The sequence below is a fragment of the Chanodichthys erythropterus genome, chromosome 8 (genome assembly GCF_024489055.1).
Source record: "Chanodichthys erythropterus isolate Z2021 chromosome 8, ASM2448905v1, whole genome shotgun sequence".
NCBI lineage: Eukaryota > Metazoa > Chordata > Actinopteri > Cypriniformes > Xenocyprididae > Chanodichthys > Chanodichthys erythropterus.
This window is the reverse complement of record NC_090228.1, coordinates 44,283,156-44,355,244: the sequence shown is the minus strand read 5'-3', so window position 1 is coordinate 44,355,244 and position 72,089 is coordinate 44,283,156. Positions and strand designations below refer to the sequence as shown.

The window sequence follows — 72,089 nt, the reverse complement described above, 5'->3', positions numbered from 1 at the left end:
TAGCTAGAGTTGTTCTGCAAAGTTTCCCATAGACTTGAGTTTCAAGTTCTCAAATGCTAAACCAGCAATCTTTTCAAGATGCTGGTGAAGACGTTGTACGTTCCCTGTGAAAGGAAGGTTAGTTTAAGTGCCCCTCATTCAAGGTGGTCAAAGCTGTGTGAGAAACAACTGCAGACCACTTTGCATTGTATAGCTTTTTGAATGTCTGGGTTGACTTTATCCACTCAATGTCTTCTGCCATTAAAGCTCTGGAGTGTATAATGTCACATATCTTGTGAAATGAGTAACCCAACTTCAGAGCAAGGCTTGGAGTCTGGTAGGAGTGCTGGTCCCACTTTATATTAGGTGGCCTTAACTACTATGTACATACATTTAATCCTAAAGGGACCTTCGGGACAAATTTTGGCAAAATCATTTTGTTTTGTTTTATAAAAAAATAGTCGATGAAGGAGACCAATCAGACTGGGCTTCAGTATAGACCTTGGATCAAGACTCTGAAACAGTGGATGTGCAGTGGACACTAATGGGGAAGACTCTGAGGAAGAGGATCCTGCTGATATATCCTAATTATTGTTAATATGCAATTCATTTTTCCAGGAGCTCATTGCTTCTACCTTCAGTTAAACTGCTAACAATGACTGTAAATTAATTGCCTAAATTATTACATTATTTGCTAACTGCATTCTTTAAATTGTAACGTTGACATGCATTCTCTGTAAAGCTGCTTTGAAACGATATGTATCGTGAAAAGCGCTATACAAATAAATGTGAATTGAATTGAATTGCTGAAGTCATTTACCAATCAAAAAATAGTGAAACTATGTGGACTGCAGCTACTCCTCCTCAGACACCAGGGAGAACACCTGCAGAAATTAACAAATGACCCCTGGACCAATAAGATTTGCATGTTCCTGTGTAGACCACATCAGGTCAGCTTTTGAGCTATTTTTCCTCATGTAAATCAAAAGACACTGGCCAATTTAGAGGGGAAAGGAGTGTTTGGCCTTACTATTTACTTTTTTGAGTTATTGAAAATTTATGTTCCCTTTCAGTCGGTCACGTTCGACGTACGTCAGTAGTGACCGACGAATTGGGATATAGCTTAGAGAGCCCTATCATCTTCGTGTAAACTAAAACAAGCCAATGGAATTGGCGTGCGATATTTGCATAATGCGCACCGCCCCCGACAGGTGTATATAAATAGGAAGCAGATGCAATCGCACTCTGTCTTTCGCTTCGGAGCCATTCACTGGTGTCCTGTTTTAGAAGACTCCTTTCTTTGTTTGTTTTATTCTAAAACATTGCCTCAGAAGAGGATTTACAGCGAGCTTTCAGTGCTAGTGAAAGGGCACGTTCAGCGAGGTCGCGAGTCTCCGAGGAGCTGAGCTATAAGCTCGAAAACTGCTGTTTTCACAGCAACACAAAGAGTGTGTGCGTGTGTAGCGATTTGGGCCGGTTCCTCGGTGTGTCAGGGAGTGGTGTACCTGACACATTGCGTCGCTCCCTGGGTGCTTCAGCACGAGTGAGTTGACTTCCCCTTCTAAAAGAGCTTTACAGACGAACCCTGACAGTATGTCATTTCGTCTGTGCGTTAATGGGTGCGGTCGTTCCCTGGTCCCTGCTGATGGGCACAATCGTTGCATCTCGTGTTTGGGCATTCTGCACGTTGAAGCAGCTTTTGTGGATGGTTCATGTTCCCATTGCGGGAACATGACTATCGCGATGCTGAGGTCGAGACTCTCCTTCCTGAAGTCTCAGGAAGCGGGGGTCCCCTCTCCTATGCCGCGTATGACCGTTTTTTCCGGCCCCGGGAACCGGAATGACGGTACGGCGCTGTATAGGAAGGGTGACCGGAGGATTACGGTCAGGGCTTCCCCGCCGAGCGGTAACGCTCCTCGGGCCCCTGCCGCCTCATCAGCACCGCAACCCATCGTGCCACCGTTGGTTTCCGCTGGGCCCTCTACGGACTGTCCAGCCGTTACCTTTGGTGTGCTGGCGGCGGATCGGATGTCGATCGCTGCATCGGAAGGTGAGCCTGAGTCCTCGGGGGAGGATTCGGACGCGCTGCCGCCCGGGACGGTAGCGTTGCCCGAGTCGGATCCCGAGCTCACGGCTGTGCTCTCCCGGGCCGCCTTGTGCGTCGGGCTTGAGTGGAACCCTCCACCCTGTCCCGGCCCATCTCGGTTGGACAATTGGTACTTGGCGGGGGGTCGCGCTGGTCAAATCCAGCGTCCCGCCCCAATGCCTTTCTTCCCGGAAGTACACGATGAGGTGACCAGGTCTTGGCAAGCTCCGCATGGGGCTCGTACAGGGCCTGGTCCCTCGTCCGCCTTCACCTCCCTGGACGGCGGGCTAGCCAGGGGGTACGCGAAGATCCCGCCAGTCGAGCGGTCTGTTGCGACGCAGTTGTGTCCAACGGCCGCTGGCTGGCGCGGTGAGCCGCGTCTCCCGTCCCAGGCCTGTGAATTCTCAGCCGGTCTGACTGAGAAAGCTTACAGTGCCTGTGGGCAGGCTGCCTCTGCCCTGCACGCGATGGCCCTTTTGCAGGTCTATCAGGCAAAAGCGCTGTCGCAGATGCCCCAGGAAGGTCCTGACCAACAGCTGCTTGGGGAGCTGCGCGCTGCCACTGACCTTGCCTTCGGGCAACGAAGGTGACAGCGCGTTCTGTTGGCCAGGCGATGTCTACTCTGGTAGCCCAGCAACGCCACCTCTGGCTGACCTTGGCAGACATGAGGGAGACCGACAAACATCGGTTCCTGGATTCCCCCGTGTCTCCGGTCGGCCTTTTCGGCGACGCGGTGGAGAGCTGTGCCCAACAGTCCTCCGCTGCACAGAAGCAGGCTGAGGCTATCAGACATGTCATGCCACGGCGGTCCGCTGCTGCCTCCACCCAGCCGCCCGTGGCTCAGCCTCAGCCCGCTCGTCGCCGAGGGTGCCCGCCTGCGTCTTCCTCCGCCCCTGCTAAGTTGGCAAAGCAGCAGCCTACACCAGCCAAACAGCAGGGTGCCGGGCGCGGACGTGGTGCCCAGCCCGTCTCTGCCAGCCAGGTGGCAAGCGGTCGGGGAAAACTCGGCCCTGAGACGGGCGACCTGGAGCGGAAGGTTCCTGCCCTTTGGGAGAGTATTCCATCTGCTCTCCCACCCCCGGAGGAGGGCGGGGGGGATTTTGTGGCGGCTGTCCATCTACCGCCGCTGGCTCTCCGGAGTCCAGCGGTACCCACTTTGCCACAAAAAGAGCAGTTTCCTCAAACTCCAGGTCACAACAAGGGGTGTCTGCCAGTGTGCCAGGCTCCGCCTCGCTGCTGTCAGCTCCCTCCCCATTCGCCAGCAGGTGGCAGTGTGTTGGTGCAGACCGCGTCCCGTGCGCCGTCTCCCATGCACACTGCTGCCTCGCAGAGTCCGACCCCACTCCGGGCCGCCCTCAAGCCGTCCGAGTCGGGTCCCTCTCTGCCTTGCTGCCCCACCCCCGGTGCGTCTGTGGTGCCTTTGGTCCCGCTGGCTCAGTGTCTGGAAGCGTGGATAGCGCTCCCCAGCCTGTCCAGTTGGCTCATTCGTACTATCAGACTCGGCTATGCGATTCAGTTCGCCCGGCGTCCCCCGGTCTTCAGGGCTGTCCACTTCACTCAGGTGTCGTTGGACAGTGCTCCTGTTCTCCGGGTGGAGATTGCTGTCCTCCTGGCGAAGGGTACAATCAAGCCGGTCCCTCCAGCCGATATGAAGTCGGGGTTTTACAGCCCCTACTTCATTGTACCGTAAAAGGGCGGTGGGCTACGGCCAATCCTGGACCGTCCCCAGGATTGGTTTGCAGCAATAGACCTGAAGGACGCATACTTTCATGTCTCGATTCTGCCTCGACACAGACCCTTCCTAGGTCGGTCTGCGTTCGAGGGTCGGGCATGTCAGTACAAAGTCCTACCCGACATGGTTGTAGCTCCCAACCGGTTGGGTCTTCAGGTCAACTGGGACAAGAGCAAACTCGCCCCCGGGTAGAGGATCTCTTGTTTCGGTCTCGAGCTAGACTCGGTCGCACGGACTGCGCGTCTCACCGAGGTGCGCGTCCAGTCGGTGTTGGACTGCCTGAGCTCGCTCAAATGCAGGACAGCGGCTCCACTGAAAGATTTTCAGAGGCTCCTGGGGCATATGGCAAATGCAGCCGCGGTAACGCCGCTCGGATTGCTTCATATGAGACCGCTTCAACACTGGCTCCGCGGCCGGGTCCCGAGATGGGCGTGGCAGTGCGGCACGCTCCGTGTCCCCGTGACACCGAGCTGCCGTCGCACCCTTGTCCGGTGGTTGGACCCTTCGTTCCTGTGGGCCGGAGTACCCCTCGAACGAGTGTCCAGGCACGCTGTGGTCTCCACAGATGTCTCTGCCACGGGATGGGGGGCCACGTACAACGGGCATGCAGTGACAGGTCTTTGGACGGGGCCTCAGCTGCATTGGCATACCAATTGCCTCGAGTTGCTAGCGGTTCGTCTTGCGCTGGCCCGCTTCAAGGAGCTGTTGTCAGGCAAGCACGTTCTAGTCCGCCCACTAAGCACTGCGGCCGTTGCGTACACCTACCGTCAAGGTGGTCTACGCTTCCGTCGCATGTTGCAATTCGCCCGCCATCTCTTGTTGTGGAGTCAGAAGGATCTGAGGTCCCTTCGGGCCACTCGTGTCTCAGGTGTGCTCAACCGTGCAGCCGACGAGCTGTCACGGCAGCATCTACTTGCGGGCGAGTGGCGGCTCCACCCCCAGGCGGTCCAGCTGATTTGGCAGCGTTTCGGCGAGGCCCAGGTAGTCCTGCTTGCCTCCCCGGAAACTGCCCTCCGCCAGTGGTTTTGTTCCCTGACCGGCGGCACGCTCGGCACGGATGCCCTGGCACACAGCTGGCCCCCGGGTCTGCGCAAACATGCGTTTCCCCCAGTGAGCCTTCTCGCACAACTCATGTGCAAAGTCAGGGAGGACGGGGAGCAGGTTCTGTTAGTGGCTCCGTACTGGCCCACTCGGACCTGATTCTCAGACCTCATTCTCCTCGTGACAGCACCTCCCTGGCCGATTCCTCTGAGGAAGGACCCCCTGACTCAGAGACGGGGCACCCTGTGGCACCCGCGTCCCGATCTGTGGAACCTCCACGTGTGGTCCCTGGACGGGATGCGGAGGTTCTGAGTGATCTCCCGCAAGCGGTCGTAGACACCATCACTTCCGCTAGAGCTCCTTCCACTAGGAATCTCTACGCGCTGAAGTGGAACCTGTTCGTCGAATGGTGCGCCTCTCGCCGAGAGGACCCCCGATCATGTTCGGTCGGATCCGTGCTTTCCTTTCTGCAAGATGGGTTGGAGCGAAGGCTGTCTCCCTCCACCCTCAAGGTGTATGTTGCCGCATTGCCGCACATCATCATGCAGTTTAGGGTAAGTCCCTGGGGAAACACGATCTGATCGTCAGATTCCTGAGGGGGGCCAGGAGACTGAATCCTCCTCGCCCTTCCTCCGTACCCTCTTGGGATTTGACCCTGGTTCTCACAGCTCTCCGGGGTCATCCCTTCGAACCTTTGCAATCAGTCGACCTGAAACTAATGTCTCTTAAGACGGTTCTTCTGGTTGCATTGGCTTCCCTGAAGAGGGTAGGGGATCTGCATGCATTTTCGGTCGACGAAACGTGCCTAGAATTCGGGCCCGGTGCTTCTCACGTCATCCTGAGACCCCGGCCTGGATACGTGCCCAAGGTTCCTACCACTCCCTTCAGAGATCAGGTAGTGAACCTGCAAGCGCTGCCCTCGGAGGAGGCAGACCCAGCCCTAGCTTTGCTCTGTCCCGACAGAACGCAAAGCTTCAGGACCTCAGACCAGCTCTTCATCTGTTACGGAGGCCAGCAGAAGGGAAAGGCTGTCTCCAAGCAGAGGATGGCCCACTGGATAGTGGATGCCATCGCCTTGGCGTACGAATCCCAGGGCGTGCCTTGCCCGCTCGGGTTGAGAGCCCACTCCACCAGAGGGGTGGCCTCTTCCTGGGCGCTGGCTCATGGCGCCTCGCTGACAGATATCTGTAGAGCTGCGGGCTGGGCGACACCTAACACGTTCGCTAGGTTTTATAGCCTACGTGTAGAGCCGGTATCCTCGCGTGTACTCGCATCCACTAGTCGGTAGACGTGTTGTACCCACTCTAAGTGTCGGCTTGCAATGCCATTCCCGCCACTGGCCGGATACGTGCATACTTTCACTCCAGTCGCGTTCCCCGCTTGGCGAACCCTGTCGAGTTCCTCCGCCTCCCCCTTCGGCTCGGACATTGCGGAGTGTCTGATGCCAGGCCTACATCCGTCGCTGACGCTGTCTGTTGGCTGGGGCCCATATGTCGTGACCCCTCTACGTGAGCGGTCCCATATGTGTATTTCCACGGTTTAAAACTCCCTACGGGCCGAGTCCGTGTCTTTCCCTTAGCAGAGCCAGCTCTGCTGTCACCTGTCAGATGAGTCTACCCCTAACCAGGTGGAGCCATCCCAGGGACTCCATATGCGTACTGCCCCCCCGGGCCAGTCCATGTGTGTATTCCCACGTAAACTCCTCCCCCATTGGGTAGGTAGTGGTTTCCGCAGCGTCCCTTACGGGTTCGCTTCCCCAGTGTGTCTAGTTTACTTAGTGGGTAGTGGTTAGACAGCAGTAGACTCTCTCGGTGTAAGCTCGCCCCCTTCACCGCCAGCCGGTGCTATGGGCGGCTGAGCTTGTGCTGGGCACTGGAAGGGGTTTCGTAACTGTGGCGCTTTAGTTGGGATCCCAATTCGTCGGTCACTACTGACGTACGTCGAACGTGACCGACTGAAAGGGAACGTCTCGGTTACGTATGTAACCCTCGTTCCCTGAAGGAGGGAACGGAGACGTACGTCCCGTCGCCACAGTTTCTGTACCCTCGCTGTAGTGCGGACACCAGTTGTCTCCTCAGCGAAAAACAGAGTGCGATTGCATCTGCTTCCTATTTATATACACCTGTCGGGGGCGGTGCGCATTATGCAAATATCGCACGCCAATTCCATTGGCTTGTTTTAGTTTACACGAAGATGATAGGGCTCTCTAAGCGATATCCCAATTCGTCGGTCACTACTGACGTACGTCTCCGTTCCCTCCTTCAGGGAACGAGGGTTACATACGTAACCGAGACGTTTTTTTGTTTGAAATAATTCATAAATCAATGTCTTCTCCTTTGTCTTTTCCTTATAGCATGGTCATATTTGTCTGTTTTTTTTTTTTCGCATCTTTGTAAATTCTCACCAAACATATATAAAAAAAAAATAAAATCAAAAATTTTAACTTGTGATAAAATCTAAAACTTAAGAGGTTAAGTTTGTTACAGCAATGTTTTAAAGATTTCAGTCGTTTTTGCAGCCATTGAGTACTACAGCCATATAGTGGCTATTGATATTGTTGCTATTTTTATACCATCATATGTCACCAGAGTCACCACATTTTTAGGTTTTGGCTGTCTGAACTTACTGGAATTACATATATATTATATATATTTTACTGAAATATAAAATATTAGATATATTAAAATATTAAATATAACAAAAATACATAAAAATATGGTACTCTTGGAGGTAAATAAATTCAAAAATACCTCAAATCACAAACAAATTGCATAAATTGCTAAAAAAATAAATTTATCCATGAAGGACCAATTAAGAGCTACTATAAGGACGCTTGAGGGTTAATATCCATAATTAACACGTTATAAAGTAAAATTGTTGAATACTGAAGGTGTAGGATATAGCGTGTTTTGAACTGCATGAGTTTTACACTTTCTTCCTAAAGCCGGTTCACACTGTGAGATTTTGGCCACGATTTGGTCTTCTGAGACAAATTTTGCAAATCCTAAAAGATTCCTATATTCCTAGCCTAAAATCTGTAGTCTTTGATTGCTAGTCTGACATTTTCACTGACAGCCGATTAATGACCATTTCCTTTTTTCTTTTTTTTTACGTTATTTGTAATGTTTGCCAGCGCCAAAACCTGAGCAACATCCACATTTCTTTTCTCATTGATTAAGTGGCGTGTGAATTCACTGTGGTTTTCCACAACTGCAACAATAATTCTTCTTGCTTACCGAAGAGTATATATTTGAAAGGGGTGGTATAATGCCACTTTTGTAAAATAAGTCTCTGATGTCCCCAGAGTGTGTATTTTTTTTAGCTCTAAATACCCTACAGATAATTTTGTATAGCATTTTAAAGGATTAGTTCACCCAAAAATTAAAATTCTGTCATTTATTACTCACCCTCATGTCGTTCCACACCCGTAAGACCTTCATTAATATTAAGATATTTCTGATGAAATCCGATGGCTCCGTGAGGCCTCCATAGGGAGCAATGACATTTCCTCTGTCAAGATCCATAAAGGTACTAAAAATATATCGGTTATATATAAAAATCAGTTCATGTGAGTACAGTGGTTCAATATTAATATTATAAAGCGACGAGAATATTTTTTGAGCTCCAAAAAAGCAAAATAACAACTTGTTTAGTGATAGCCGATTTCAAAACACTGCTTCAGGAAGCATCGGAGCATTATGAATCAGTGTCTCGAATCAGCTATTCGGAGTGCCAAAGTCACGTGATTTTAGCAGTTTGGCAGTTTGACACGCAATCTGAATCATGATTCGATACGCTGATTAATTATGCTCTGATTACCACCTAGCAATATTAAACAAAAATCATTTTTGCTTACTTCATTTCGATCGAGTCCAGCGGCTGTCATCCATCAATCATGGTTATCTGCTTGCATTTCCTCTGACTCCACAGGTCGCTTTGTCTGAGAAGTTTGTTCCTGCTTAGAGGAGTCAATAGTAGACTTTCTTTTGTAATCTAAAATATTATTACACGGGTTGCAAAACAATTTACCCCCACTCTCGTGCAATATATCGGGATATTGCTTAGCACGATCATTGACACTTATGTGAGAGGGCAGGTAATACAAATTTTATTGCATGTTTCTGACAGAACGCTCACTGAGGTCAACTTAGTTAAATTCAATTAGATGATTATAACTTAATGTTGTGTGAGGTCCTTTTTTGTGATTATTTTTGTGATTATTTTGCAGTTAAAGGTGCCCTAGATTCAAAAATTTAATTTACCTTGGCATAGTTAAATAACAAGAGTTCAGTACATGGAAAAGACATACACAGAGACTCAAACTACATTGCTTCCTCCTTCTTATATAAATCTCATTTGTTTAAAAGACCTCCGGAAAACAGGCGAATCTCAACATAACACAGACTGTTACGTAACAGTTGGGATCATTAATATGTACGCCCCCAATATTTGCATATGCCAGCCCATGATCGAGGCATTACTGTTATGACAGAGACACCGGAGGCAGGAATAAAAGCAGTTAAGATGTTTATTTGGCAAACAGCAGAGCAAAACGGGTGATGAATGAAGTGGTGGAAGATCTCAGAGGTGGAATGAGGGATAATACTGTCCTTGTTGAAGTTGCAGATGAATGAAGATGGAGACGCTGGAGTAGGCTGATGGAAACACTCACACACACTGGCAGGTAGACACACGAGGAGACTGGAGACAATGGAGACGAAGGAGATGATGAGGCTGGGTAAGTATCGCTTTGGGAGTCCTTGAGGTAAGTTTACAACTGGTGTAACACAAACGAGACCGGACAGTGAGTGTGTGTGAGTGTGGGGTTTAAGTGCTGGTGTTGATGACTGATGTGATGAGCTTCAGGTGGCGGTGATTAGTATGCTGGTGATTGGGTGCGCGGGTACTGAAGTGAGGTGGAACCTGACGTGTCTGTGACAATTACACAAGGGCAGTTAGTATTACACAAGGGCAGAACGTCTGGAATAATCAGACTACGTAAGCAAGCAAGGAAAGCCACGGAGCACAGCCTCAAATTCATTCAGGATCAAATGTTAACATCCAAATAAATACAATACTCACATAATCTGACGCATGCATGACGAACACTTTGTAAAGATCCATTTTGAGGGTTACTGTATATTAGCTGTGTAAACTTTGTTTATGCTGTGATAGAGTCGACAGCTCGGGAGGGGGCAGAGAACGCACGATTTAAATGTGCAGCAGCCTGAAATCGGCTCGTTTCTAATTATGCCCCAAAATAGGCAGTTTAAAAAATAATTTAAAAACATCTATGGGGTAATTTGAGCTGAAACTTCACAGACACATTCAGGGGACACCTTAGACTTATATTACATCTTTTAAAAAAAAAAAGTTCTAGGGCACCTTTAAATGAGGAATTATGCAGGAACACCAAAAATGTGACATTTTCTTGATTTTTGCATTGTATTCAGAGATTGCAGAATCATGGAAAACTGGAGGAACTGAATGATAATTTAAAACATTAAAGGGGAAACGAGCCAATTATCATCTAGATACTGTCAAAGGAATCAGCCTTCGGTGATATCTCTGACTATCGTCGATACCCAATTCTATTGTCTATTGCCACAACCCATATTGTTTTTTACACAGCCCATATTTGTCTGTCCATGTCGGGTTGTGCTCAAGACCCTGAATATAAAGGCTTTGAAGCCCATGTAGGAGAAAATGATCATTTAGAGCAGGGGTACACAACAAGCGGCCCGCGGGCCGCACCCGGCCCGTCAGCATTAAATTTGTGGCCCGCATCATGCTACATATAAATGTATATTTATTATAATTTGCGTCCAAAATTAGCGTGAATATTACTTAGTTTTTTTTTACACGTACACAAGGGTAGGCGTACAGTGCGCGTGACACTGTAATCATCAGCAGAGAACGCGTATAGTGTAGGCTACACGCGCAGCACAGTTTTTCTAACCGCAAAGAACAATATAAACTGAAGGCACTTTGCACGTGCGCATTGAATAGTTTTTGCACTAATTTAGTTTGTCCACAAGGTGTCAGCACTGAAACGGGCTGTTGTTTCAGTCTGAAAAGAAACGGATAAGACGGAACAAGAGTAACAACAAGCACAATAGCCGACCGTGTTGAAGAGCGCTCGTTTGAGGGGATTAAAAGATACCAGCAACTCTAATTTTAAACAAGTACAAAGAGATTTTGTTGTAACTATTTGAGCGAAAAAGACTAGACAAGCATGAATCTCTCTAGTGCGCATGTGTCGAGCACTTGTGTTCGTGAACGCCATCAAAGGCTCGAGACTGTGCGCGCAAGTAAAAAACAAAGTAACCTTATTTTTCCATGATGAAATGCAGTTGACATTCCTCAAACTTTGCAGTGTGTAAGTTGCCGAGCATCATGAAAAAGAAACCTTTTATTCTTAATGTCAATGTGTTATAAACAGAAAGCAAGCAGCGCTCCCATTACAGATCTGTCATCACATCATTGACCTCACGGAGAATATCTGATTTATCATGTTTACAACGTTGGTTATAGTTAGATAATTCATGAGATTGTGATTGAACATTAAAAAAAAGAAAAAAATATTTTTGGATTCTGACCAAATTAAAAGGTAATAATAATAATACAAATAATAAAACATTTATTCTCCGAGTATAAATAGGTGCTATAAAAAGTGTTAAAAAGGTGCAATGGAGTATAAAAAGACCATAAAAAAGTGCAATGTTTTCGTCTTACGGACAAACTCTCATCAGCCAGTGAACAACAGCCAGACCTTAAATTTCTTGTGAAAAGAAATGAAATAAGGATGAATAAGGAATGAATAAGGATTTCTTTTCATCAGTTTTTATACATTTGTACATTAAGAATACAGCAAGACAAGCTATTAATCATTTTTTAAATGCCATTTATCATGTTAAGTGACACTTTAAAAAGGACACCATACTATTAAGACTTAGCTAGATAATAAACTGCACTTTTAGTAAATAAACAGTAAAACTACAAATATTGTCTTAAGTAGGCCTAAAAAGTCTTACGATCCAAGTTATAACTTGTGGCCCTTCGCGTTTCATTTGGTTGAAATGCGGCCCTCTTGGCCTCTGAACTTGAGTACCCCTGATTTAGTTTGCCGTCTTGTGTAAATTGGCACATATCCTTATAAATTGTTCTCTGGAGCATCCCCTTGCCTGCAGCGCATTAAAGGTTTGCGTAGCCTCCTGGAAATCTGTTGTCTAGGTAAACATCTGTGCACATCTAAACAACTAGGCTCTCACAATCCCCTAAAAAGTATGCAGGGATTACAACTTTTATGATGTAACTTTTGGGTGTCTCCTTGAAAAATACCTTCAGGTCTAGGTGGTGTGTGGTACAGAAATTCGGGCTCTTATAGAAAGTAAATGGCCTTGTCATCAGTGGAAGACTTGAGTTTGATGGATCTGTGATGGGAATTTAGACCCTGAATGAATGTTTGAAAGCCGTTGTGGCCATACTGCCACACACCCCAAATTTCATCCAGATATCTCTAGTAACAGAACGGAATCTCATTGCACTTGGGGAAAACTGTCTTCCCGTTGTGCCATGTAAATATTTGCGTATGATGGTGCGAATTTTTTTCCCATTTGCAGTCCCTTTTACTAGTAAATAAAATTCGCCCCCAAATTCAAAATCATTACAAGTGAGGCTCAGTTCCAAGAGTTTCAGGATTGCCTTGTCTGGTCGAGACGTACACAGCAAAATCTCCAGAGTTAAATCAGCTCTGCTCATAGTGCATTTGTTCCCTTACTACATAGAGTTAAAATAACACTAAACCAGAGTTAAATTTAATGAGATAATTAAGCAATTATGGACATTTTAAGTGCTGGTGGAAAAAAAAATTTGGGATGGGAGGATTTTTTTTTTTTTTTTTTCAAATCTTTTGTGTTCCCTCGCAAAGTTATAATCGTTCTCTTGCTGTGAGCTGGGTCACTTCCTCTTTAATGTCCCGCTGGCTGGCAGTAGTGTTTCAGTTAGTAACATACATGTGGCAAGGGGGGGCGTGGTTCAGCGGAATCTGCAACGGGAGAAAGAAGGAGGAGACGCGCGGTGACTGAGTGGATTAGGCGCAAATAACAAACACCTGTCTCTTGTTTCAGTAATTGGCGTGGAGAGAGTATTTAACGCCAGGAGAAACAGAAGCCAGCGAGAGAGAGAAGGACTACTGGCTGTTCCACTCCTGGATGCCTGCCTGTTCGTGCTGGAGTGAATTGTGGATTATTTTTGACTGTTTTGTGCCTGTCTGCACACCATTCTGTTGTTATTTTTATTATTTCACTAAATAAACAGCCAGTAGTCAAAAGCCGACCCTGTCCTCTTCTCTCCTTATATCCAAGCTCTTTTGATGCTCAAAGCCAAGTTTCCTTTGCACCTGCAAATTTATTGAATTATTTATTTAATGGTTGTCAAAAAATAAATGTTGCTTTAGAACAATTCATTTGGAGCTGCATGGAGAACTTTTATGATGTCTTTGTTCTTTTTGGAGCATTCAAATTTGTGTTACTATTGACCTTCATTGTGTATATATAACTGCTGAAAATGTTCTTCAAATATCCTCATTTGTGTTCTGAGCAAGATTGTACTAGTATGAGGGTAGGTAACATATGACGATATTTTAATTTTGGTGTGTTCTTGTTATGAGAAGTGTTATAAGTTCATATTTCACATGAAGATAATTGATAAGAAGCATATGTTTCCCATAGATCAATCACCGAGGCCTGGTTGGAGGGTTCGATACAAAGGACACTGTGTGGCGAATAAAGCGGTGAACAATTTCAAATGACTTTGCCAAAACCATCAACTGGAAAGGGGTAAATGGAAAACTATCCCTGGCGGCCCTGCAACTAAAGGATGTTGTTATTGGTAAGGACAACATGCATTTAAAAATGTCATTAAATGGCTTAAACATTTAAAATGTGTAAAAGAATTACACGTTAATACTGTTTCTGCAGAATTAAATCATGCAGATATGAAATTATTTTAAGAGGTTGCTGTAGCTGGGAGGGGAAAGAAATGAAAGCTTTTTTAAATCAAATCAAAAGGGTTTGTTTTGAAATAAGCTAACTGTATGTTATCTCACTTATAACATGGTTAATTGCAACAAAGTAACTGGATCCAAAATAGTGAATTACATAATATGCAAGGAGAAAATAATCACAGAAACTAATTTAGAGCTCTTTTAGTACTTATATTTTTGAAAATTACTATTTATGTGCTCATCACATTTATTACAAGAATTAGTGCTTTCAAATCAATTAATCGCATCCCAAATAAAAGTTTGTGTATATACACACGTGTACACACACACATACACAGTTGTGCTCAAAATTATACATACCCAGGCCAATATTTATTTAACAAATAGGCATCATCTGGCTGGAAAAGACACATCGTTTACAAAAGAAAGATTGTGTTTATTTATTTTTTTATTATTATTATTTTTTTAACATTTTCTCAAAATATTCCATGTACATAAGATCTCCAAGCATTTGAGTTTGGAAGGCTTCTTTGCTATCACTCTGGTCTTTAGTTCTCTCCTAAAATTTTCAACTAGATTCAGGTCTGATCCCTGCCTTGGCTACTCCAAAACATTGATATTGTTCTCTGTCAACCATTTCTTGACCATTTTTGCTGTGTGTTTTAGATAATTATCTTGTTGGAAATGAACAAAAAGCATGGGTCAGTGCAGACTTGGTTGGCAGAGAACAATAGAAATGCTTTGGAGTAGTCAAGGCAGACCTAAATCAAGCTGAGAATTTGTGGAGAGAACTGAAGACCAGAGAAAAAACTGTCACCAATCTGTTCGACACCTGTGATATAAAATAACGGTTTCTAATGTCTTCCATTAAAACAGTAATACTATATGGGCAATTTTTATAATTTCTTAGAAATTAGTTAACACCACTCAATGTTTATATGTGGTTATACTCAGGGCTGTCCCAATGCATTGTTGTGTCTGTAATTATCATATTCTATTACGTAAATTAGTTGAGATACAATAGTTACAATGGTCCACTCAACATAGTGAAAGAAAACATGTGAATTCAGACAATGAGTTGATGAAATCAACTGCAAATTAAAGAAGTCATAAAATCTCTCAAATCCATTCTGCTTTCACTTTGGCAGTGTTTGTCATGCTGCAGATCTTTGTCTTGAGCGCTGCAAATCCAGACTCCTGGCAATAATTCTTTTGAGTGTTTTTCTTTTTTTTTTAATATGGTGACTGTGGAAAGAATAATCCTCACTTATAGGATTTTATGGTAAGATTTTTTCTTAACTTAATTGTTTACTGCACCATTTAAAGGTTTAGTTCATCCAAAACTTAAATTTTACAGTTTTGTAAAGACTAAGCTTTTTTCTGCCACTGAATACAAAAATGAAAAAAGAAATGGCAATTCTTTTTTCTCACAATTGTGAGGTTGTGAGTTTTCTCAGATTAGACCACATTGATTGATGTTGTGCGCTCTGTGTAAATAGTTTTAAAAAAGTGAATAAAAATTCACTTTAAAATGTAATACTGACCTAACAATATATATTCCATTATTTCAAAGCTGCAGTTCGAAAAAAAAAACCCTCACCGCCAAGACGAGGTCGAGGGATCAATGAAGAGGTGGCTTCATTTGGCAGCAGACAGAGAGGGTGGACGCAAGAGTTATTATTATTATTATTATTATTATTATTAAGTAATTTAGAGAAAGAGAGAGAAAGAGAGTGGTATGTATGTTTGTGAAAGAGTGTGAAAGAGTTTGTGTGCACATGTGTAAGAATGATTTATTTTCTTATATTTGTGCGCTAAATATAATATAAACATAATATATTACATTATATTATAGCATATTATAGTACATTGTTATATTTCTTTCTTGTACTACAAATATTCTACTTGTTTTGTTTAAAATGTGTTCATAGTGTGTTTGTTGATTTAAGAAATTGTTAATATTATGTATTTGTTCATTGTTAATAATTGTTAATGTTCATATTATAGTGTATTTGTTAATTGTTTATAATTGTTAATACATGTTAATGTTATAGTGTAATTGTTTATTTTTTAATAAAACTTCTTTATTTAAAATGTTTGAATGTGTGTTTCCCTGTTAAAATGAATTACATTTAGTAGTTTCTGGACCACATCTGGCCCGGGGACCAAGCCAAATCTCAGCCAGATCTGTTTTACAGTGTCTGGGCCAGACCTGGGCCACATCAGTGAATAAGATCGTTTTACAGGGTGTAGGCCACATTTGGGTCACACAATTTATTCTGTGTCTGTTTTCACTATGTGTGCCAGTTTTGGGCCGGGGACCAAGCCAGAACTGCACCAGAATTGGAGCAAGGATGTGGCCCGTTGATGGGCCAGACAAATTTTGCTATCTGGGAGGTGACCTACGTGAATCGTGTAGATTTGATGAGAAAATGTTTTGGGGGGAGGTGTTCATATTTAGTGAACTGCTAACAGGTGCGCGTGCCAGAAGGGAGCGCGAGCGCATGGAAATATTAACGTGAAGGATTCATAAACATCTCTGATTGGCCATTGTGTTGACACACTCATCGGATATGCCTGTGATTGGCTACAATGATCAACGTGTGGGAGCATTTGAAAGCACACGGAAGTGTTTGAATTTGAAAACGTTTTGAAAGTGGGAGCGCGAGCGATCGAAAGCAGGCGTCTAACAGTGGACCGATCCGCGATAGACGCCTGCTTTCAAATGCTCCCATGTGTATCTGTGTAAGCGCTTAGTGAAGAGATTAACTGATGACTATTTACAACGTTTTTACAGCGTTGATCATTGAAGCCTATCACAGACATACCCGATGAGCCGTGAAAACAACGGCCAATCAGAGATGTTTACGAATCCACTCAACAGCGCTCAAAGCGTCACGTTTTTAAAATTTCAGTACCGACTATGTACCGAAGTCGGTACTTTTGACAACACTAGTTCAATGTTGTAACAGTCACTGCCTGTCACAAGGTTTATTGTATTTATGGTTGCTATGTTCTTCCTGGACTCTAGGGGGAGATGGAGCATACTCATTATGGTATATAACAGGAAACAGGAGTAGAGTAAATGGTAGGGTCTGTTTGGTGCCTCATGGTTGTTTGCTACCTGTTTACCTAATACTGTTTGAGAAACTGTTTGTTTCCTGCTCAAACGTAAGTTTAATGTTTGTATCATTGTGTTGAACTTGCATGGAATGTATTTAGTTTAATTGGTATATTGTTTTCCCTTCATAGAGGATTTTGCTGTGATGTAGCTTTTGCTAATCAACTATGGCTACCTCTACATGTTTACATACACACTGTTGCTGAAGCCACCCTTGGTTCAAGTGTGAGATACTGAAATTGACCAGACATTCAGGGCGGCGTTTCCAGAGTGAATTTCAAGGGGGGATGGCGTTCCAGTTCAAATTTGATTTGATTATTATTTTTTTTTATAGAAATGAAGGGATTTCTGTATTTACACTAGCCTACGAAAACGAAACTGATTCAGCGCAAAAACATAGCGCAATAAAATTGCATGATTAATCATAAAAAGATCGCAATCTGAATTCAAACACCCACGCGATCTTACTCAGTGCTCGAAGTGGGCCGGTACGCACCGGTACTTTAATCTGTAGCGTACCCACACTTTGTCTTGCATACCGGCACTCACGTGTTGCCAGTACTCGATCTAACCACCACCACACCGAAATATAGAATCAGGCTGTTAATTAATTTTAGAAATCGCGTGTTCGGAGCTTTTATAAGCATGAGTGGCGCACCGCATGCGAATCACCGCAGGCGCGTTCACAAGCGCGCTCCAAAAGTGTGATAAGATTTGCGCGAGCCGTTCCTATGATAAAATAGAACGTTCTCAATAGAATTCAAATGGGTTTCATTTGAATTCTATTCAGAATGTAGTAAAACGTTATGGAGAAAGTCATAATGATCTAAAATCAGCCAGTAAAAAGACTGATGAAAAGAGGGGAAAACATGATGATGATCCTGCAAGCTTTTTAAACGTCTCATGACCACCTTTACTAGAATTTATCACGTTCTATTGTATTTATTGTGGTACATTTTAACTAACTTGTTGAATAATTTATAATATATAATCTATTAAGGCAATAGATTTAAAAAAAAGAGAAAAAAAGTTAATATTGCTCTAAGCATGCAATGAGGAGCCATCAATGGTCTAGCTGTAATTATATCCTTATTAGAACGAATGCTATGGTTAAACAATTACAAGAACTACTTTTTCATAAGTACAAGTTAGAATCATGGATCTTCTTGAATTATTGACTAAACATTAGTTTTCCTCATGTGTAAAATGTGTTCTGCTAATATGACAGATATGTTTATAGGATAAAGCTGGCTGTACTCCAGGAATCAATATAAGAACATTTTAAGTAGATAGTTTGACTTCCCATGGTACTTTGTAAACAAGCAATTGTTAACTATAGGCTGCTACTTTATTGCAGTTGTGTTATCAACCAACTTTGCATGTGTGGACCATTTTGCAAAAATAAAGCAACAAACAAACAAATAAACCTCACGAGGGAGCAAACCCAAACTCCTCGCAACCAAGGAAGACAACCAGTCCCCCCCATCCCAATTGGAAGTGAACAAAATAGAGTAAATTACCCTTTGAAAGTAACTTGATACTTCAAATAAAGATCGCATCAATTACATCCTGACACCAGTAGGTGGCGACAAATAATTGTTAAAAATGTATTCGTCATTGAATCATTCATTACAAAGAATTGTTCAAAAACGTTGATTCATCTATGAAACAAGTGACATCTTTATAATTGAGTCATTGAATCATTTATTCAAACTAATTTTTATAAAATAATAATTCATTCAAAATAAGTTGAAATTATTTCAGCGAATATTAGTAACATCTTCAAAACAAAAGTTTTATAAAATAATATCACATTTCAACCCTTTTAACCATTGTTTAAGAAAAGGGATGAGTGAATATTATATTTACATTATTATCCAAATTATTTTGCATTAAAACTGGATTCCCCTTTAAAATCGTTGATTTTCAAAGTATACTAAACTGAGTGGTAGCCACCCAAAACATTCAGTTTTTAACCTGATGACAAATGTTTTTAAAATGTTTGTGACCTGTTCAATTCAGTCTGCACCACATGTGTAAATTCCTAGACAATATATCTTTAATTTGGCCAAAATCAAATATTTTCTCCAAGCAGAGATTCTGTTGAATGAACATGTTTGTGCCACACACAATTCATAAATGTTAAATATTTTATATTTAAATACATCTGAAAAGTCATTGGGGAAAAAAAAAAAAAAACCTTCCCATATAGAGTCCCCCCAGTGAATCTCAGCCATTTCCAGCCTTTGATGAAATTGTTGAATTGTATATGTATGTATATTTTTGATGACTTGGTTATATTAGCAGTGTGAACTTTGTTCAGGCACTGTTTAAGGCAAGCGTGAGCTCTGTGGGGGGAGAGCACAGGATTTAAAGGGGCCGCAGCATAAAATCGGCGCATTTATAATGATGTCCCAAAATAGGCAGTTAAAAAAATGTATTTAAAAAAATCTATGGGGTATTTTGAGCTGAAACTTCACAGACACATTCAGGGGACACCTTAGACTTATATTTCATCTTTTAAAAACATAATCTAGGGCACCTTTAATAGACCTTTCTTGCACAAAAGACGATTCCCCTTTAAACTCTTGTAGTTTGACCTGTGCAAAGTAACTGGGATGGTTATAATGTTGACCTGACCAGCCCCAGTTTCAAGGAGGGAGAGAGCATTGTGGAGTGGTGGGGTCATGTCTTTGACCAGCCAGATAAGTACCCCTCCCTGAGTGCAATGGTTAAATGTTGCCTCTCCATCTTTCACGGACCAAGAGTTGAGTCGTCTTTTAGTTAGATGAATGATGTAATTGACCAAAGGAGTGGCAACATGAATGTACCAACATTTAATGCAATCCAGATGGTCAAGTACACCCTGCGGTCCAGGGGGAAGACAGCCATGCAGCTCTTCAGAAGGGACAATGTGAAGTTTGGGGAGGTGGACAGAACACTATGCAAGAACATCAACTCTGCAGCAGCCACATACAAACACCAGCAGAAGATGAATCAGAAAGAAAAGCAGCAGCAGCAGAGCAAGCTCAGCAGGCCTAGAAACAGAACGCTGAAGAAGAGAAAAGGGTGAGGCTGAGACATGTGGCAAAACAGTGAAAGTGGGCCATGGAGACACTGGTGGTTCAGGCAAAGAAGAAAAAATTAGATCTGGTTCTGAGAATATTACGAACTGTAATGTGAATGGTTATCTTTGCCAATAAAACGTATTAAAATCTGAATTACAGAACATTGTATTGGCTGTCAATCATGATTGGAAGAGTAGACAAGTTAAGTTACAGCATGTCCACCATCTCTTGTGGGGGTTATGCATTAAGCCATTTGTGGTGCCCTTACCACATTGTGCCTCATATACTGTAAATGTTAGTCCCAGTGACAGGCTGGCATGAAATGGCTTGCATAATACTTAGTAAGGAGGCCATAATAATTTTTTACTCATGGCTGAAGCTAAGTTTCTCCAGCTCTCCCCAGGTTGGCAAAAAAAGCATCTCAAAATGCATCAGATTGATGCTTTAAAATATGGAATATTTACATTTTTCTTACAAATACAGGACTGTATTTTATGTGCTTGTAAAATGCATTTAATTTGATTCATGCAAGCTTCAGGTATCAGGTTATGATATTCATTAATTAACCAAACACAAATATTATATGAATAAACAAATAGAGTTCATGTGTGTACAAATATCAAGGCACTTCTCCAGTCAAATTTCCTGCCAATGCAGAAGTAAAAATGAATGTTACAATGTAACATGATGGCAGATCTGATTATAAAATCAGTAACTAGGATGTTAAATGTGTACATGGTTTACATATATTTTTCAGGTTCTCAGGCTTTACATGTTCAGTCATGTGTGATCATTTTATATGCATAAAATAGCTTTTGACTTGTCTGAGTAGATTTAAAGGAGCGAAGTGAAAAGCTCAAATGTATCAGTTTCTGTGTGAAAAGGTGAAAATGTAAATGTGAAATGTGCACTGCTTTTGACAACAGAGAAAAAGAATGACACTTGTGCATTAATAAGAGAAAAGAAATACTTTATTGATAAAGCTTTAGTGGAAAAGTGTGAAAAAAGACACTGAATAAACAATTGCTGGGGATTATGTGGTCATTGAAATCAAGATATTTTGAATATTCATGGCTCAGATATCAGATATTATTCTATGAATGTTGTCAATTCATAGAATATTAAATGTTGAAATAAATAAAAAGAATGAAAAAAAGAAAATAAAAAAGCCCAGTCGTGCATGACATAACATAGTAACTGAATGTGGGTCATTTTAGACCCATGTTGTGCATTAGAAGAGGTTAGCTTGTGCATTAAAGGGTTAAATTCAACTCTGAAATCCAAATGACTAATTTCTTGAAATTACGGGCCTTTGTATGAAATGACATCCAAGAAATTGGCCTCCTGAAGGTTAATGGGAAATTCAATTTTAATAGAACCTCAATATTAGTGTTGAGGCTGTCAATGTCAATGTTGAATTCACAGCATACATTACATTAAAACAGATATTTTTCATAAACAGTGCATTTTCAATGTAATGCAATTCAAAGTTGATTAGAAGAAAAAATAGTACTGGTTTGAATATGAAGTCCGTTCTGGTGCTTCATCTGACAATGAAATCAGAAAAATCATTAAGACAATTTACAAGCAGTAACACACAATAGACATCACACTGTTGTTTCAAAAAATATATTTTTTTTTTCTGGTGAGAAATACTAAGAATAATTTTTATAGGGTCTTTGAGGTCTTTTTAGACCCACACGACGTTTGCTACAATAAAAAAAAAAAAAAAAAGTTATCTTTGTCCAAATGTCATGAAACTTTGTATTGTTCATAACACTTTCTAGATCTACAAAAAAAAAAAAAAAAAAAAAAAAAGTTGGTGTAGAAAAAAACTCACACTCAGGGTCTGATGACAAAATATGACCCCAGGATACAAAATGTAATTTTGTAGCAAAATAATTGTTTAAAAAACAACAACAAAATGTATTTTACTCAGTTTATTTATGTTTTTACTTCATATTTGTGCAGTTTTTGGAGGATGTATCATATATTTTAAATTTATATAAATAAATAAATATTTTGTTGAGTAGGTTTTTATACAAAAACAGCTTTTTATGTAAAATTCACTTTATAAAAGACCCACATTTCTAATTTTTTATTCATGGGGATAACATGGATAATTTGACATGGTTTAGTGTAAGATTTTTGCCCATCTTTTGTAAAATGCAGTTATAAAAGTAAAAAAAAACTATCACTTTTACCAGTAGATGGCAGCAGAGCTCCACTATTTGCTATTTGACTGATTGAAAGAGAGAAAAGATATCTTTTCACAAGTATTTTTCAGTTGGATTCATATCTAAATATTATGAAATCACAATTATGACAATAAAAATTATTTTTTGTCAAATGTTAGCATTTTTTGTACTGAAAAAAATAGGTTTTTCAAAAATGTTGATGTTGAGGATGATTTTTTTCCAATTTCTAAGCAGGGTTTCATCATAATGTAACAATATTGAAAAAATGCTAAACTTTGACAAAAAGTAGCTTTTATTGTTATAATTGTGATTTCATAATATTTAGATATGAATCCAACTGAAATATGCTTGTGAAAATATTTCTTTCAGTCAGTCAAATAGCAAATAGTGGAGCTCTGGAGCCATCTACTGGTAAAAGTGAGTTTTTTTACTTTTATAACTGCATTTTCCAAAAGATGGGCAAAAATCTTACACTAAACAATGTCAAATTATCCATGTTATCCCCATGAATGAAATTTAGAAATGTGGGTCTTTTATAAAGTGAATTTAACATAAAAAGCTGTTTTTGTATAAAAACCTATTTTAAAAATATTTTAAAATTTATTTATATAAATAAAAAAAAAAGATAAATCCTCCAAAAACTGCACAAATGTCGAGTAAAAATATTAATAAACAGAGTCAAATAAAAAAAATAAATAAAAAAAATAAAATAAAAAATTATTTTGTTACAAAAAATTACAAAATAACCTCAAAGAAGTCTCCAGAGACTGCACAAGGCTTAAAGTGTGCTGACTTATGTGCTGATATTGATTTACACACTTTTCTGTTCTCCAAATTCACTAATCTAATTTTAGCTCACCTGCAAAATACCTGAACCTCACACAAAACGACAACTCTGTGATATGCGTCAGGTATAGCGATGTTGACATATCGTCCCTTAATTGGCTTAAATTCAAATGTTTTTGTTACTCCAAATCCAATGTCCCAAACTGTTGCAGCCCTGTGGATACACGGAGAAATAGAAAGAGACAAGGAAAAATGAATAGGGCATTGTTGTAACTGATAATTCACTCATAATTCACAAAATATTGATTTTATATGAGCAATATCACACTCGTAGCCGTGCGATATGGCCCAATTTCAGCATGGCTGTAGGCATTAACAAATAATTTTTACAGAATCCAATAAAGTTCCACACTCAGCAACCTAACTTTCTTTGAGTGCGGGAAGAGTCTGTCATATTTAACAACATGCTTTTATGTGGCAGTAGCAGCTACGTGCTTTGTGTCTGCATAGTGATATATATTATTAATTTATTATATTATACTCTTAGAAGTAAACAGAATGCCTTTAAAAAACTGCTAATTGTGTTTTATACTGGGGCAAGCAAGAGAAAAACAAGAAAACATCACAGTCCTTCTTACAGCTGATTGTTGTTGCCATTGTTTTCTAGGCTGTTGCCAATCCGGATTTGCGCTTTGGATAGCCCTGCTGAACAACAGTGTCTGTGAGTAGTGATGGCAACCTTGGATATGGTGTAGACGTTCTTCAAGTCAACTCTCCACCAGGGTGTATCTTGTCTGGCAGTATGACTGCATGACTTATGAAATATATCTGTGTCAGTATTTCCATCTACAGCATGTTGGGCCTTTGCATAGGTCTCTCCAAATGTCGGAGATGTGGAAGATTGGACAGCTTGACCTCCAACAGCAAGATTGCCTGTTTACCATGACAAAAAAAAAAAGGAACACATTTTCTCTTATTGTCTTTTCTTTTGTCATGCTGAGTTAAATCCCAATATTATAGGCAACAGTGTGGTCATCGACGTAAAATGATCAAATGTGTAAGAATGTTATTTGTAACTGAGTGTTTTCAGTAAAAGATTAAACAAAGTTCACTCACCTGGAACACAAGTGCTATCTTCCGTTTCTGTTGACAACAACAGTTATTTAGATATTACTATGTAGGTCTACTGAATAAATTAAACCACAGAATAAATTAAACTGCAGAATACCTGCAAATACTTCAACCTCACACAAAGTGAGAATTTTATACATCCCAGGTAGAACAATGTTGACATATCGGCCCTCAATAGGCTTAAACTTGTATGTTTCTGTGCCTCCAGATGGGATGGACCAAACTACTGCAGCCCTGTAGATGAACACAGACAAATAAAGAGAAAAAGTTACATATCACATTGTTCAAAATATAAATTTTGTCTTTTATAAAGAAAATGCTTCTATTTGAAAATAAATTTTCATATTGCATATTTGAATTTTCGTATTGACATATTGGCCACGTTCACACTGTCAGTTTTTGGGATTGACAACCGCATTTACTTACAGGTGTGAGTCTCGAAATGTCTTATTCACACAGCAACTTACAGAAGCGTCTGGAGCACTGTATGAACGTGCAACGAGAGTCAAACCTGTATTCTCTTACTAGTAACCATGACGACAGTGACCAGCGTAATATTAAAGATGGTGACATCCATAAAACTGAAAAGTCTCATCACTTTTGACGAGACAAGAGTCCAATTGAACCACGAGTTCATCCATTAAAACGTCATTAACCAAGAGCAGCATGTAAACACGCACTAGCCGGAGTCTTTAGCCGTGACTAGGTGTCCAGTCCTTTTCCGTTCACACAGCGCGGATATTCCGAGAATGCGGTTGTGAATCCTGAAAATGTATGGGTGTGAGTTCGGTTATAAAATGTGGTTGTCACTCCTGTAAATAACCGTACTGCGCGTGAACGTAACCGTATTAAAGGATTAGTTCACTTTCAAATAAAATTTCTGATAATTGACTCACCCCCATGTTATTCAAGATGTTCATGTCCTTCTTTCTTCAATCGAAAAGAAATTAAGGTTTTTTGATGAAATACCAGACGAGGAATAAGGGTCTTATCTAGCGAAACGATCGGTCATTTTCTAAAAAAACTACAAATTTTATACATTTTAACCATAAATGCTCATCTTGAACTAACTCTCTTCTTCTTCTCTATTTGAATTCCAGCAGTGTAGACACTGCTAAGTGTATTACTGCCCTCCACAGGTCAAAGTTTGAACTAAATTGTCATGCACAATATGCAAGTGCAAGTATATAACAATTAGTTCAAACTTTGACCTGTGGAGGGCAGTAATACACTTAGCAGTGTCTACACTGCTGGAATTCAAATAGAGAAGAAGAAGAAGAGAGCTAGTTCAAGATGAGCATTTATGGTTAAAATGTATAAAATTTGTAGTTTTTTTAGAAAATGACCGATCGTTTCGCTAGATAAGACCCTTATTCCTCGTCTGGTATCGTTTAAAGCCCTTTGAAGCTGCACTGAAACAGTAATTTTGACCTTCAACTGTTTGGTGCCCATTGAAGTCCACTATAAGGAGAAAAATCCTGGAATGTTTTCATCAAAAACCTTCATTTCTTTTCGACTGAAGAAAGAAAGACAAACATCTTGGATGACATGAGGGTGAGTAAATTATCAGGAAAATTTTATTTGAAAGTGAACTAATCCTTTAAGGACTCAAATATGGGACTGACAACCGTATTCTGCTGCTGTGTGAACGTGGCCATTGATAATTATTGGTAAAATATAGCAACAATCACATTTAAAAACAAACACTTTATGGAATACATAAATTTATATAAATTCCTGTTTTTCTTATTTCTAGTATATTTCACAATGACTGATTTCTCACCATTTAATGTACAGTGACAGATGTTGGCTTGTCAAAAAACACAATTGTTTGATCCGCATTACCTACCTGATCCAGGGTATATAAATGTTTTTTCCTTTCAGTACATAGCCGAAATAATAAATGGGTATGCTCAGCTCTTTGGCGATATCCAGTGCCTTCAGCTGAATGACGGCTCTGGTTTATGGGCAACCCCACATTTCTTTTTTCAGCTACTTACAGACACACTTGCCTAACGATTTCTTCGAAGCAGACGATTTCAGGATCATAATAAGATTTTCTTTGACTTAGTCTTTAAGGGCTCGCCATCTTCTAACATAACACTCTGACACAACATATTTCTACTTAATGATACTTGTTTGTTGACTTTGCTCAATATTGTTGCGGGTGCATTATTGACATATTATTATTATTATTTTTTTTAAATAGTATTTTTATTAGAATTTTACATTTTACAAAAGGCAAAAGAAAACAAAAAAGACCTTTAAAAAATATATACGAATCAATGAGTGATAACATTAACAATACAAACAACAATATAAAAGATTATTAATAATTATTAATATCATCAACCATTAATAATAATATTTAAGAAAGAAGAAAAATAAAATAAATAAATAAGAAAAAAAAAATAAATAAATAAATAAATAAATAAAAAGACTGAGAACCAGGGCGCATATGCAATTCTGGTAGTAAAGCACAAACAAACAAGCATTCAGTAGAAGTCAGAGCAGACAGCATATTATGTCTTACATTACTGACCAGAGATAGCATTTAACTGGTTAAGATGATCCAGAAATGGTTGCCATATACTGTAGAATTTATCAAGGTTACCCATAATTCCATACTGGACTCTTTCCATATGCAATATTCCAGTAAGATAAGTCAACCAGGTCTTGAACTGAGGAACAGTATCTTTGCCCTCTGCAGATTTACACCGATCACATGTAGAAGAAATGTTTGGAAAAATCCTGTGCAATTTAGATTTTGAGAAGTGCAATCTATGCATCACCTTAAATTGAATTAACTGATGCCTAGAATTAATAGAACAAGAACGAATCCTGCTAAGGCTCTCCTCCCATACTTCATCTCCGATCTGTAAACCTAATTCGTCCTCCCAGGCAATTTTTAAAGAATTCGTAAAAAAAAAAACTAACTTCTTCAGAAAACACATTTACAAAATCTGAAATCAAATGTTTGGAATCAGGTGAGCCCAACAATAGTCCATATATCCTTCTGCCCTCCAGCAAAGACTCAAAATGGCGTACATAATTTCTGATCTGTAAATATCTGAAAAAGTGTGTTGTGGAAAGAGAGAACTTCTCCTTCAATTGAGTAAAAGAAGCAAAATGTGTATTAATGTATAAATCTTCCAAGGTAACTATACCACTCAACCTCCATATGTTGAATGTTGCATCTGAGAGAGAAGGGGGAAACGCGATATACTGGGGCAAAAATAGCAGTGTCAGGTAACCGGCATCCCTTCTTAATTTGGTGCCATATTTTCAAACAGTTTAAAACAATAAAATTATCCACCTTGACAGATGAAGGCAATACAGAAGCAAAAAAGAGAAGTGCTGGGAAGTGCTGAGAGAAGTGCTGGGAACTATTTTTAATGCCATTTTTTTCAATAGAGACCCAGGGGGGAACGTCAATTGATATTTCTGTTTTATAATCCTCCTGCCAATAAACAAGGGCCCTAGCATTCGCTGCCCAGTAATAATGCAAAAAGCAAGGCAGCCCTAGCCCACCTTTCTCTTTTGGTTTTTGTAAATGAATTTTTGATATTCTGTGAGCTTTAAAGCCCCAGATAAAAGGCAGGATTACCGAATCTAATGATTTGAAGAAAGCTTTGGTCAAAAAAATAGGTACGATTTGAAAGAGATATAAGAATCTGGACAAAGAGACCATTTTAACAGCATTTATACGGCCTATCATAGAAAGAGGAAGAGTCCTCCATTTGCCAATGTCTTTCTTAAGATCCTCCAATTTCTTAAAGAAAATTCAACTTAAAAATTTATTTAGGGTTTTTGGGCAGAACAACTCCAAGATACTTAAGTCTGTCTGTGATTTTGAAAGGGAGATTGTGTAGGAATTCATCATCAAGTTCAGCACTTAAAGACATGAATTCACTTTTCTGCCAATTAATTGTATATCCATGACTGTACCAAAAGATTTTATAAGATCTAACAGTAAAGGCATTGACTGCTCAGGATTCGACAAAAAGAGGACAACATCATCTGCATACAAGGAAATGTAATGATCTACATTTCCCAGTCTTACAGGCTCGATAGATGGATGGTTTCTAATACTGATCGCAAGGGGTTTGATCGCAACTGCAAAAAGCAAAGGGCTAAGGGGACATCCTTGACGTGTTCCACGATGTAATAAAAATGATTTAGATTTTTCTTGATTTGTGAGGACAGCAGAGGTTGGGTAAGTGTATAGTGTTGTAATCCATGACACAAAACGACTACCAAACCCACATTCTTCCATAACCTTCACCATATAGGGCCATTCCAACTGATCAAAAGCTTTCTCTGCTCTAAAGCCACTTTAGAGCCTTTCTTATATTTATGGTACATTAATCTTCTAACATTAAAAAATGAAAATCTATTAGGAACAAAACCAGTTTGATCCGAATGTATAATAGATGAAATGTATTTATTTAACCTATTGGCTAATAATTTTGTAAAAATTTTAATGTCAGAGTTAAGTAATGCGATAGGCCGATAAGATGAAGGCTCAGTCTCATCCCAACCCTCTTTCAGTATTAATGAAATATTAGCATCATATAACGTGTCAGGGAATTTTTGAATTTCAAGAGAATGAGAGAACATCCTCATTAAAAGGGGAGCCAACTTTTCAAAATATTTTTTATATAATTCAATACATTAACATGTATTATTGACCCCCCCCCTTTTTTCCCACCCTTATATTCAGAACAATACGGTAATATATCTTTCCCCCTTCTGGAGTAAAATGAGAGAGAGCAATCCTTACAGATGATTGTTGTTGCCGTTGCTATGCAGGCTGTTGCCAATCCGGATCTGCGCACCTGATATCCGCTCTCCACAACAGTCTCCGCGATTAGCGATGGTAACCTTGTTTATGCTGTAGACACCCATTAAATCCACTCTCCACCAGGGATTATGCTCACTGTTGGTATGAGTGCATGACCCATGAGCATAATTTGAATTACTGTTTCCATCTACTGCATGTTTAGCCGATCCAAGGAAAGAGTCTGTAGAAGACTGGACTGTTTTTGCTCCAAGAGCAATATTCCCTGTTTTATAAATTAATAAAATAAAATAAATTACACATATTTTTTGTCTTTTGTTGTGCTGAAATAAACCCCACCATTATGGGTAAAATTATACAAAGCTTATGTTATCAGTATGATGCATTAATTAAAATTTTTGACGTATTTGAATTCTTAGTAAGAATATTTGCTATATGTAAACACTTTGAACATTAAGAAAACTCACTTGAAATGTCTTCTGTATCTTCTGCAAAATAAAAAATATCACATTAATACACTCAGAACCAAACTGAACCACAAACTAGAATGAGTCGGTCTAAGTTTGGTCTCTTTCCTCTCACACTACTAGACAACAATCAGACATTGCACAGAGAATGCTGTCATGAGCCTGTTTGTAGCCTTCAGCACCAAAACACACAAGCTATAACACTAACAAATGTACATGAATTATCCCAAACATACCTGTCCAATCAGTGACACACAGGCCAGGCAGCAGCGCAAGCAACAAAATCACCAGTACGTTCATCCTGACCTCAGAAATAAGAAAACGGCATGTTATGTCAGCATATGGAGAAATACGTCTCATCCTCCTTTCGACAGGAACAGGTCCTATAATATTCCTAATAATATTATAGAAGAACCTTGTCAGATCTGCATGACATATAGTAGTAATGCCCCTTTTGCAGCTTGTTATCCAGTCAAATATTAGCAATAATATAACAGTTTTATACCTTGAGAATAGTCAACTTTTTTTTTTTTTTTGTATCCAGGTTGATGCTGTCTTTCAAACATTTGCATGTTTCACTTGCAGTGAGGACTGAAGCTGATCCTTACCTGTCACCTCCTCAGGTTGTGTAGTTGAACCTCAGATCAAAAGAGTGGAATGAGTGGTATGAACACATAAGTGTTTGTTTGTGTGGAGGATGTGTTGCAAAATCAGATTACTGCTTTTGAAATGACTGGGCTGTACTGACTTCTCTTCTGAATGAGTATGGGAAAATAACACCCACTTCTGTTTCAGCAGGTTGCATTCAAGGTAAGAAAATCTTCTTGAAAATCATCTTATCTGCACAAGCAGCTTCTGTTATTGCCACAAACACTAGTGACATGCAGAAAAATAACAGCATTGACAAACGTTTGTAGAACCCGTAATATGATTACTCTCAAAGGGCATTTCATTCACATCTGATGCACTGTTGAATATAAATGAAAATGTGATTAAAATGTATTTTCTCATTTGTTGGGAAGTATGTCATAGCAGTCTGTGCTGCATGTCTGTTATCTTCCAATGTTGTGTGACCAGAGAGCAGCTGACCCAGATGAGAGAGACAGGAACTTGTTTTTGTCAACTTGTACTATATGAATTGTAAAGTAGATTGTCATTTTACAGTTATTTTATGGTTTAGTATGTTACCGTAAACACTGATCTCCCCCAATACAGTATTAATTTTATTTGTGCAGGTTTTTTAAAAAGGTCTTAAAAGCCTTAAAATTGATTTTTCAAACTCCCTTATGTACCCTGTGCAGGTGAACAAATCTGTAACAGTCACTGCCTGTCACAAGGTTTATTGTATTTATGGTTGCTATGTTCTTCCTGGACTCTAGGGGGAGATGGAGCATACTCATTATGGTATATAACAGGAAACAGGAGTAGAGTAAATGGTAGGGTCTGTTTGGTGCCTCATGGGCTGCGTTCCAGTTCGGTTTTTAAATGCCCTTCCCTCGCTAACTTCACTCAGTCTCGTTGACTCGGATGTACGTCATTGCTTACGTTGCACGAGTGCCCACTTCTGGCGGAACCTTTGTATGGGCTGAACTGGAACGTCTTAAGCCCTTGATCACTTGGAAACCGCAATGGAGCTGATTTATTATTTATTTTTTTCCCCATACAAAATTGTTTAATACAGCATTCTATATGTATATATGTGTGTTTTAAATGTTTTAAAAAATAATTAGAATATCATAGAGTTGTTTGTGGTGGGGTAAATTAAACGCAATATGCGGTGACGTCACAATCGTGTTGCATTGTGGGTTATGGAGCTGCCTGAAGTGTACATATGAAGTAGACTCGCTCCCTCGGTCAAAATCGAGGGAGCGAGGGTCTGTCCATATAAACTTCCCTCGTCCACTTCACGAAGTGGAACGCACTTCAAAATGGCGGCAGGGATTCCCCCGAGGGGAAGTGTTTAGGGAAGTTCGCGAGTGCGTGTCTAAAACCGAACTGGAACGCAGCCATGGTTGTTTGCTACCTGTTCACTACCTGTTTGCCTAATCCTGTTTGAGAAACTGTTTGTTTCCTGCTCAAACGTAAGTTTAATGTTTGTATCATTGTGATGAACTTGCATGGAATGTATTTAGTTTAATTGGTATATTGTTTTCCCTTCATAGAGGATTTTGCTGTGATGTAGCTTTTGCTAATCAACTATGGCTACCTCTACATGTTTACTTGCACACTGTGTTGCTGAAGCCACCCTTGGTTCAAGTGTGAGATACTGAAATTGACCAGACATTCAAGCATAGGACAACAAACAACCTCATCAACTTCTTCGTCATCTGTATCTATAAGTTCTCAAACATCTGTTCTGGACAATTTTATTCCTTATATGCACATACACTTGCCTTTGATGAAATTGTTGAACTGTATACGCATGTATAGTTTTGATGACTGGCGGTATATTGTGTATTGTGAATAGTGAATGTGAAAAATTTTTTGAATACATGCTAAATGAAACTGCACTCTTGTTTGTACAAGACTTTATTTATTAATAGACCTTTCTTGTAGGGCTGCACGATTAATCGCATGTGTTTGTCATGCGTGTCTCGTCAGTAAAGCCGGTTCTGTGATTAGCGGTAAATGTCCATCACCTGCTTTCAAATGGAGCGGCACTTAATATACTTATATATATTTAATATACATATAATCGAAGGCGATTCATCTGCGATTATGAACGCGATATTGCGTAGCTTGTCCGCGAACTACGGCTCTGTATATTAAGTGCCGCTCCATTTGAAAGCAGGTGATGGACATTTACAGCTAATCACAGAACCGGCTTTACTGACGAGACACGCATGACAATCTCATGGGATTAATCGTGCAGCCCTAGTTTCTTGCACAAAAGACGATTCCCCCTTAACTCTTGTAGCTTGACCTGTGCAAAGTAACTGGGATGGTTATAAATCATTTTGAATATTTTTAATGCCTAACAATTACCTTATTCGTATAATTTCATTTAATTGCAAAATTCATGCATATAGTATTCACTGTCTATTTTAATGTTTTAATCAAAGAATGATTTATTTAAAAAAAAAAAAAAAACTAAAATCGGTGTGAAATGTTAAAAGCAGCAACTGGGACAAGAGCAAACTTGTCCCCGGGCAGAGGATCTCTTATCTCGGTATGGAACTGGACTCGGTCGTCCAGACTCACCTCACAGAGGAGCGCGTCCAGTCATTGTTGAACTGCCTGAGTTTGCTCAAGTGCAGGACAGCGGCCCCACTGAAACAATTTCAGAGACTCCTGGGGCATATGGCATCCGCAGCCGCAGTCATGCCACTTGGATTGCTTCATATGAGGCCGCTTCAACACTGGCTCCACGACCGGGTACTGAGATGAGTGTGGCAGCGCGGTACATTCCGTGTCCCCGTGACACAGAGCTGCTGTCGCACTCTCACCCAGTGGTTGGACCCTTTGTTCCTCCTCTCGAACAAGTGTCCAGGCATGCTGTGGTCCACACAGATGCCTCTGCCACTGGGTGGGGGGCCACATACAACCGGCATGCAGTGTCAGGTCTGTGGACTGGGGCTTCATCTGCATTGGCATATCAATTGCCTCGAGTTGCTAGCAGTACGTCTTGCACCTGTCACTCGACCTGCCACAGATATACGTGCCTGTCATTCGATATACGCGCCTGTCACTCGCCCTGCCACCCATGCCACTCGACCTGCCACGGCTATACGCGCCTGTTACTCGACCTGCCATGGATATGCGCGCCTGTCACTCGACCTGCCACCCATGCCACTCGGCCTGCCACGGCTATACGCGCCTGTCACTCACCCTGCCACAGATATACACGCCTGTCACTCGATATACGCGCCTGTCACTCGGCCACGGATATACGCGCCTGTCACTCGACCTGTCACGGATACCCTGGTGAAAAAAAATACACTTCTATAATGTACTTAAAGTGCTCTGTTTTCACGCACTAATTTCGTACTTAACATAGGCTACTAAAAATTCTTTAGTACTTCTTAAGATAATCTTAGTCCACTCAAGTGTGCTATTTTGAGACACCATGAAATATGAACTAAAATGTGCTTTTAATATACTATCTCTGTATTTATAAAATTTATATAGTTACCACTTGTAGTACACTATGGGTTCAAATGTACTATAAGCGGTATTTAAATATAATATATTTTTTTTAAATACAGAGATAGTTAGTCACACATATACAGCTATGGAAAAAATTAAGAGACCACTCCAAGTTCAGAAATCAATGTTAAGTGGTCTCAATTTTTTCCATAGCTGTATTTATAGTCATTGTTTTTTTGTGGAAAGTTATGTTGTTTTTAGCTTTTGTCTGTACAGTATGTCATTGTTTACATGCAGGACAGAAATGAAAATGAAAATAAAACCACTTGAACTTAAATAGAAGACCAAAAATAAGTCCATTACATATATAACATAAACAGTTGGCCTATGATTAATTGTAATTAACATAAAAAAGTTGTTCTGCTGAGTCTAGTGGCGCCGGGGAGATGTATCCTATTTATGCACGACAGCGCGGTACAGGCTTATGAGAATATCGCTCTGTAAAAACAACAAAAGAGTAGGCCTAGCTTAACTAGAGGCCCAGAGTGTATTGACCATGAGTGCATAACCGTGACACGTTCAATGCGTGCGCACTATCTAGTAAGTGGACCTTCCAATGTTCAAAACACTATTCCGAATGGACACAGGAATCGGGCGGTTATTTTGTGACAAAGAAAGTTTATTTTCAGCAGTCTTTAAAAAAAAAAAAAAGGCCTATACCTTTTTAATAATTATTTTGATTATTAAAAATTAGTCTTTGTCAATGCAAGCTATAATAATGTGGGGTGTGAGAATAGGAGTTTCGAAATTGCAGTAAAACACATTCTGTCCAGTTGATTCACTGATGATTGTCCCAACTATAAAACATTTCTCCTTCTGTAAATAATGTACTTATACTTAAATATAGGCCCAGCTACATTTATCCATGTGTTAAAAGGTGCCGTCACCCTCCCCCCCCCCCCAAGTGTACCTACTGTATGTCACATTTTGTAACCTCGAGTACCCTGAAAGCTAGTTATTTGATTGGTGTAAGTGCGTTGACTAGTTTAATTTGATTGGTCCAACACTGTCACCAACGCCGTTGGAGGCAGCTTCAATGAACTTCGAGGATCATACATGCAGGACTATCATTGTCAGCGTAAGTACATTACCTTTGTTCTGATGTAAAAGTATATTGGCATCATTTTTCTTTTTTCAAATATATAAAATTACTTTTGATATATGCGGTGTTTAATGGATCTAAAAAAAAAAATCTGTATGTCATTCTCTTTATAGTGGCACTAAACTTTTTTGTAGTAGGTATTGACACTTATTCGACTCAGATATGGAAGGTAAGCAAAGTTATACGCTTTATTATTTGTTTTGCTTTTTTAATTCCTTAACAGTGTGTTCGCACATCCTTTTGTTAATCTAAAAAAAGCTTTGATTAGTAGCCTAGCATAGGCTATCTTAAAGGTCTTATAATGCACGTTTCAAATGATTTACGTTTACACTGCCCTAAAATATATTAAATCAGTGCTGTTGATATCTGCATATACTGTATTTTAACTTAAGTTTGTACAATTAAATGGAAAGCAGTTGCTGAGCTTTGGTGTTCATGAAAAACGTAGAGGTGATGCATTTGTGGTAGGCTGCTCAGTGTGTTAGTGAAACTCACGGATCAAATAGGCTAATGAAGGTTACAGAATCAGGACTATATCTGTACTAATAGGTCTGTTCGACAAGTGTTGCTGAACAGACCAATCGGCAGTGGCATAACTTTGTTTTTAAAAAGTTGGTTGGAGAGGAATGTGTCCGCGGCACCCGCCGAATCAGTCCGCTCTGCTCTGATGCATCTCAAACAAGCCTTCTATCAACAATCGCAGATGTTTCACTACTAATAATGCTCATGGCTTTGCGAACCTACATTGGCATCCAAACACAGCTCGCTGTAATTTGTATATAGACGGAGATTACGATCGAGCTGCTATTAGCTCGATTAGCTGCTATTTCAAAAATGGCGGTCACAAGTTTCTTGTTGGTCACGGTAACCCCGCCCCCAGCCCCTGATGCAAGTGGTTCTTACTCTAGCCCTTCAATGTTTTGGTGGTACTTACAAAGTGGTACTTACGAACCACTTTTCCTGGTTCAGAGCTGGTGCTTTGTGTGTCGAAAGACAAAGAACTGATTTGAAACTAGGCTTTGGCTCTAAACCAGCACTTAAACTGCCTTGGTGGAAAAGGGGTATCTCTGATAGATACATCATCTTCTCAGTGTACACTGGTGAGAAGGACAGCTGGAGTAAGATTGGGAGGACACTGTCAACATTTGATACTAAAACAGGTAAATGGCACTGCCAGTGCATAGGCTCAAAAAACAGAATCAGCTGCATACATAGATACTTGTCTATGTGGTGGCTGTTCCAAGAGCATCTTCACTTGGCCAAAAATGCAGTAGACACCTCAAATGAGGACATTGAAGACATTGAGGAAATGGTCAGCGGAAATCTGGGTATGCCATATCAGCCTGAATACACACATAGTAGTCTGATCACTATGACCAACTACTTGTGGAATTTCAAGAGAATCCCAGAGGATCTACCACCGGATTTAACAAAGACAGAAAAGGCTGTTCCAGAGAACTTTGAGCCTACAGAGAAAAATTGCCTTACTGTCCAGGGCCGTGTCCTCCTGAACTGAACAATGCTTTTGTCTTAAAGGTGCCCTCGAATGAAAAATTGAATTTATCTTGGCATAGTCAAATAACAAGAGTTAAGTACATGGAAATGACATACAGTGAGTCTCAAACACCATTGTTTCCTCCTTCTTATATAAATCTCATATAGATCTCCGAAGAACAGGCGAATCTCAACATAACACCGACTGTTACGTAACAGTCGGGGTGTACGCCCCCAATATTTGCATATGGCAGCCCATGTTCCCAACATTATGAAAGGCTTTAGACAAGGGCAGCCAGTATTAACGTCTGGATCTGTGCACAGCTGAATCATCAGACTAGGTAAGCAAGCAAAGACAATAGCAAAAAATGGCAGATGGAGCAATAATAACTGACATGATCCATGTTAACATGATATTTTTAGTGATATTTGTAAACTGTCTTTCTAAATGTTTCGTTAGCATGTTGCTAATATACTGTTAAATGTGGTTAAAGTTACAATCGTTTCTTACTGTATTCATGGAGACAAGAGCCGTCGCTATTTGCAGTCTGTATAATTCATAAACACAACTTCATTCTTTATAAATCTCTCCAACAGTGTAGCATTAGCCATTAGCCACGGAGCACAGCCTCAAACTCATTCAGAATCAAATGTAAACAATATAACAGTATACAATACTCACATAATCCGACGCATACATGCCGCATGCATGACGAACACTTTGTAAAGATCCATTTGAGGGTTATATTAGCTGTGTAAACTTTGTTTATGCACTGTTCAAGGCAAGTACGAGCTCTTGGGGCGTAGAGCACGAGAATTAAAGGGCCAGTAGCCCTGAATCAGCTCATTTATAATGATGCCCCAAAATAGGCAGTTAAAAAAAATGAACTAAAAAAAATCTATGGGGTATTTTGAGCTGAAACTTCACAGACACATTTAGGGGACACCTTAGACTTATATTAAATTTTTTTTTTAAAAAGTTCTAGGGCACCTTTACCAACACACGCAACAGTTTGTGGGATATTTTCTCAGAACAAAGGTAGGACATTCTGTAGAGCTTTCATATATGAATTATGCATATATAAAAAGGGAAATGCCAATAAAAGTGTGTTGATGTGTTTTCATTTAGGTATTTCCGTCTATGGAAAGGCGTGCCCAGTTTGCAGAAACATAGTTCGTTTTCAAGAGTACAATTCTGGATTTCATGATTACAACAACAGGGTCTTTCTGTCTATACCCTTGTGTTCTTTTCTGACAACTGGTCTTTTGGTGAGTAGAGACAATCGGATTGTTACAACTGTGGTGCATGTTTGTACTAAACTAAGCACATACAAAAAAATAAAAATAAATAAATAAAATTACAACGTTTAAAAACATTTATTTTATTCTCTGCAGAATCACATTGCTATTGGACGGATGTTGCGCTCAATTAAGACCCATTCTGGGACCAAAGTGCCATATAACTCCATCAGGAAAGCTTTTTTATCATTTTTCTGCTCTCAGAAAGTATTCCTACAACTATTTCTGATACCGTTGTGGACACCATCCATCTATTGTCATCGCTGACACAAATTGGAAAGTTGCTTTTGAATAGGTGAGTGTGACTTTAAAATATATTTCTAGCTAAATTGATCCCACATTCACATGCATATTGTCACTACCCATTTTTCAAAACTCCCAGTCCGTCTCTTGAAACGTCCAGAGAAACATAATATCACTCCCCAGGAAACAGAGGTTAATGTGGCAGCAAGGTGGGAGAACCTGGAGAAGGAAACTGTAGCCACCGGACTCTGTGATGGTAAGCATGATATACTGGATACGCTGACAAGTGCTCTGTAAATGTTTTGATATTTTGCAACATAAATAATCTTATTATCCTTAATATGAATGTATACTCATTTTAATTAAGTTACAATTTTGTATTGTTTCAAAATAAGGTTGAAGCCAGGGGTATTTTTTAAGTACTTAATTAACATACATGACAGAATTTTAACCTTACAAATTTCATACTTAAGATGCATCTGGCAATCCATTTCGAAGTGCATTGTCTTACTCTGCATTTGCTCCATGGATGGGGCAACATACAAAAAGAGTGATACCCTACCGAAAACTGAAATTTTTAAAGGGCTATCCTACAGTGACAGGGCCAGCACCAACACCAGTCGTGTTGCAAGGGAAATCGATGAGGACCACATTTTTACAAGTTCTCGATTCAAAATCGGTAAAGTGCAATGTACGTGATTTTCTTACAGTATATTAAATATTGCATTCCTAAAACATTTTTAATGTAAATTATTTTTTGAACAGCCAAAAAAAGGACGAACTGACAAAAGCCTGCAATGTCCTCGGGGTGTCTGACAGTGGATCAGTTGCTGATATGATAAACAGGTTTGAGGAGCTTCTCCTTTATAAGCATGTTTATCCCAAAATGTTTGTGAAGCTCAAAAAAGCTGGGGGTAAGATGGGTTTTTTTAGTCTATGGCATGTATAAAATTTATTGTAGGGATAAATATATTAGAATTTTTTTGTTTTGTCAGTGTACAGTATCTTTTTGGTTAAACTCACCTACTCTATTCCATAAATGAAGCTTAGATGTCAAATTTTTTGTAATACAGGTGGAGTGTTACACATGGGATGCACCCATGGAGTGGTGTACTATGCATCACCTTTGTGGTGGCAGGAGTCTACTCGAGACCATGGAGATGCCCTACTGAGTTTCAAACACCCTCCAGCTGTGTACATATGTGACATTGCTGGACGTGTTGCCAGACATGTCAACAATCGTACACATCAACAATTTTTCCAGCCACATGATGGGAGGGCCAACAGCGGCCAACATTTCATTGGTATCCGCTGGGAAGTTAAGGGTAAATCTTGACTGGGTTGACAACATAAAGAAGAAAACAAGACTTAACCTAGAACACTCGACAACGAACAGTTTTCACAACCACATCCAGAAACTGGGACATCACTCCGCTTCTCCTTTTATGATCAATTCCACCATCTGTAAAAAAGGATTTGAGACTTTAGCTTCCTCAACTCATTTTCCTAAGTCAGTTAAACTAAAATGTTGGGTACACTTAAGATATTAAGTTTACCAGTGCCCAACTAATCCATTTAATCAGATTTAGTTGTTTGAGTGGCAATGCAAGGAAACCCCGCCCACCGAGCCTTTCTCGCTGAACCAACAGGTCGCCATGTTTGAAGATTGACAAAAAGCTTAAATTTTTGAGTCAAATGTTCCAGAGGTAAGAGCAAACTTATGTCCAGCTTGTATTCATGAAAACTGTTAGTTTTTTTTTTTAGATAATTGTTTGACAGAAGTTATGAAATGAGAACTTAGTTTTCATACTTTTTTTTTTTTTTTTAGATAATAGTTCCACAGTTAATATGAAATGTCAATGTTTTTAAAGGTGTTGTTATACTAAAAACTAATACTAAATAGCATGCTGTCAATTTTGAAATAAAACACATTGCATGTTCTTAAATGTCCATTCTATTTTTTTGTGGTACAGTAGAAAATAGAAACTTGAGTTGTGTGGGCAAATTACATAGTTCGGCCAGTTGAATGAACTTAACATTACTAGTGAGATTAACTATTCTTGAAAAAGTAACCTGGCTGCATTAAAAATGTAAGTTAATTCAACAAGATGCTTAGTTTGGCCAATTTGTACTTACAAGTTCATTCAACAAAAAGCTTAGTTCAAACAACTCCACGTTTGTTGGTCTCACTAATTTTATGTTGTTTCAACTTGAATTTAGGTTGGCACAACTTTCTCGTCTAGTTAGGCTTACCAAAAACTTACTGGTTATACAAAATATAAAGTTGATTCAGCTTCACCTTTGTTACCCCAACTATTAATTCTAGGTTTAAGGAAGTCCAATATATGTGTAAACAGCAAATGTTTTTTAGCTTATTGAACACAACATTTTAAGGCAGCCAGGTTACAAATTATTTTAAGTTGAATCAACTTTCTTTTTTTTTTTACAGTGCAAAAGAACCAAAAATGACCAGAGGAGAGACTGTGATGTCTGAAAGCAATCCCTGAACTGGCTTCTCTAATCAACACTGCAGAAGCTGAGCAAGTGAATAGGGAATATGAAATATACACAATACATGTTTTCTCTACGCCTGTATTTCCATCTTCATAATGCCAGGAAAAACTCTGCATTTCTGAAGGAAACATACAGATTAAACCTACATCTAGGACTACACGGCAAACTGGTGTGTGGCCAAAAAGGTAATTATGTGAAACTTGAAGTAATGTGTGCTGTTACACATAATGTATTCATAAATAATTGCAGAAACAATCACACGACCAACAGAACACCAGGGCAGAGATCCACATGTCCCAGCCAAAGTGGACAGTGTGCCTGAGGAGGGAAAGAAGTTTTCTGTGGCAATGCTCCCCATTGATCAGAGGCACAAGGTAACAGCATTTGAAATTTAACACAAATGACAACAATAACAAAGAAAACAGTACTATCAACATGTACTGTTAATAGTATATCATTTTACTTTTTCAACATTAGGAAACAATCTCCAAACTGTATTCTGTCAAGAGGAATGACAATGAAGTAATTGCCAGGATTTCTTCCCATGCCATTTTGTATCTGCGGGACCTGAAATCTGTTCTCCCCCCACATTTGTTGAGTGACACAAGCAGTATAGCAATGCCTTGGCTAACTGATAATGTAAGTACGAAATGCTATAAAGCATTATAAAAGTTGTTTTATCCTTAGATTTTATGTTAATATGTGATATCACCCCATATATGTTTATTTATTTAAAAAAAAAATTTTTTTAAGGCTGTCGCGTCACTCAAATTGCAGAAGAGACTAAGCATGTAAGTTATTCACCCTAAACCTATGACAATTTATAGGTTATATAAAGATTTTGTGATTTTGCCTTTCAGGTCATGGCCTTGAACACAGACACAATCATTCTATGGCACAGAGATTGGCAGAGAAAAGCAACTGTATCAGATGTGCACTTGAAAGTTCTTGAGGTATTTACAAAATACATTTTTAAACACTTTTTTTTTTCAGCATAAGCATTAAGACTAATAGTTTGAAATAATATTGTCATAACTGTCTCTGAAGTGTCCTGTTTGCTTTATTACAGAATTGTTGTTACCAAGAATTGTTGGATCTGGAGATAACTGCCACTTCATTCTTTGGGTAACATCAAATGATATACTAATAAACTATTACCATTTTTTTATTTTTTTTTATTTTGTGCTGTAGGCTGCTTGAAACTGGGCCACTATATTATAATACACTGCTTTTTCATGTATAAAAGCTAAGTTATTTTTACTTGACAAAGCACATCAGAGAGACAATGGAAGGAACTGTGGTGTTTTTGTATGCACAGCGAGTTAACTGTATTACGTTGATTTTGTTAATATATTCTCTAATATAATACATGTTTGATGAATATAACTGATTCTGTTAAATTATCTTTGGAGTAGATGGCAGAGATGGAAGCTAAAAGTATTAAAATGTGCCAGGAAATTCTGCACACTGAACAGATGGGATAACTTCGTCTTTACCATGCCTCATGCATGGTGAAACATCTGCAACCAGAGGTAACTCTTGAAATTCTTGTTCGTTTACATTAACCAATGCAATAAGTAAGCGACAGACCAGTACATTTCGAAATTAAATGCACTTTTTTTGAGGTGAAAATAAGATATTATGCTTTGAATGCGTTACATTATCAGTACTTCAACAGTGCATTGGTTACTCTGTTTACACCAGATTCCACATCTCAACATTTTTAAGGTTTTTATTTGCTAAAATAGTCTTATTTGTCATAATACTGTTGTGAAACTCTGCCACATTATTGGCAATCATTTCCTGTAAAAAAAATGTAACTGAAGCAACCTTATTTTTAATTTGTTACCTACGTTTATTTACAGTAGCTGGATGAATGTTTGTATATGTATTTGTAATGACTGAGGCAAATCAGACACAATTATTGGTTAGTTAACCAATAGTTTTAAGCTCACTCTGGAGTCTGTCCCCATCCCCCGGGAAGTTTTCAGTTACAAGTTTATTGCGCTGAGGAATGTGGTTGCCGCATGGAGAACAGAGTAGAGACACAGAAAATCTGCATCTTCCCTGCATTTTCCACACAGAACACAGACTCTATGGCATTAATGTATAGACAGACTGTGCTATAAATGATTCCTTCTCAGGAAATGGTATCCATTATTGCTGATGTTGTATTGTACTCATTGTATTTACATGTTTGATGATTGTTAAATGTTATGACCTGCCATGTTTAGTGTCTATACGTTCGTAGCGGGAAGATTTAAATGCTTGTGTATGCGGTACATCCATACCTGTGCAACACATCAGTATTAAAAGAATATTTAATAGTTCTGATTCAAGAACTCAGCTTGTTAATCTTTCTGGGTTGTAAAAGCCCTGACAGGAGGGGTGTTGCCACCCAGAATTACAACATCTTCATTGGTCCGGTCAACAACTGAGAGGTGTGACTTTGACCAGAGGTTAAAAACCAGCGAACAGTGCCACTCCCTCTCTTCTTCCTTGCTTCTGAACGACCGAATCGATCTCCTTGCAGCCGGCCTAGGCCAGGCCTGCAAGGCCTGTAGGCCTCGGCCTACAAACGAGCCATGTGCTCCTCATCCCACATGGAAAAGACTGGCAACAACTTCGGACTGAATCAACCAAGATCTCTCCTCAGATGGCAGAGCCGATGCTCCTCAGCCTAAGGGCATCTTGCAAGTATCGTACATTTTAACACTAAACAGCAAGTTAGTATTAATTTGTAAGACTTACCTAGCTATTGCTGAAGAAACTGATGATTCCTTTCCAGATTGCCTTTGACATTTCATGTAGCTCTAGTAACAGCATCTCTTCCGGTTCAACACTATCATTACTCATTCTGACTTGCGTGTGTGTGTGTGTGTGTGTGTGACCCTTTATGTATGTTATGTTATGTTATGTTATGTGTTTGTTAGTTTAGTTATGTGTTTGTGAGTTAGTTAATAAAGATTGTGCACAATACACGTTTGGTTCTGACTCCGTCTGCTAATGAATTGCCTCTTAAGTGATAGATCCGGACTACGTGAGTAGTACAGTACAATAAGAAATATTATTTTTTCCATAACGTGGAAATTGACATTTCTTAGAATTAATAAACAATCAACACTGAGCGTTCACTGGACGAACAGGTTAACTGATTGTAATGTTAATTTTAATGTAGCTACGTCCAGTTAATCTGATTAACGGATTTGCATATTCATAATTAATCATGAATAATTATTAATATTTCCCCTTTGAGTTAATTTTCGCTACAATTTATTAAATTTGTATTATTATTTTGTCTTTTCGCTGCTGTGAGAAAAAATCATGACACCACAAGCCACCGATCAGGAGATAGAAGCAAATATACAAAGATGGCTTCAGCTTGCTCCTGATAGAGATGGAGAAAAGAGCTGTACTTCACTTCCTGAGGACAGTCCTAAATAGGATCACTTTGTCCCTCACACAAACATGTGTAAATTTGTTTTAAGCCATTTTTTTTATTTGCTCTGTTTGTTGAGAGCAAAATTACATTATAATATGTTTACATTTCAGTGCTAGATTCATTCATATATTCATTTAGTTAGAATTAAAAAAAAAGTTGGCTGTTCAGGCAACTAAAATAGCATTCACACAGTTACAGAATTTTTTTTGGCTTGTGCATTACTACAATAAGTAAGCAACAGACCGGTACATTTTGAAATTAAATGCAATTTTTGGAGGTGGTAATAAGATGTTATGCTTTGATTGTACTAAATAAAATAGCCTTCACCCAGTTACACAATTCTGAATGTGATTTTTATTATTATTAATATTATTATTGGCTTGTACAATATTGTTAAATAAACTAATTTTGAGAATTAAATTTTCTTGTGACTCATTTGTTCACATGGTTTGGGTAAAATTAGGCTGGGTTATGGCTCATTTTTTGGGGTTTCTGGTTAAAGGGTTGTGTTGATATGGTTAACATATGGCTGAGAATTGGTAACAATAATAAAACCTGTTTTGGCCCAGTTCAGGGCCAGTTAAGGGTGATTAACTGCCTAAGATTCGGGCTGGTTATGGCCCATGTGTGATCCTTTAATCCAGTTCTGGGCCACTTCAGGGCCGTCATTCTTTGCGGTACTTGGGCCAACGGAAACGTGATCGTGTGGCCCGGAGATGGGCCAGAAAACATTTGCTATGTGGGATAGAAGAACCTTGTCAGATCTGCATGACATATAGTAGTAATGCCCCTTTTGCAGCTTGTTATCCAGTCAAATATTAGCAATAATATAACCGCTTTATACCTTGAGAATAGTCAACTTTTTTTTGTATCCAGGCTGATGCTGTCTTTCAAACATTTGCATGTTTCACTTGCAGTGAGGACTGAAGCTGATCCTTACCTGTCACCTCCTCAGGTTATGTGTAGTTGAACCTCAGATCAAAAAGAGTGGAATGAGTGGTATGTACACATAAGTGTTTGTTTGTGTGGAGGATGTGTTGCAAAATCAGATTACTGCTTTTGAAATGACTGGGCTGTACTGACTTCTCTTCTGAATGAGTATGGGAAAATAACACCCACTTCTGTTTCAGCAGGTTGCATTCAAGGTAAGAAAATCTTCTTGAAAATCATCTTATCTACACAAGCAGCTTCTGTTATTGTTATATAAACACTAGTGACATGCACAAAAATAACAGCATTGCCAAACGTTTGTAGAACCCTTAATATGATTACTCTCAAAGGGCATTTCATTCATTTAAAGGCTTAAATGTGAGGTTTTTATAAATCATATTTATATAAAACTTGTTTTTGTCAACTTGTACTATATGAATTGTAAAGTAGATTGTCATTTTACAGTTATTTTATGGTTTAGTATGTTACCGTAAACACTGATCTCCCCCAATACAGTATTAATTTTTATTTGTGCAGGTTTTTAAAAAGGTCCTAAAAGCCTTAAAATGTATTTTAAACCCCCTTATGTACCCCGTACAGGTGAACAAATCATTTTTTAATGCCTAACAATTACCTTTGTTTTAATCTAAGAATCAAAGAAAGAAAAAACTAAAATCGGTGTGAAATAAATGTTAAAAGCAGCAATAAGAAAGCTGCAAACTGCATCTCTCGTTCAAACCCGCTCTCTCTCTTGTACACTGTACCAGCCATCTCTCCTCATTGGATTTTAGAAAGGTCATACACCCTTTAATTTTGGTTTTAGTTGTCAGCACCTCCTTCTTTATGTATACAGACGTGATGTAAGGACACACAGATGAAGAAGCTTACCGTTGATCATGAATCGGGCTAAGGTAAGGAGATTCACTTGCTAGTTATGTACTTGCTCAAATTGATTTTGGAACATTTTTAAACAAAAAAAACAAAAAAGTCACAGACAGCAGATTTAACTAAACCCATTAGATTTTAGTCTAATCTAAAATCTTATATTTAGTCGAATAAAACTAGACTACAACTAAACAATTTAGATGAACTAAATCAAAATTTGCTGTCAAAAGTAACACTGCGCTTCAGTTAAACACTTTTATATAAAATCTTTATACACATTACAATATTTATAGCTTAATAAAACATATATTTGGACACATCAATACGTTTATCCTGAAATGGGCACTTTGCCTTCGCTTGCTCTGTTTGAAACACTCCAACATTGTGTCCAACAATCTTTGTATGAAAGAGTGGCAATTTACACCTTTGTATCGTCCTGCACCCCCACCGTGAAGCTACTGAACTATTCATCCCAAACCCCATATCTCTGTTAACCACTACAGCAAGATCACTCACACCAAACATACTCACAGAATTATACCTCGAAGATCAGTGTGAAACATTTATTTAGTACTGAAACACAGCACACATTACACTGAAACAATCATAAGCAGTGCGTTTTCAATATACTGAAAAAAAGTTGATTTTAAAAAAAGATATTTGAAATGTACTTTACATTGAAAAGTACAGTTTGAATATGAAGTTTTCTTTTTCTGTTCTGGTGCTTAAACTTTCTCATCCAACATCATCTGACAATGAAATCAGAAAAATCATTAAGACAATTTACAAGCGAAAACACACAAAGACATCACACTGTTGTTTCTAAAAAAAATGAATAAATATTTTAAATGATGAGCTGAAGATGAGTGAAATATTATTGGGGAGGGTGTAAAAGTGTGCTGACTTGTGTTTGATATTGTTTTTGTTTTTTTGTGCATCGGTTTTATTTTTTAACTTACACATAGTAAATATGGAGGAACAGGAGTGACACTTAAAAATAAAACAAAGAATCAATTAATTAATTTAATAATTAAAAAATTTATATAAATGAATCACTTTTTATGTGGGCAAATTAATAGAAATATTTAAAGTTGTTTATTTAATTCCTGTTTTTAAATATAGTTTAATAAAACAAATTTAAAAAATCTTTTTTTGAATGTATAAATAAATAGACAAATTTAAAACGGGTTATTTAATTCATTTTTTAAAACGTAGATCGATAAAACAATAAAAAGTTCATTAGTAAATCATTTTAAATGTGCATTTAAATCGCCTTTTTAAAAAGAATTTGGCAAATGCTTTTTTCTCTCTATTTTGTCGGTTTGCCAAATGCTTTTCTTTATCCATTTGTCAATCGAGTGGTAAAATGCCATTGGACAGTACACACGTGGGAGCAACCAATCAACTTTTGAAGAGCCAATCCTCTCTCACTAGTACACCTCCTTTTCTGTTCTTACCTAATTTTAGCTCACCTGCAAAATACCTGAACCTCACACAAAACCAGAACTATGTATACATACGGCCCCTGGTCTCATTTGAAATGTGCCTAAAGCAGGGGTGTCCAACCCTGGTCCTGGAGGGCTAACGCACTGCAGATTTTAGCTCCAACCCCAATCAAACACACCTGTACCAGCTAATCAAGGTGTTCAGGGCCAAAGCCACTGGAAAGCAAGCCTGCATCCTTTAGCCAAAAAAGTGTAACAGCTAATAGCTAACAGGTGTGTTGGAGCAGGGTTGGAACTAAAATCTGCAGGACCGTAGCTCTCCAGGAGCAGGGTTGGACACCCCTGGCCTAAATGCATTGAGTTGCTGCCATGTGATTGGCTGATTAGATATTTGCATTAACGAGCAGTTGAACAGGTGTACCTAATGAAGCTGCTGGTGAGTATATATCCTCTTCATTGACACCAGTGTTGGGTGTAATTAAATGACTTATCCACTGAAAAAGTAAAGTAAGGGATTACTGGTCAGTTTTAGGTCATTTAATTACCGTTACTTGCGTTACATACTCTAAATTAGTTCAACAATTCTGTATAAATCAATATTGAATTTAAAATGTAAATTTGTCGTCTAAAGGTAAAAGTGAATGCTGCCTCTTTAAAGTCGTTAGCTGTAGTGATGTTGAGCGCACTGGTTGGCTGCGTAGTCACTGTTTGAAGTTGTCGGCAGAAGCGAGTGCTGTTTTGCAGAATATTACGGTAAAATGTAAGCTATGTCCTAGAGAGAAAAAAAACTGTGTGTTCTCTAAGAGACGCTCTTCAGTCAGTGCGCTCTCAACCAAAGCACACACACATAGCTGCCTCTCGCGAGTTACAGATTTTTTTGGTTTATTACACATAAACGCTCAAATACACACACAGTTATGTCAAAATGCTGTATATTCTCATTGGTTATGTGAATGTAAACAGCATGTGTGACAGCGTATTGTCTCCGTCCATTAGGTCTTAGTGACAGCAGCCTTTAAAACATGCTACTGTCTACTATTGGCTCACTGTATTATAAATGATAATCAAACAAAAAAAAGCTTTAATAAGGATCTATATTTAATGTATACAGTTATGACTATGCAGAGTTATTCTATATTTGATTTATTCAATTTCTGTGGTATTTTTACTTACTAAGATCTACCTGAAAAAATATAGGCCTATAGCATTGTTTTATTTGTATCTTTAAATATTTTTACCGTGGTATTAACTTTGGTATCGGTATTATGCACTTTTGGTGATATTGGTACCGACATCCTTATTTGTTACTAAAAAGTTTTAAGTAGCTATTATAGTAGGTTTTAATAAAGTTAAACTATTCCATGTTTGACTCCTATTTAAATTATTAAAAGTTTCCTTTCTATTGTCTATATGGTCAAGGTTTATAAGGATTTTAAGTAGTAATTAGTAACAATTTGAATTACTTATTGAGTAATTAAATTACTTTTCAGGCAGAGTAATTAGAAAAGTAGGTAACACTTTAGAATACTGATCCTTCATTAATGAATAACTACACAGGAACAAATGAATAATGCATTATTAACACTCTAGTAACTACTATTAACTAACAATAAACTCTGATGAATGAATTAGTAAGTAATAGTGCTCAGTTTTAGTTGTTAGTTCCCTATTAGCTAATCAGTAACTACTGTTTTTTCATTCCTCCCAGAGAACTACTAAGAACCACTATATACATGTTCGTAATTAATGTGAATAATGAATAATGTATAATTAATTCTAAAGTAATGGCCTTGGTAACCCACTAGTAATGAAGTATTACTAAATACTTAAGAAGGAATTATTTATATTTATATTACTAATTATTTGGATCAGTATTCTAAAGAGAGAAACATGATATCTCTCTAGTAAATACTGAAGTATTTGTCTTTGTTTTTGAGGTTTTTGTATGTTTTTGTACAGTAATTCCTTATGATATATTTGGTAACCCTTTAAGTAATTACTAGTAGGTTACCATGATCTTCACTTTAGAATACTGATCCAAATAAGAAGTAGTTACTTTAGAGTTATATAGTAACTCTTGAGTTATTACCATCCAATACTTTACAAAAACCTCAAAAGTTTACAATGACTACAGTAGTTTATTAGAGAGTTATCATGCTTTTCACTTTAGTATACTGATCCAAATTAATAATTCCTTCTTAACACTCTGAGGTCTGAGGTATCGCCGGCGATACCAGCGCGTTTTTTTTCTTACCAGTGTGAAAGAGACTCAAAATACTCCGTCAATGTTGCACATGCAATTAAGATTAGTAGGCTAAAAGATAGTTCATATGTGGTCTAACATGTAGAGTATACATTTAACCCTTAAATGCATGACTGTTTCACCAATCATTCTTACATATTTGGGTCTTTATCGACCCGTATCTATATCTAACACGGCAGGATCTCTACCTGTCGCGATAATATAAAACTCCTCTGATATTAAAGTAACAATTACAGAAGAATAAAATAAATCGTATTTTGTAACCTTTTGGAGCTTGAAAGGGCTCATTCTGAGCAGATGTTTTATGCCATCACCACTGTCCTCTTCAGAGCTCATTTCCCATTAAATTCAGAAAATAATGGGCTAGTTTTATGATTGAGGTCACGAATATAAGCCCATTCGCGATCTCAAACGTATTATCAAAACTATTTCATTTCATCATGATTCATCATCTTCAAAATCAATATTTCGATCGCTAACAGCTTCACCAGATCCATCCAATGACAGTTACAGTCATATTTCATTGCGTTCAGTACTTACTCTGCAGTAAATCACTGAGCCATTTCATGTTTCTCTTATTATTTAGTTTTCTGTCTGAATGAGTCGTCACTTCAGCATTGTGTATCAGACATTGCCACCTTGTGGAATAAAGGTGAATCACACTTATTCCATCATCTAAGATTAAATTTTTGTTGTGCAGAAAAATATATGTACACTCATACACACCTCGGGTCGTTTGTGACCCTATACAATTTTTATAAAAAAATGAATACAAAAATACGCATTCTTTTATAATTTTATGTTTTTTTTCTTGTTATATTCTTTATAATGAATTGATTGAGGAATACCAAGAAGGTTGATGTCTAACTTTAAAAAATGAACAAGGAGGAGGGTAGTGAATGACATCCGGGTCACAAAAGACCCGAGGTATGCATTTAAGGGTTAAACCATTAAAAAATATGTAGTGAAAGGTTACATTTGTTGAATTAATTTATTTCTAGAATAATTAGTGGAGGCCTGTTTCTATATATCTGTATTTGTAAAACTAATGGCCACTCTTTGTTTTTTTAAACACAATCCAGAATGCACTAAACACACTACTTCATTATAGAGAAAAATAACAAATGAATAAAAATATATAATCATAAGCTGACCATAGAATAAATAAATAAATAAATGATCTAGGTCACTATATAATTCAGCAGAAAAAAGTATGCTAGCCTAATTCTTGAAAAAAACTTTGCACAGTAAATTTATAAAATCTAAATATGTTAATAAAGTTTAAAATTTCTAAATGCATTCTTATGAAATGAAAAAAAAAAAACTATATTTGATTTATATATTAATGTAAAGACATATGTTTTTATAATAACCTAAGATTAAAATACCTTTACTTTACTGAGCAGCTGTTTAATAGGGCAACAAGATATAAATACGAAAAAACAACATAGGCTATTAATAATCTTTCAGTGTGCAAAACCATGATAATATGAAACGCTTCAAAACAGCAGCAAAAAATGCGCATCCCGGGTGCAGAATGATGTGCTTGAAGCAATATGGAGTCACAGCACGCAGTTGCGCAGCGCATTGAAAAGTTCACGGCACAAAGATAACCCCTGTGTGTATCTGCAATACCAGTTATTGTGCTTGTGACACCAATTCATAGTCCTTGTGTTGTGCGATATCTGTAGCCAGTATGACATCATTCAGAAACGGCATTTTGCATTTTATGCAAATCCACAGCCCTTTATCTACATATCAAGTATTATAATGGGAATTTTTCATATTGGAGAGTTTTACCATGCTGACTGTTGTTAATGAACTCGACGCGCTGTTTGAGTGCTGAACAGAGAATGATTGACAGCTGCAGCGGAGGGAAGACGAGTTTCTTTGAACTTAAGTTTAACAATGTACATATTCTTCTGTCCTTACATGAAGCTATGGAATGGCTTCAGATGAGTTTGAATATAGTGCACGAAAACTTAATTGGTGCAGGTCTATTTCTTTTGCCTTATGACTCAATTGTCAATCGATTATTTAAATATCGCGACAGGCGTACTTTGAGACTGGCGGGACAAATTAGAATGTGGCGGGTCGCCACAGTCTAGTCAATGGCCCTGTCCCAAATGGCGCACTTCATGTGGACTTAAATTGCGCATCCTCGCCGAGTCTACGAGTCCATAGGCCGTCCCATTCAGCATTTTAACGCTCTGAAGTGTGCTCAGCAGCGCCCCCTTTGTACCCTTGAAGCGGTCTTCCGCGAAGTCCGCATAGATGCAGGCTCCGCACACTTTAACTACCCAGGAATCTTTGCGAAATGCCAATCAGACAACGGATGGGAAGAGACTTTGCTCAAGAGCAATAGAGTGCCTCAGGGATGACGCATTTTTGTAGGTAAAACCCGGAAGTGAGTTAGCATTTTAGGACTTCTGGTTCCAACGCCGTAAAGTCTATGGGTTTTTTGAATTGGTTTTTGCTAAATCGCCTGAAATAAGGTCTGTGGTTAACAAAGCCTCTAAATACTTTCACGTTTTGATCTATGACATAAAACACACCAGTGTGATTTTTTAAAACTTTTACTGTGTCTTAAAATCGGCGGTTTCTAACAAATTGCTAAAAGGGACTACTTCCTTTGGCGGGGACTGTAGACGTCATCATTAAAAACAGGACATTTGGACAGCATTTCTCATGAAAAAGTGGATAAGTATTAATAACAGCGCAGATCATAATCAGCGAGCATGTTTTTAAATAGTTGTTTTTTAAATACAGTTTGAGGAAGCTGGTGGTGATGACGTTGATCCGCGACCATGGTGTGCTGTAGTCCGTTTATAGCCTACTGTTAGCCTTTTATATCTGACGACTTTATTTAGGCTTCAAAATCTATAAATGTTGTGTTAACTTGTAAAGATTATCTTGATAGACAAAACGTGTAAGTGTCATAACCCTTTGTTAAACACAGAGCTTATTTTCTGCGATTTTCCAAAAGTCTATGGGAAAAATGAATAGGCTTTCAGTCGAGGGAACCCGTGCAGCGCTAACTTCCGGGTTGGCCTACAAAAACGCGTCATCCCTGGGGCACTCTATTGATGACATGGCTGAGAAGAGAATATTTAAGTGTAGGTATCATTACGTTTTTGTTTTTTTTTGACCTAGGTGTATTATGTTTGAGATATCAACCACTGGTCGATGACCATAATGTTTGTATAAACTGTAGGTAACAACTAGTAAAATATACTGTAAATTTTACCAGTTGTTACCTACAGTTTCAACATGAGGTTACAGAAAAAAACACAGTTTTGTAACACAGTAAACACATTTTGCCATTACATAAAATGTATAGAAATCACAAGTAACGTGAATTTAAAGTATACTGTATGTACTGCAACAAGTACAGTATTATATTCAATATTATATAGTATTGAATGTCTGTATATTCAATTCTTACATACAGCAAACATACAGCAGTCTAAATGCAAATGACTAAAAGGTCAAAGAAAACTCTAAATGAAAAGCATGATACAGTACACACACACACACACACACACACACACACGCACGCACACACACACACACACACACACACACACACACACACAAAAACAAAGTTCAGAGTCAGTGAGAGATTCATTCTGCTTCAGCATCACATCTTCATGTTGGGTCCGGCCTAAATCAAGTCAAGTCACCTTTATTTCAATTGCAATTTATACTACACAGATACTAGTCTAGTATAGTCTAGTATAGTCTAGTATAGTATAGTATAGTATAGTATAGTCAAAGCAGCTTTACAGTGATAACAGGTACATGATGATCAGTAATGCAAAGAGGGTTCATTTTGGCTGTACAGCTCTAAAAGAAAATAGTGTCATTGTTCAGCTGAAGTCAGTTCAGTGTTGATTCACTTACATTGAATCCATCACTTATTATGTAAATTACTGTAATTATTTTCCTCTATAAAGCAGTTCTGCAGAAAACAGTGATGTCATCATCTAGGCTAGCTTAGTTCAGTTCTCATCCTATTTTGTCAGTACTGTCAGATCAATAACATTGTTGAATATTATTGAATATTGTTGAGGACATTTTCCACATCACAGGCAATGCCGTCTCTTGCCAGGCAAAGGGAAAAACCTGTGCCGGATCCAGCCTTGACAGCCTTGTCTCCACACCCCTTGCTCTTTCTCCTCATCATCCTCTTACACATACTCTTCCTCCTCTACTTTTCAGATTGTTTCCATCTATTGTTGGTATCATCATTCAGCACCTGTGTCACCTGCACTCTATATTTTATACAGTTGATTTGATCACATCATTAGAAGTAAGTGTGAATAATTTTGAGTCATTGTGTTTAAAGGATGACAAGTGTGTTGTAGTTGTGTTTAACTTTTGCCACATGTATTTACCATTTTGCAACACAGTGCAAAATGTGTTTTAGTGAGTAAGAATGTGTTCAGAGTTTTGCAAAAAGAGTGGATGAGATTTGCAAACAGTGTCTGAACTACCTGAACTTAAGGTTTTGTCTACAAAGTTACTGATTCGACAAATGGGTTTAGGCCACTGAGCTTTGGGTTCAGAGAATGGGGTTTAGTGTTTTAGCAATTGTGAAATACTGTAAAATAGAAAACCATTATTTGGTTAGAGACTTGAGACTTCTTTTAAGTATTTGGTAATACTTCAGTCATTACTAGTGGGTTACCAAGACCTTTACTTTAGAATTAATTATACATTATTCATTATTCACATTAATTACGAACATGTATATAGTGGTTCTTAGTAGTTCTCTGGGAGGAATGAAAAAACAGTAGTTACTGATTAGCTAATAGGGAACTAACAACTAAAACTGAGCACTATTACTTACTAATTCATTCATCAGAGTTTATTGTTAGTTAATAGTAGTTACTAAAGTGTTAATAATGCATTACTCATTTGTTCCTGTGTAGTTATTCATTAATGAAGGATCAGTATTCTAAAGTGTTACCGAAAAGTCTTATAAATACAACATTGAAAATGTATATAGTCATTAGTAATTCATTACTTTTTTGAAGTAACTTACCCTACTCTGGTGTACACCACCCTGTTGAAGAGACACAAATTAGCTCTGCTGCAATTTGTATAGAGATCATTTACATTTTATCCCAGTTTCATTCAAACTTGAATGTTATTCAAGATGTTGCCTGAACCAGCAAAGCAAAAGCTGAACAAAGTTATAATTACAGAAATTGTGTCTGACTCTAAACGCCTGGAGGAGTTGTGACCACATTAAGGTAAGCTATGTAATCAAAATGATCAAAAGTTTGACGTCTTTATTATTAATAATTTTGTGCTTTCAGTAACATTAATATTCTTACCAAAAGTTCACTCACCTGGAACACAAGTGGCACTTTTCTTTTCTGTTAATAAAAACAACAGTTTTTCAGATATTAATATTTTGGCCTACAGAATAAATTAAACCACAGAATATTATTTTCTCACTTACCTGCATATACTTCAACCTCACACATACAGAGAATTCTACATTTCCCAGGTAGAACAATGTTGACGTATCGGCCCTTAATAGGCTTAAACTCATATGTTTCTGTGCCTCCAATTGGGATGGACCAAATTGTTGCAGCCCTTTAGATTACATAAACACAAATAAAGAGAAAAGTTACATAATATCTCTCTCTCCCCTCTGAATAAATAAATAAATAAGAGAAAGAGAGCGCGCACAATCCTTACAGCTCATTGTTGTTGCCGTTGCTATGCAGGCTATTGTCAATACGGATCTGAGCACCTGATATCAACTTTCCACAACATTTACGATTAGCGATGGTAACCTTGGTTATGCTGTAGATTAAATCCACTCTCCACCAGGGACTATGCTCCATTTTAGTACAAGTGCATGTCCCATGCGCAAATATTGGATCACTGTTTCCATCTACAGCATGCTTAGCCGATCCAAGGAAAGAGTGTGTAGAAGACTGGACTGTTTTTGCTCCAAGAGCAAAGATTCCCTGTTTACCATGGGGGAAAAAAACATATTAAAAATATCTTTAAACCCCAACATTATAACTTTATACAAGACTATGTTCTCAACATGATGTATCAATTCAAATATTTGACACATTTGAACTCTTTAAAAACGTTCAAAATCAAGAAAACTCACTTGGAATGTATTTTGTCCTTTCTGCAGAAAAAAAAAAAAAAAATTAATATGCACAGAACCAAATTGAATCACAAACTAGAATGAGTCAGTCTAAGTTTGGTCTTTTTCCTCTCACACTACTAGACAACAATAAGACATAGCACGTCACGAGCCTGTATGTGGCTTTCAACATCAAAACACACAAGCTATTACACTAACAAATGTACATGAATTATCCCAAAGATACCTGTCCAATCAGTGACACACAGGCCAGGCAGAAGCGCAAGCAACAAAATCACCAGTACGTTCATCCTGACCTCAGAAATAAAGAATACAGCATGTTATGTCAGCATATGGAGAAATAAGTTTGTCTCATCCTCGTTTCGACAGAGGAACATATTAATATTACTCATAACATTATAAAAGAACCTCATCAGATTTTCATGCCTCTTTTGCAGCTTATCCAGCCAAACATTAGCAATAATAACAACTTTGTGCCTTGAACATAGTCATCAACGTTTTTTTTTTTTTTTCAGTATCCAGGTTGACGGTTGATGTCTGTCAAACATTTTTCTTAGGTGGTTCACTTACAGTGAGGACTGAAGCTGATCCTTACCTGTCACCTCCTCAGGTTGTGTAGTTGAACCTCAGATCAAAAAGAGTAGTTCTTGAATGTACATATAAGTGATTGTTTGTGTGGAGAATGTGTTGCAAAATCAGGTAACTGCTTTTGAAATGTCTGGGCTGTACTGAATTCTCTTCTGAATGATTATTGGAAAATAACACCCACTTCTGTTTCAACAGGTTGTTTTCTTTTAGATATTGCAAGGTAAGAAAACAGCTGAATTCATGCTTCATCTTATCTGCACAAGCAGCTTCTGTTATTGCCACAAACTTTAGTGACATGTACAAAAATAACAGCATTGACAAACATTTGACAATATGATTACTCTCAAAGGGTATTTCATTCACATCTGATGCAGTGTTGAATATAAATGAAAATGAATAAAATGTATTTTCTCATTTGTTGGGAAGTATGTTATAGCAGTCTGTGCTGCATGTCAGTTATCTTCCAATGTTGTGTGATAATGAGCAAATCAAAGTTACAGAAAGTAACCTCACATTAAATCCTGACAATGCGACTCATTTACAAGCTGCATGCAACCCACTTACCACCAACCGCTATTGGGATTTTATGCCAGTTTGCGATTATAGAATGTCCTCTTGAATATATGGCATGTTCACATGTACTTGTATGTACTCATTCATCTTTTTATATTATAAACTGGACAAGTAAACACTTTTTGTTTCAGAATATCATTTAGTTTAGTTTGAGATGAACCCATAAAACTGTACCATTTAAAGAGATTTATAACTAGGGAAAAAAAGACAGATCCTTTCAATGTTTTTAAAAAAAGCAAATCCCAAAGCTTTGGCAACACATATTTGCTTTAGGAAGTTGTGACATCTCCTCATTCTCTTCAGTGCTGTGAAGGAAGTGAATGTTTTGGTGCAGTCTCAGTCCTAGATGTGGCAGGGTTTCAAGCCAGTGGTAATAAATAAAATGTGGCTGTACTGCAGCTCACTGGGCTCATCTGCAGAACAAACAGTGGATAACATTCCCAAACTAAAGGAATATATTTAATTTTAAAACATGTCACCTACTGTCCCTTCATAAAAACATATTATAACCTTTTACACGGCTCTCTGAAATACTTGATTCTGATGTGGTCAGTCTGTACATTTTTCACCCAAATGGCACATAGGCCCCGTCCACACGGAGACGGGTTTCAGTGAAACCGCACAAATTTTTTATCGGATAGGCGTTTCGTCCACACGGATCCGGCGTTTTCGAAAGGTGAAACCGGTATTTTTTGAAACCGGGTCCCAGAGTGGAAAAATTTGAAAACGCCGGCTTGGCATTGTCGTGTGGACGGGGCAATCCGTATATTTTCTGAAACGATGATGTCATCACCCCACGTGTCGACCCTAGTCAGACACGCTAACACTACAAAACAGTACCAACAACAGCAATAGCAGACTCTACATGCTTGTGTTCGTGCTGCAGAAGCTACTGAACCAAAATAAAGTGTTGTTTCTAAGCTTTGCTAAAGTTTGTATTCAGCGCGCAAGGTTTATGCGCATGCTCACAGTCTTCTTCGCTGCTTTAAGTGCATTTCTGCGGCAGAATTACAGCGCCACATAATGGTCTGGCATGTATACTACATCGTTTTGAGTCGTTTCAGTGGTTTCGTGTGGACGCAGATATTTTTTGAGAAGATCGGTTTAGGGTAAGCTCCGGCTTCGTGTGGACGTAGCCTAAAAGTGGTTCTTTGGCTCATAATCATAGGGGAACCAACTATATGGAACCTATTTTCAAAGAAGCTTTATAGCACATTTGTTAAATGGTGCAATTAGAGGTGCCATGTATTGTTTTTGAGCTAGTAGGGCCGATGATCATGCCATATACTAACATCGAAAATTACTACTAAAGTCAATATGCTTCTAAATGACACTTTTACTTAAAAGATTAATGATAATAATTTCTTACCAAATCATGGCTTTAAAGATTCAAAATCCAGTACTAAATGCTTACTGATTAAGAAAAAGACATTACACTTTCAAAACCTTTACATTTATTTCTTTCAACAGAAAGAATTTTATAAAATAAAATCAGTGCTTAAATAGGGAATGTACATCTACAATCACAATATATTCCCCTTTTATACACATACAAAATAATGCAAGCTTGAAATATGTTAATTTTAATAATTATTTTTGATGAAGACTACTTTTATTTAGATGAAGAGTACTGGTTTACATACACAATCCGGTTGGTGAGGTCAGAAAACACGTCCTGATGACAGAAGTGATCTCTCGCGCTTTGCTTCAATGAGTGCAAGACATTACTTCAGTTGTCAGAGCGCGTTCAGACCTCACCAACCGGATTTGGAGGGCAGTTGGACATAGTGGTGTTTTAGAGGTAAAAAATTATATAAATACTGTTCGGTTTCTCGCACAAACCGATCATTTGTTGTAATGTTGTAATGAGTAGTGAATGTGAACCTGGAGAATAATAATAATTTATAGCTGTAATATTCACTGACATCATTGTTGTTTTATCTTTCTTCCAGCTTGATTTGTCACCCAGTGAGCAGGATAACTCAGAAGACCAGGATGACGGTGATCTTGATCATAGTACAGAATCACTTTTTGCAGACACCACTGTCTAGACCTAGTACGCCAACACCTACATCACCTCCTCCTCCTCTGTCGAGGGTTCAGATTCCCCATCAACTGCCAGCACAAATGCAGGAGTGAAGTCAAGCACAAGGGGGATAAAGTCAAAGCCAGATCAGTATCTGATGTTGAGTTGTAGAAGCTAGAGGTTTTGAAACAAACGCCTGATGCATTCACTGCTTATGGAAACCAGGTACCGGCTGAATTAAGGCTACTGCAAGACACAGTTATTATAACCAGATTGAAAAGGAACATGATTTATGATGCTCAAGATGCTGAAAGAAATAAATCCTCTTCCTCACATTAAACAATAACAATCAGCACCATACAACTCATTCCACCCCATTGTTACACCTGATATAGTCCTACCCACAACCTCAAAGCTTTTTGCAAACATGGCTTTGATTTACTTTGTTTTATTCAGATTGTTGTACTTTTCCTTTATCGTAAAAAGGGATGTTTAAAATTTTAGAAATTAACACAAACAACAAATATGTTCTGTTTTATGCATTAAAATATTGCATGCCTGTAGCTGGCCTTAATTTTATTTTATTTTTTTATCAAATATTGGCTGGATTTGTTTTTATTATTAGGGATGAAAATATCCCTTCATTTGATTTGTTTTCAAATAAATTTTTGCAGACTAAATATAATGTCTTTTTAAATAATACCAAGCATGAAAATTAGTTCAACTTAGATATTTTTGCTCTTCCAACATTTTATTAATTGGGGTTTTTCCACAGTCTAAACTACTACATCATGTGTGCTCTCTTTGGACGTGTTTTTGTAAAGTGAGAGATATTCTCAATAATGTCAAATAATAGTTAAAACAATAATTATAATCTCATGATAGATGATATATAGGCCTATGGCACACTCCGAATATATACCAGTGAATAAACAAGAATAGATGAATAGAGGTAGAGAAGGGTAGTATAGATCAGGGTATCTGCCCAAGGTACACAAAATGGTGGCCCATAGGTGGACTTCACTTTTCAGTGTTCCATATACTGGAAAAGTTGCTTATTGAATTCTGACACAACCCCATTGACATCAGCCCAACAGGCATTATCAATTCTCTGATTATGGACACTTCGGCCCACTAAAACTTCCTACTTCACTTCAACAATTGTTTTTCATGTACCTGGCAATTTCAATGTTCTCACTACCTCCATCTCCTCTGACTCTGTGAGGCAAACCAAATCTTGCCACACCCTGCTAAAAAAAATAGCTTAGTACTGTATATGCTCTATTGTTTGTACAGCACTCAAGATAAATAACAGTCCGGCTATAGCCATCAATGCACATGGAACACAAAACTCCACGCAATTAATTTGGGGTTTGAATCAGTGTGCCTACAAAAAAAAAAAAAAAGAGGAGGATTTGTACAAACTGTCATGTATTTTGTCTGGATAATATGACTGATACATACCATTGTCAATGTAATACATACCAAAGATGATTTGGTCCTCGGATCATGTTGCCAACAGCTGCCGGTCGCTCCTGGACACGCCTCCTTTGAATTGAGAGTCCTCTACTTCTGAGACTTCCTGCAATGCAATTCACCTTTTACTGGGAGTTTGATTGACAGGTGATCTGACCAATCATAACACTGAATCCGCTATTTTGTCTAACAAACCAGAGTTAATAAACATCGGTGGACTTGAACTTTATAAATGGTGCGTATTGATGTCTTTCTGTGGTTGAAACAACATACCTTCTAATGTTAATTCACGTTTATAACTGGTAGGAAAAAATGATTGGATCACGTGCCGCTTGAACTATGTTTTCTGATAACCAGATTATTTCTAATGTATTACTTATCTCAGTTTCCTTATTATAAGAAGCTAATAGTTTAGTAATAACAGCTACAACTGCAGTTATGATTAACATAACATAGCTTTTATATTATAGCAATGGCCATTTTAACCCTTGTGCATTGTTTTGGGCATTTAAAATTAAATTAAAAGCTCATACTTACTATAGATGTATACACAAAATAAGTAAATAAGAATGATGTCTTTGTATGTTAGTGTGAAATCTAATGGCTTTGAAAGTTCTTTTAAGTACCTTGTGAAGTATCTGAAGCCTTCATCAGAAATACACCTCTCCAGCAAAGCTTGGCTTGACACCAGTTCTTCCAGCTCCTTTATTTTTTTCCAGCGCCTCGTCAAGAGCACTTAATAACAAAATAAAACTTTTTAAAAAATGTTTTTAAAACATGACACTTTATAATTAGAGGAAAGTTTCTAATGAAAAAAAGGGTAAATTACTATTACAGGTTTATGCAGTTATATAATAGTTAAAAAATCTCTATAAATTCTTTATTTACCCCAATATTCCCACATAAAAATCTGAATTTGTAATCTGAATCGTAATTGTATATATGTAGCATAGTACTTATAATAAAATTGTATACTTTTTATTCAATTAATAATTATCTACTGTTTTATAGAGGTTTTTTAGCTAACAACATGCTACTCTCACCCGGGGAGCGCGTCTGTCATAATCGTGCACCAGCAGCGGCGTATCAACACTCTCCATTTCAACATCTGCTTCCTCCTGCTCACCACAGACACCTCTTTTTGCCTTCCGTGTCTGGCATGACTTAACATCTCCGCAGTTATTCCAAGAAAACCTGGAAGGCACAGCCTGCGGTGTAAGGTATTTACGAACTCTGGATGGACGCAGATGGACTTCATCCTCTGTGAAGTGCATAACACACACAAAAGTGCTGCCCTTCCTCACTGTAAATGACATCTCCTCAGTTCTTCGTTTAGCCCAAATCCAACGCCTTTTCACATTTTCATTGCTCAGAAAGCCGTGAAATGACAAGTAGGGTTGTTTCTTCTTTGAGTTGTGGCACAAAGACAAACTACAAGATTGACTACTTTTAGTCTCCGCCATTGTTCTGGAAGTGCTTTCACTGGAAAAGAGTTTTCCCTACTTCCGGTCTCTGCTGCCATATTGTGAAATAGGCCTATTTGCGGAAACTTCCGGCTTTCCGTGTTTTCACTGTTATACAGTAGGAGGTGCTATTAGATCTTCTGAAAGAGTACAAAATCTCCTGATCAAAACACAAGTGAAGAAGCAGGAACAAACAATATCATATGTGATCATATGCATACGTAAAATACGCTATCAGCAACATTAAACAGCATATAAATCAAAACTCCCTAACATCACTGAATGAAATGCTGATCCAGGACAAGCTATTGGACTGAAGCTTTGGGGGTGTTGATGGACTTGATCTACTCCATCTGTGTTTTGATCATCATTCTGAATCCGATCTGGATGTAGTTTTTGACAAAAATTAGATTTTCTCAGCTTTTTGCTCAAAAGGTTGCTTTTTTAAATGAAACTTACCCACATTCAATTGTGGATGAAAAAAGAATGCATAAAACTAGAATAAAATGTTTTTGTTGTTGTTTAAAAGCAGAGGGTCTGCTTTTTCTTTTGATATATTGCATGTTCATATACTCATACAACGAAATATTCTGGAGGCCATTACATTTTTGCGAAAATGATCAAAAACGCTTGCGGTGGCTGGCAAAAACGAGGGATAAATTATACTGTTCTGCAAATCAAAAATTCCAGTGGGGATTTGCTGGCATCCATTGTAAAAAGTTTGAGACTTCAGCCAAACAAAATCTTACCGAAAGCTCAATTTTTGAGATATCATCCTCAAATTTGGAAAACAACTTGTTTAGATGTATGGTTAAATGGTCTACTCTTTCACTGATGAGTCACAGTTTGTTTATTGTTCACATTCTGTAGAGCTATCACACAACAACGTACCATGCCATAAAAGCTAGAAAAAAATAAATACTGAAAAACAGAAACAAGAAAATAAACCAAACAAACAAACCAACAAACATAACAAATAACAAATAAATCTCATAACAAAACCACATAAATGCACAAAAAAAAAAAAAAAAAAAAGAATGATTGTTACCTTGTTCTCCTAGTTGTAGTAACCTTAAAGGTGCTATAGAGGATGTTTTGTTTTATACATTTTTGCAATATTACTTGAAACTGTCTTTACTAACTGATAGACTATTTATTAGGTGCACTGAAAGGAATAATATTAATATACATCATCCGTGCATGAGGTAGGGCCTTAAAAACATCAGCCAATCGTTTACACGATCATCACATAAACGATTGGCCCTCTGGCTTGTCAATCACTGCCATGACGTTCCTTGTGAGAGACGTGTGCGCTCCAGTAACTTTCCACACTCCACAGGCGCCGCATGCGATGTTTTTGTCAGGAGTAACAACTGCAGATGGTGAGTCCGACATAATGAATCCACTAACATGACACAGCGAATGCTGGTGGTAAACAAACACTCGTGTTCCAATACTTGTGCACAAGTTTTGGGAGGCGTTCCCTCGAAATGAGCTGTGAAGGAGGCATGCGCTCATTTAAAAAACTCACTAACAGTCTTTGGTTTCTCAGTCATCGAAAACATCCTCTGTAACACCTTTAAGACCTTTCGGTAAATCAACCGTGCACCTGTGCTTTGGTTAGCGCACCTTGCTTAGCATCTAACACCATAAGGTATACATGTCATATATTCTCTGCACTCGGTGAACACGCTGTCAAAATTTAAGTCCTCAACCACAACCTATTACATTTAACAAATTCAAATCATATACACAACACATATAACATACTAAAAATAATAACACATCAGGGTTCAACATGGTCAAGGTTTACAAATTAGTTGTTCAATTGTTTTTAATCTTCAGTGAATTCATGCCGGTGAGGATTGTTGGCAATTGAAACTGTTCATTATCTTAATAATTCCTTTGTAGATCGCTTCCTTGCAATGTTCTTAATGAGAATGAAAATATGGTTGTTGTATGGTTCTAGGTTGAACGTGTGCCTCAAGTTCCTTGAATGCAAAGCCACCATGGAGTACCAGAACCTGTGTGGATACCCTAGCTTTAAAGCTGCACTATGTAACTTTTGGCACTCTAGCAGTTAATAAAACTGCATGCTTCTTGAGGAAGAACATTGTAGTGTCAGAATGCCGGCTCAGTATTGGGCGACGCTGTTCATGTGAGCATCATGATGCATGTGTGTGATGATGATGATGCAGGAGCTGGCCAATAATGAGCCAGAGTTCTGACGTAGAACCTGGAAGTGCTGCACTGTGTTTACTATGTGAACAGCATAGCAGACCGACATGGAAAAGAAGAAATTGTTAAATAAAGTCATTATTTTTGTTTGTTTTATTTACTGTTGATTGTGAAGAAGAAGCACTACTCTTGCCTTGAAGAAAACAACACTGGGGCAGAGACAAATTTGCACATAAACGATTCCTTTTTGTGCATGAATTCCAACCTGTAGGCAGTTTTGCTGCATCCTTTTTTGAACATCGTTTTACACTTGTATGTTTAACCCCTCAGGTCCTACTCACCAGGCTCAGAGCTGGACTTGAACCTGGTCTCTGGCATGGGAGGCAGACGCACTAACATGAAGGATGTAGAGTACAAGGCCATTTTATTTATTGGCAAACAGGATAAAGGGGCTTTGAATAAGTGGGTTGCAGATATTATTACCCATCTGCATCCCACTGCTGACACAAGAAGGTTTTGGAGAAGATGTGGAGTGCTTATGAATTTGTCTTGACAAAATGTAAATGATTATTTAAAATACATGTATATTTCTTTGTCTGTGTACAGATATGAAATGAAAGTAAACTTGTATTATAGCAACTTCCACAGCACAATAGCTGGAGAGCCTTACCATGGAGTCTGAGACTATTTGTACTCAACCTTGTTCCTCTGTCTTCCCCACTCTCTCTCCTCCTTTCTCTTCTACTTTTACAGCTATTCTTCAACCACAATCTTCCCCTCCTTCTTCTCCACTGCCATGCTCTAAGTCTTTGGAACAGAGGAAAAGAAGGACAAACACCTTTACCTCTTCACCCCGTACCATCTCTCCATCTCCATCTTCTTCAAACATTTTCCAGACTTTGAGTCAGGAGAGGCCACGTGTGAAGAACAGAAGAAAGGGTAACTTTTGTTTGGCATGGTACATCTTAGTCTACACTATTAATAAATTTGCCCCCAGACAAAGATGACTTAAGATAAATTGGATTTATTCGTATTACCTGGCGCTGGTTAAACATAGCAATTATCTTAAGAGTATGTCTAAGAAGTAGTCCGACCAACTAAAGTCACTGAAGAAAGGCTGTTGCATAAAATAAGCGCAGTTATCTTTAGTAAGACTAAATCTCATGCTTTGTGGGGAAAAAATAAGATGAAAAACTTGGCCAACAGTGGGCCAAGTTTTTTTTTCCACTGAAAACATTTGCATATTAAAGGAATACAAAGCTGCCAAATTGACTTTAATGAACAAATTTAGTGATTATAATGTGAATAACAAAAAACACAAGGCTTGGACCACAACAACTGAAAAAATTAAAGGATTAGTTCACTTTAAAAAAAAAATTTACTGATGATTTACTCAACCCCATGTCATCCAAGATGTTCATGTATTTCTTTCTTCAGTTGAAATGAAATTAATTTATATAGAGAGAAAAATCCTGTATTACAGTTTCAGTGCAGCTTCAAAGAGATTTAAATTATACAAGACGAGGAATAAGGGTCTTATCTAGAATAACCATCACTCATTTTCTAAAAAAAAATTTTGTATATACATTTTAATCATTAACGCTCATCTTAACTATCTCTCTTCTTCTTCTCTATTACAATTCCAGCAGTGTAGACACTGCTAAGTGTATTACTGCCCTCCACAGGTCAAAGTTTGAACTAACTGTTATATACTTGCACAAGCACATATGACAATTTAGTTCAAACCTTGACCTTTTGCAGTATATTTTCGACGTAAAACGCTTTGAAGCTGCACTGAAACTGTAATTTTTACCTTCAACTGTTTAGGCTCCATTGAAGTCCACTATAATGAGAAAAATCCTGGAATGTTTTCATTCTTTTTGAATGAAGAAAGAAAAACATAAACATCTTGGATGACATGGGGGTGAGGAAATCAGGAAATTTTCATTTGAAAGTGAACTAATCCTTTAAGGCCAGTATCACTGATAATGTAATTGAAAGCTCTACATTTAAACATTTATTAGGCTATTTAACATTTATTAACTTTTAAATTAGTGAACTTAAACAATCTTCGCATAGACCCATTATAATAAATGTCATTTTGAGGCCTACCTATGGCAGTAAATATACAAAAACTGAATAAAGTTATCAAACAGTCTGCACTAGATAAATTATAAATGAAATTAAATATATAATAATCATTATCAAAGCTGCAAAAGTTTTTTAGTCAAAAGAAATGAGCAATTTTCAGATCTCTTCCTATATTAATACACTTAATTTTAACATTTACTCTCCATTAACAGTGTTGGAAATCTCAGAAGCGAAGACCAGGAGATTTGATGTAAAACTGTAGGAACCAGAGACCAGGAGACATTGGGATATCGTTCAAGCAGAAGTTACTCTTTATTGAGAAACACACTGAGCGTCACTGTATTCATCCAAGTCTAACTAAGGCAATGTACATTGTAGTTTATATACATTTTAGAGGACAGTGCTTAGAAATGGAGACAAAGCACCTAGCTGACAACCTTAAACAAAGAATGCAAATGAAGCATTCAGGTGTAGGAACCTGCCCCAGACAGAGTGTCGCACATCCTAATCCAATCAGCATACCTATTCAAAGAATGGGACAGGGGCTCCAAGAGCTATTAACGACAAAAGGTGAGAATCTCAGTAATCTGACTCATTAAACATACAATAAATATAAACATACAATAACAGGAACTGGCAGAAAACTCTTGCTGGAAACTTTGCTTAACAGAATCATTCATCTGATGTCGTCATCTTTACCTTAAAATGCTAAATACAATGTACTTTACATTAGTATTTCATGTGTTGTTATGTCAGGATGTAGGATCAGCAGGTCTTAACGAGATTATTAAATTGGTAAATTGTTTATAAATGTTTTATATGTATCATTATTAGGGGTGTGACGAGACCAGTATCTCACGAGACGAGACGAGACTTGAGATTGAGTTCACGAGACGAGACAAGATGGCGAAATACATGACTAGAAAAAATATTCTGCAGGTGTTTTTGAAATGTTTTAACTAATCTTGTAATGAATGTCATTTCAGTTCTACTTTCTGAGACTGAATTATCATATGCAGTAAAAGACAACAATACTCAAGTAATGTAAAAGGTTTTGCCACTAACTCAACTGACTGACTTCTCTTCTGTATTTCAGTCTCTTCAGACCTTACTGTACATGAATTATGAGCTTCTACAACTTTAGACCTCCTAACTGAACTCCTCTCCACAATCTGAACACAGAAATAAAAACCGTATAAATAAAAATGTTAACACTTTACAATAAGGTCTCATTTATTAACATTAATGTATTAACCAACATCAACTAACAACAAGCAATATATTTGCTAGAGTATTTATTAATCTTTGTTAGTTGATAAAAATAGTCATTCATTGTTAGTTCATGATAGTTCACAGTGCATTAACTAATGTTAACAAATGAAACCTTATTGTTTGTACTAGTAAATAAGAAGAGAAAACTGTTATTAATTTTTATGGTAACACTTTACAATAAGTGCAACCATAATCGCACTCTCTCAATATTCAAAGTGCAAATAAGTCCAAATTTTTCTTTGATACAGAGCTGAGAGATGGTTACAACTACACTGCCCAGCCTAAAATAGCTTTCATATTGAGAGATATCTGTATTCATCAGGGAGCCGCTTTCAAAATGCGGGGTATTGAAATCACGTTTGAATGCGCGCGCGTGTTTACTTTCACTTTTAAACGGTCGCGCGTACTCTGTAAATATGGAGCGGCGGCGTCCGTTATCCAACTGAATTAAATGTTTTTTTTTTTTTTTAATTTAAGTACAAAGCAAAATGACAGTGGAGGCATAATGTAAACGCAGCGGTGGCATATTCTTTCCTAATCATCCTAACACTCTGTCATGGCAAACATCACGAGACTACTTTTCGCCTCGACGAGAAATCTCGTCGCAGTTTAGTCTCGCGCCACGAGATCTCGTCACACCCCTAATCATTATAGCCGTACATGGTCATTGCATATAATGCAGCATTTTGAAACATATAAAGCACTAGTTTCTCATATATGGAAATGTATTAGGTAATATATTGCGTAATATTTTTCAGTATATTTTCCAAATATTTTTTTGTTTCGTATGGGCGATTACATAGCTAAAGCAAGTGCAAGACTTTTTTTGTATAATTGCACTAATGCATTAGTCAAGACATGCTATGATTAATATTGAAACAAGCAGGTTTTCTTTGTTTGTTTGTTGTCATAGTTTAAAAAAAGGCTGGATAGATTTTGCTGTATTGTTTATATGGATGCCACCGATCATTGGTGTCATTGCACTTAAAACTTTTGTTGCTCTGCACCGATGATGTACATATGTCGGTCACTAGTTTTTCAGAATCATCAAATCTGCAGTGGCCGAGACCTTCCGGTCTGTGGATTGAGACAAAGTGTTTAGTGTGAGCTTTTCCTCCAGCCTCACATGGTGCTGTACAGAATGGACACTGTTTCCCACAGCCCTGCAGTCGGTTGAACAGCACATCCTGTGGTTTGGTTTGAAGACGATCCATTTTGCTTCGAAAATCTCTCACTTTGAAACTTGTTTTCAGTGATTTATCCATGTCCTTCACAGAATATTGAAGGCATTCAGCAAATTTTTGGGGATTTGCATTGTTCAGTGTGCTGATTTTGTCCACTGCTTCCTTGGGAATAACAAGCCTGCTTTGAAGTTTCTTGCAGATGTGTTGGATAAATCCCTTGATGTCAGTTTTATTTGGGTCTTTCTCTGCTTCTTCAATTTCCTGTTAAATTTCTTTAATGACTGCATCAAGAATCTTTTCCTCCAAGGTGATCATTCTTTTCTCTTCTGAAAAGTGCTGTTTGATTTTATCCAAAATAAAGGCTTTAACAAATGTTTCATACGACGTAATGAAACGCAAATATGTTTCAAATTTAGATTCATCAAGAAGATTTTTCAAGACTGACATCTGCAATGTTATCCTTGATCCGAAAATTGCTGAGTTTTCACCAGTCTTCATCTCGTCTGCCATTTCTGTGCCCATGACCTCAGACATATATCTTTCCAAGGCAGGTTTTAGGCAGTCTGTCGTGAATTCATCAGCTTTCTTCTGACACTGGTCTCGTTCACAGTAAAGGTCAATGAAGTCAGAGCGGTATGTTTGTTTAAAGTTCTCCAAGGCTGTTTGCGGGTTGTTTTCCTTGATGAACTGATTGTGAATGTCTTGAAAATTTCTGCTTGCATAGCCGCATATGTGCAGTTTAAGGGACAACTCAAAATCTTCCTTTAGCTTAAGATTTTCATGAGCCTGAAGTCTCTCATCAATCATGTTAAGAATTTCCCTGGTGTATGTGTCATCATAATCATCCTTACTTTCCCTCTTTAATTGAACAAATTCCTCACAATCCCTCATAAGGTTGTCTGACATCTCTTGAGCTAACTTTATATGATTTTTGTTCCACATTTGTCCCAACTTGTTCAATAAACTTGTTTTATCTTTGTAGACAATACATTTTTCACAGCCATGACTGTTTAAATCATTCACCTGGGCTAAGCTTTGAGCCATTGAACTTCCTCTAGTATGAAGATTTTTCCTCAAACAATGTAAAACTCTTGTCCTGATATCTTGTGGTTTGAACCCTGTGAATGCCAATGTCCTGATAGTCTCCTTCCACATCTTTTCAAATGCTTCATCCAGCATGGACTCTGACATGTCTGACTTTTTCTCACGACAGTCTTCCAGCAACTTTAGCACTTTGTTCTCCATCGTATCCATGTACGTCTTTTTGATTCCTTCCATCTTCATCATTCCATTTCGACGTGAAACAGCTGCATCCAGCTTGTTTGTAATAGAATTTGAAAGTTCAGTCTTCAAAGACTGGGCAGAGTTTATAAAGTCTTGTCGATAATTTTCCACTAGTTCAACATGACCTTCTCCTTGTTCATAGTATGATTTGATCTTGTCATTCATTTCATCTTGTCCCTTTGAAAGCTTAACTTCTGTTTCATGCAGTAAATGACAACGAACACCTTCAATGGTGCACTTTTCAGAGTTTTCAAATTTTCCATGGTTTAAGATCTTGGTTTCAGCTTCTAATGCCCACGTGTGCATTTGCTTTCTCAGTGTCCATTCCCATCGGTTGTACTCTGTGCACAGTTTCATGTATGCATCAGCCACCAGACTATTTCTGAAACTAAAGATGAATTTCTCATATTTGACAGCAGTCCACAAGTCTTTGGTCCATTTAAGAAACTCATTGATGTTGTAGGACTCGTAAGATTCTAATATCTCCATTATATGCTTTTTGAGAGCATACACAGACTCACTGTAGCCAATACTCACTGGTGCCATTGGGGGGTTTCCATGCCACAATCCAGGGATGTAGAAGTCATCCTTATCAGTGTCATAGTTCATCACATCTGTAAATTTGGTGAATTCAAGTTTGTTTTCCATTTTGGCTGCAGCTTGTGTCATTTCATCCAGTTGTTCCAACAGAAATTTACGGTCTCTCATGTTTGAATCATGAGCCGAGACATCGGCAACGTTCTGGTGAACAAACAAACACTTGTGTTTCTTACCTATTTCCTTCATCCTGAGGAAGGCGTGAACAGTGATCTGTAAAATGTCTTTCATCTCTGTTGAATTCTCCATGGCAATGTTGACAATGGTTACATCACTCAGTCCAACAACAAGAGTTGCCAACTCATTGTCATGTTCATGGCTGTTGTCCAGTTGTGCGAGCTCAGGGGATTTCAGTCCTTCAGTGTCAATTATCACAATATAATCACATTTGAGTTTTGCTGGGCAATCATCTGCTACTTTAATAAGCTGCATAAATGCTCCCCTAGTGCACTTTCCACTGCTTACTGCAAACTGAACTCCAAACATGGTGTTCAGTAGCGTTGACTTTCCTGAACTCTGGACCCCCAAAACGGTGACAACCATAATCTTGTTTTTGGACTTCACCAGAGTGTTTAATTTTTGAAAACACACTAGTAAGCCATTTCACAGGGATATTTGAAGAATCTCCATCCAGTAGTTCAAGTGAAAATCCATCCAATAGTAGTTCAGCACAGAGTCTAGGTAAGTGTTTCAGCTGTTTTTGGTAAAGTTTATCTTCTGACAGTGACTCATCTTCTACAGCCTCGTAAATCTGGCTCATCTCTCGAATGAAGTGCTCCACTCCTAAAGAACTGTTTGAAATCTTTTTGTCAAGCTCAGCAATTTCCATCTTGTTTCCACAAACATCCTGACATTTCTGTTTGTACAGTTCTCTGAGTTGAGGCAATACTTCATGTGATCGATTCTCTAAAGTGATTCTCAGCCATTTTAAGAAGTAGGCTCTTTCTGGTGTTGATATTGCACTGATAAAGCAGCTCATAGTAACGGATATGTCTTTGCTGTATTGCTCTTTTCTGAGTTTCTTTTTCTGCATCTGAAGGTCTTTTTTGTAGTCAGCAATATCCTTATCCCCAACTTTTTTCAGTCGGAATTTCTCCTTCTCTAACTTAGCCAGCTTCATCAAATCTCTCCTTGCAAGGCCAGCTCCTCCCTCTTGAACTGCACTACATCCTTTATTTTTGATGCGATTTCATCTGCACTTGTTTTGGCGCACTGACATTCTTTAGCATCCTCATCCACCAAGATTCCCAGATTTCGTGCTATCTCAGCTAAAAGAACAACTGACATTTTGTGTTTGTTGTTCCTAATTGCATCTTGTAACTTGCTCTGAATTTTGACAACAAAGTCTGCATCATTATGCTTGCCTTTAAAGATGAATTTGCTTTTCTTCAGATTGAGCTTGTTGACTGTAGCTTTTATGCTCTCGTCATTGGAGTCCCCCACAAAAAATAGCTGAGGTGTAGATTTCTGACTGGGCACTGAAATGAGCTGTGTATCTAAAAGTTGGGATTCAAAGAACACAAACACAGCAGTTGAAGCCTCACAAAGAAAAGCATACTGTGTTTCAAAGTTCTGGATGTCACCTCTCAAGTTTGCAATCGCTATTGGCTCAGGAAAGACATCAATGTTCTTGTTTCCACATGGAAGATACCAGGCCATCTCAACCAAGCCATTTGATATTTTCTTGTTGACGTTTCCACAATCCATGTTGAAGTGCACAAAGTTATCAGTGTATTGCTGTGAATTGCTGAGCAGTTTATTCAGAATTTCTGATTTGGAAATGTTACACTTACCGAGTCTCACAAAAGACACTAACGGTAGGTTTGACAGAACAATCCTTTCTTCCACAAACCCACTTGGATCTGACAGGGAGTGTGGTCTGTATTTTTTCACGATATCTCTCATTGCCCAAAGCATAAGAGTGATCTTATTTTTATCACAGTTTGGGAGCAGCAGAGGAACCGCAAACTGGCACATGGACATTTTCATGATCATTTCCTGCTGAAGAAAACTATCAGAACAAAGGAACACAGCAGTC

General features: G+C 38.3%; 1 protein-coding gene, 1 long non-coding RNA gene and 1 pseudogene across 6 annotated transcripts; 1 reads left to right on the top strand and 2 right to left on the bottom strand.

The window, feature by feature from the left end:
* Positions 1-21,040: 21,040 nt before the first annotated feature.
* Positions 21,041-30,079, bottom strand: LOC137025030 (fucolectin-1-like). Of its 3 annotated transcripts, none has more exons than XM_067393045.1 (9): positions 30,026-30,079; positions 29,654-29,718; positions 29,418-29,438; positions 28,933-29,215; positions 24,247-24,383; positions 24,135-24,161; positions 23,657-23,951; positions 23,092-23,232; positions 21,041-21,581 (listed from the first exon to the last, which is right to left on the bottom strand). In XM_067393045.1, the coding sequence occupies exons 2-9, from the start codon at positions 29,715-29,717 to the stop codon at positions 21,578-21,580; spliced, it is 972 nt and encodes a 323-aa protein (XP_067249146.1). In that variant the 5' UTR covers position 29,718; positions 30,026-30,079; the 3' UTR covers positions 21,041-21,577. The 3 variants fall into 3 exon arrangements, with proteins under 3 accessions (XP_067249146.1, XP_067249145.1, XP_067249147.1); XM_067393044.1 differs by having other exon boundaries at positions 29,654-29,723; positions 30,026-30,060; XM_067393046.1 differs by lacking the exon at positions 30,026-30,079 and adding an exon at positions 29,923-29,996.
* Positions 30,080-42,740: 12,661 nt separating this feature from the next.
* Positions 42,741-59,171, top strand: LOC137025051 (uncharacterized). 3 transcript variants are annotated; one of them, XR_010895818.1, is made up of 7 exons: positions 42,741-42,912; positions 44,575-44,656; positions 44,788-44,802; positions 45,441-45,498; positions 54,391-54,438; positions 56,103-56,127; positions 58,433-59,171. It is a non-coding gene; the product is annotated as an uncharacterized lncRNA (long non-coding RNA). The 3 variants fall into 3 exon arrangements; XR_010895817.1 differs by lacking the exon at positions 54,391-54,438; XR_010895819.1 differs by lacking the exon at positions 54,391-54,438 and having other exon boundaries at positions 42,741-42,941.
* Positions 59,172-67,900: 8,729 nt separating this feature from the next.
* LOC137025303 (up-regulator of cell proliferation-like) overlaps positions 67,901-72,089 on the bottom strand; it is a 4,470-nt pseudogene continuing 281 nt past the window's right edge.

Coding starts and splice junctions, on each gene's coding strand:
- LOC137025030 (XM_067393045.1), bottom strand. CDS start 29,717: ATGAACGTACTGGTGATTTTGTTGCTTGCGCTGCTGCCTGGCCTGTGT. Junction 29,439..29,653: donor GTGTGTCACTGATTGGACAG/GTATGTTTGGGA, acceptor TTTATTTTGCAG/AAGATACAGAAGACATTTCA. Junction 29,216..29,417: donor AGATACAGAAGACATTTCAA/GTGAGTTTTCTT, acceptor TTTATAAAACAG/GGAATATTGCTCTTGGAGCA.